The 71,049-nt window shown below is 48.9% G+C and overlaps 1 protein-coding gene and 1 pseudogene across 3 annotated transcripts; one reads left to right on the top strand and one right to left on the bottom strand.

Moving 5' to 3' along the window:
* Nucleotides 1–11,723: 11,723 nt before the first annotated feature.
* Nucleotides 11,724–70,370, bottom strand: LOC131275767 (uncharacterized). Of its 3 annotated transcripts, XM_071211644.1 has the most exons (11): nt 70,146–70,357; nt 69,341–69,594; nt 64,924–64,988; nt 63,412–63,608; nt 34,422–36,047; nt 16,540–16,985; nt 16,103–16,213; nt 13,961–14,103; nt 13,288–13,347; nt 12,361–12,482; nt 11,724–12,082 (listed from the first exon to the last, which is right to left on the bottom strand). In XM_071211644.1, the coding sequence occupies exons 6-11, from the start codon at nt 16,696–16,698 to the stop codon at nt 11,754–11,756; spliced, it is 924 nt and encodes a 307-aa protein (XP_071067745.1). In that variant the 5' UTR covers nt 16,699–16,985; nt 34,422–36,047; nt 63,412–63,608; nt 64,924–64,988; nt 69,341–69,594; nt 70,146–70,357; the 3' UTR covers nt 11,724–11,753. The 3 variants fall into 3 exon arrangements, with proteins under 3 accessions (XP_071067745.1, XP_058142905.1, XP_071067746.1); XM_058286922.2 differs by lacking the exon at nt 64,924–64,988 and having other exon boundaries at nt 70,146–70,370; XM_071211645.1 differs by lacking the exon at nt 13,288–13,347.
* On the top strand, nt 19,654–20,397 carry LOC131275768 (peroxisomal membrane protein 11A pseudogene; annotated as a pseudogene).
* Nucleotides 70,371–71,049: the final 679 nt, after the last annotated feature.

The raw sequence follows: 71,049 nt of genomic DNA, 5'->3' as shown, positions 1-71,049 counted from the left end.
ATAGCAGGGCATTGTGGGAGCAGCAGGGAAACTCCTGCCCCAGCCCGGGCTGGGACGCTCCTCCTCGGTGGCTCTAGAGCAGGGGTTCTTGACCTTTTTTGCTCCACAGACCCCTTTGCCAGGCGGGTGGAAGCCACAGGCCCTTCCTAAGCGCACACTGTACCCCGTATTGCTTAATAGACGTATCACCCCCGCACCAGCACCTGCCCACAGGAATAACATTCTTTTCAATTTCAAGTCAAGCTCACAGAGCCCTGGTCAATGGGGGACCAGAAGCAGAGAGGGCGTGAGCAGGCGAGGGCTGCCGAGCGCCCCCCAAGAGGGAGCAGCCCAGGAAAGCCTCGCCAGGCGGTTCTCACCTGGGGGAGACTCTGCCCCGCAGGAGACATTTGGCAACGTCTGGAGGTGTCGGTTGTCAAAAAGTGAGGGGGGGAAGCGGCTGTGGCCCAATCAGTTGGGCCCCCGCCTACCACATGGGAGGCCCTGGGTTCGTGTCCCAGGGCCTCCCCGTGAAGGCAGGCCCGCCCGCACGCCACCCAGCCCGCAAGTGCCTTGGAGAGCCGACTCAGCAAGGTGATGCAACAAAAATGGGAGACAAGCAAGAAAACACAGAAGGGCATGCAGCAAATGGACACGAGAGCAGACAGCAAGCAAGCCGCAGGTGGGGAGAGGAAATAAATAAATTAATTAATTAAAAAATAAAAACAAAGCAAGAACACTGAGGGGGACGGGCAGGGGAGGAGGATGAAGCAAGGAGGTAGGTGAGAGCAATGGGCAGCTCTTGAGGGGGTTTTCACCGGGGGAGAGGTATAAGCCGACTTAGGTTCTTCAACCTCTGGCTGAGTGTAACAAACAGATCACAACAGAGAGGGCAGAAGCAGAGATGCCTGGGAGGAGGCTACTGCAATGATCCGAGCAAGTGGCCATGGCGACTGGGGCCAGGCAGGGGGATAGAGCAAACGGCTTCTCAGGGGTGTGGTGGCCGGCCTAGCCCAACGGTTTGATGGGGAGGGAATGAGAGGTAGACAAATAGAGAGCCGCCCCGAAGCTTCTAGCTGGTTCTGGCGCCTGGACACAGATTCCTGTGACTGTTTCCTTTCCTGTCCCAGCTCCGAAGGGCCGAGGGCCCTGACGTCAGGACCTCCCACCCCCTCCCAGATTATTCCGCCCTCTCTATGGATGTTCATCAGCACCTGCCAGCAGCCAGCCCAGGACACTGCTGTTGGGATTTTTCCCAACACTCCGTCTCCAGAATACACTGCACCTAAAAGTAGCCTCCAGCTGCTCCCACTGGCCTCTTAATAGAGGTCAGAAGAGGACACTGCGGGGAAAAGTCAGCTCTCAGAAGCAGGACGGCTGCGTCCGGCGGGCCTGGGTTTGAATCCTGGCTCTGCCGCTGCCTGGCCGCCCCCGCCGGGTGGCTCGCCTCTCCCTGGCCTTGGGCTCCTCCCCCATGGAGTGGGGAGCACGGAGCCCCCCTCACAAGGTGGGGGTGAATTTTAACCTGGGCTGGTGCCTGGAAAGTACTGGCACATAGTGGCTGGTAATCAGCTAACATTATTATTACTGTTACGCTGTTAGTATTCAAGCACACGGAAACAAGCGCTCCCCTCCCCAGCCGAACTCGCCGGGGCCCGGAGCCAGCCCGGGCCTGCAAGGGGAGCCGGACGCGGAGCCCCCGCGGGGTGAAGCCGGGGTGTTCCCAGCACCGCCTGCAGGACAGGGGCAGCTCGGCGTGGAAGGGGGTCTCCAGGGCTGCCAAGCCCGCGTCCCGAGCCCGCTCAGGCGCAGGGGGACGGCGCAAGTCCCTAAGCTGCCGCAGCCTGCCCTCCCCGGGGCCGACGGGGAGCTCTTCTCCAGCCCCCGGCACAGGCCGCGGGGAGGGGGCCGCAGCCCACCCGGGGGCGCCGACCCTGCCTCCCAGCCAGGCCCTTTCTGGAGCTCCCCCCAGACCCTCGCGCCCACCGTTAGCTGCCTCCCTCGCGCTGCAGAGTCCTGGGGCTGAGGCCGCCCCGAGCTTGGGGCCCTCCCGACAGGGGGGTCCCTCGGCCCTCGGAAGACAGTCCCTGGGCCACGTCACCCCGTGCCGGACAGCGGTGGCAGGTCCAGCGGGGTCTGTCGGATGATTGAGGGCGACAAGCGCTGTCTGTGACTGAACAAGCGAGCGGGGACAGCAGCCACCCGGCCCCAGCTGGGACGGCTCCGCCAGGGGAGCTGCCCTCGAGCCGCCAGGAAGAGTCTGGCTTTGGGGGGCCGGGGGCCAAGCCTGCAGAGGTCATGGCCCCTCTGGGCCTTCTCCACGCATCCGTGGCTCCACCACTCCCCGGCTATGTATCCCCTTCTCTCTGTGCCTCGGTTTCCCCGCTGGCGGGGAGAGCAGGGTTTGGCCCAGTTTGGGCTCACCAGTTCCCAGCTCAAGGACTTTGCACCTCAGGTTTGCCCTCCTGGAGGGGGCGTCCCAGCTCTTCACTGGAGGGTCCGCCTCCACCTGAGGTCACAGCTCAGATGCCCCCTCTTCCTCGAGGCCTCCAGGACCCCCATTTTCTACTTTCTCCCCAGCGCATATCACCCCAGATGACCTCACTCATCCACCTGCTGACTCGTCTGTTGCCTGCCGGGGGCACTAGGACCTCAGCTCCCCAGCACCTGACTCAATGCCAGCACGTAGTAGGTGCTCAAGAAGTATCTGTTAAAAAAAAATGATGCTCCCAGTTTCTTCTTTGACCCTTTTTACCTGTCCCCATCTATGTCCCACAGTTATGATCCATCCACCCATCTGTCCATCCATCCATCATCTGTCTATCCATCCATATCTATCTCTCTATCATTTATTATCTATGTATAGAATTTACATCTATGTAGAATATGCATGTGTGTAGAATATATGAGAAGAATCTATATAAACGTAGGATGTGTATATGCATAAAATGTATATGTAGAATATGTATATATAGAATCTAAACGTATGTCAAATCTAATATGCATATATAATACGTGTGTGCTATTGGAATCTGTCTCTGTAGAACGTGTGCATGGCAGGTAAAGGATTTGTACAACCTCCTGGTCAGCAGGCTCGTTGTGCAACGGAGAGAATACACCGAGCACTTGTCCCCTCCTCTCCCGCCACCACCACCAGCCACTGCCACCTCCCACCTGGGCTGCTGCAGTCGCCTCCTCGTGGCTTTTCTGGCTTCCTTTTTCCTTGCCCCACCCCCACCCCCACCCTCCACCTTGGGCCAGGGAGGTCCTGTTAGGACCTTGGTGGGTCAGGGCCGCCTCTGCCCAGAGCTCTCCACGGCTCCCACCTCCCTCGGAGGGAAGTCGACGTCCTGCCCGGCCTGGCCCCGGGGCCCCGCCTGACCTCACCGACCTCCACTCACTCCTGCCCTCCTTTGGCCCCAGCCACCTGCCCCTGTCACTGCAGGCCCTTGGCCCTCAGCTGACGATACCTGTGCAGTTCTACTGTCCCAAACGTGTCTCAGGGGAAGCATCACCCCCCGAGAGGCCAGACCTGAGCCCCCCGTCTGAATACCGTCCTTGACTCGCCATGGCTTCCCCACCTGCCTTGATTTCCCTGAGAGTGTCCCCTCGTGACGTGGTGCTGACGGGCCCATCGTGGGTCTCTCCATGAGGGCAGGCTGAGCCTGTCTCTCAGCACCGGGCACGGTGCTGGCGCAGAGTAGGCCCTCAGCCGGCGTTTGATGACTGAAGGAGTGGTAACCAGTCACAGTGCGCCAGGATGCAGGGCCAGCGGGAAGGCTGTCTTGCCTTTGTCTTTTTGACTTCTCAGGCCACACAGGATTTTCACGGCCTTGACTGATTTCTCCCAACCCCCTGCCTTCTCTCCACAGACCCCGTCTGACTCTGAGGGCCCCTACCCTGCCCCCAGAAAAGCCCACACTTCCTCTCGGCGCCTTTTCCAGGCCCTCCATCCTGGGCTGCCCGTCAAGGGGTTTTTTCCTTCAGGTGCTCCGGGCAGAGGTTCCACAGGACAAGAGGCCCGCCAGGACCACGGCGGTTGTTCTGAGGCTCACAAAGCTTCCATCCCTTTCCTCCCTTCACGCCACAGAGGTGCAGCCCCACCGGCCATGCATACATGAGATTCTGGAAACTTCCACAGCCCGGGCCGCAGGGCCCTGGCACTGACCCAGGCTCCCCTGGTCTATTTCCTTCTCGACTGGGGCTACAAATGACGAAGAGGGCCTTTCTTTGCTTGCGTGTAATTGTTCCTTTTTAAAAGAACCTGCAGCCCAGAGGCATTTCTCCATCGCCACCGGCCCCACGGGGGAATTCTGCTTTCCGGGACAGTCCCTCGTGGTCTGCAGGAACCGGATGTTCCCGGGAGCTCAATGTTCTGGGCAACTGAGAACAACCTCCGGGGACCGAGAAACATGGCCTGCGGTTGACACTGACCCACGGGAGCGCTCTGTCAGCCAACGCCTTTAGTTTTTGTTTTTAATGGCTTTCCTGAGGTAGAACCCATCACCAGACAGTTCATCCTTTGAAAGCACATTTCAATGGTTTTGGGAGAGCCACAGAGTTGTGCAAGCGTCACCACAGCCCGTTTAAGAACGTTTTCCTCTCCCCTCCCCAAAACCCGGACCCAGGAGCAATCACGCCTCACCGTCCAGCCCCCAGGCCCCGGCAAGGACGCTCTGTCTCCCCATTTTTGCCCCTTCTGAGCTTTTCAGACAAATGGAATCATACGCGGCCTTTGCGACTGGCCTCTCTCACGGAGCGTCGTGTGTCTGAGCCTCTCCCGGTGGTGGCAGGGCTCAGCCTTTCTCTTCTGTGGCTGAACACTGTTCCCTGCGGGGACAGAGCACTCGTGGCCGTTCCCCGGCGGGCCCCGTTGGCGTGTTTCCACTCTGGGCTATTGTGAGCGATGCTGTTGGGAACAATGTGGACAAGGATGTTTGTGGTCCCGGGTTTTCCTTTCTCTTGGGGCGCGAGGCGGGAGTGGAGCCGCTGGGCCGGGAGCTGCTGTTCCAGCTCGGGAGGCGCCGCCAGCCTGTTCCCCACAGCGCGGCGCCTTCCACTCCCCGCAGCGCGAGGATCCCATCCTCCCCGTCCTCGCGGGCTCTTGCTGCTGCTTCTCCTTTTGAGCGTAGCGTCCTGGTGGGCGGGTAGCGGTAGGCTGATGCTTGCTTTTTTTTTTTTAGTTACCTGGACACAGTAACAAATTGGGGGAGTTCCTATCAAAATCTGGCCTTCTGGCCTCCCTTGAGGAAAGGGGCTGGCGCGAGGCAGGGACACGCTCCCACGGGGCGGCGCTGCGGCCAGGCCCTCTGCCCCACGGCCCTCGCCCGCCCCTGCCCTCGTGGAAAGGGCCCCTGCTCCTTGCTCCTTGGCCGTTTAGGTCTGTGAGACTCGTGAGAGCCGGATGAGCTTTTCAGACAAGGACATTTCACCTTCACGGCCTTCCTGAAATTCCCTCCTCCCACCCCTGTGAGGAGACGAAGCTTTGATAAGATGAACTCCCATCATTCCCTATCGACGTGCATCCTCTCGAGACCCTGGGAAGGATTCCTTGTCCCCATTTTCCAGAAAAGGACACTGAGGCTTCCAGAGGAGAGGGACGCAACCCGCCCTGGTCCACACGGCCGGGGGGCGGGGTGGGAGGGTCTGACCCCCAGTCCCGTGTCGCCCGTGGTGTCCCATTTTCCGTTAAAGTCCCCTCCTCGGGCCCTGCCTCTGCAGGGGGAGCCCCGGGGCCCAGGCCTCTGTCCTACGGGGGCTGCATCTGACCAGAGGCCACGAGGCGCCCGCCTCTGGCTCAGAGCTCAGACAGTTGTTGTTAATTTTTGTTTTGTTGTTCATTTTCTTTTTTGTCATACTGTTCTGATAATTATAGGCCTAAGGCAAGCTCAAGTTCAAATGTGCAAATCCTCGACGAGACGGGCACCTTCACCAGCTCACGCGCTCCGGGAGGGCAGGGATCTTCTGTTTGGGCTCTTCTGTGTCCCTGGGGAGAGCACCTGCCTGCACACAGTGTCTACCACGGAAGGATTTGTTTGATGAATTAATGAACTGACTACTTCAAATAGGATTTCCCACTTTTCCTTCATAAATTTTCCCCCTACAAAGGTGATTTGTTAAATGTCTAACTAAACATGATTGAAGTTCTAGACCTTGCAACAGCCAGGGCTGTGCTCAGCTGCAAGTGATAAATAAATAATCCAATCCAATCTAGCTTTTGCAGAAATGAAAAAAGAATTTATTGTTTCACGTCAGCTGGGTGGCCCGAGGGTTTCAGGTGTGGTTGGATCCAGGGCTTGCTTTCTCTTTCTCTCCATCTGTCGCCTCCCCTTGCCTCTGCCGGACTTTATTCCCAGGCACATTTTCTCCTGTGGTGACAAGAAGGCCGCCAGGGGCTCTAGGCTCACCAGGACAAACTTCAGGACGGATTCTGATGGGCCTGGCTTGGGTCCTGTGCTATCCCTGAACCGTTAACAATGGCTTGGGGTGCTCTGTGACCGTCGGGCTTTAGCCACAGTGTGGAGCCTGGAAGGGAGCAGGCTGAGTCCCTCAGGCACGTAGCATAGTTTCTACAGGGTTGGGTGGCAGAGCTGCGCAAAGAAAAGGCTTTTGGCAAGCAACCATGCCCACTGCAAAGCAGAGGCTTTTCACGGGAAGAATTCCCAAATGAGACCAGGAGTCCTGCATGACCTCGCCTATCTCCATAGCTGCACCATCCCAGGATGGCCGGGCTCCTGCACTACAGGCAAGTCCCCAGCCCCCCCCGGGCCTCGTTTCCCTCCCCTAGGCAACGGGGAGGAGCGGCCCCTGCCTGGAAGCTCTGCGTGCAAAGCAGTCACTGGAAGGCGCTGGAAGCCAGCACCATCGCTGCTATTTCAGTTTCAGTCTGAGCACCAGGCCCGGCTTCTGGGACAAAGGTGAGGGGGAGGTGAGCCATGCTGTGCTCTCAGGGTGACTCGGGTTCTGCGCCGCAGCATGACAAGTTCAAAGGAAGGGTCACGGTGTCCGCTGCGAAATGACGAGGCGGCGCGTGCGGGAGGAACGTGAGGGGACGTGGATGAATGGCGGTTGGCAGGCGCTGGAAGATGCTCGCCCGCCCGCTGGCGTTGCTCCATCCACCCGGTGGCAGCGGGGACGCGGGGACCCGGGGCTGGGGGAGGAAGGCGTTCAGGGCGCGTCGGCTGGATGAGGCGGGGGGCCAGCCCTGAGCCCCCGGGGGGGCTGGCGAGTGGGGAAGGGATCCCCGAGGCTCGAGGTGGAGGACCCCCAGTCTCGGAGGCCCCGGGGGCTCCGGACGGAGGAGGAGGGAACGCTGCCTCGGCCACTTCTGGCTGGACGCCTGGGTGTCCCTGAGCCTCCTGCCTTCCTGGGACCCCTCCCCATTCCCCTCTAAGGAGAAGGGTGCTCCCCCCAGGATGGGGACCCTGGCGCCTCCCCCCAACTCTCAGGAGGTTCTCAGGGGCTGGCAATTCTCCTCGCCACTTCTTTACTTGTTTCGTCTGGATTCCTTATTTCCACCCTTATCCCACCTCCTGAGATGGCCAGGCTCGTCCTGCACCCACCACCCACACGGGGCCCGGCCAGTGCCCTCAGCCCTCTCCCTGCAGTCACGGCAGCAGCCGCAATAACCACACGCGCTCAGGTGTATTTCGCACTCACCGCGAGCCTGGCGCTGTGCACACGGCTTTACATGGGGTCACACAGCTCGTCCTCACGACACCTGTGACAAAGGTGCCCCATTACCTCCCCGAGGTAGCAGAGGCCCAGAGAGGCCAAGTCACTTGCCCAGGGTCACATAGCCAGGAAGTTGTCCCAGACGTGTATTTATAGCCTATCAAACTCACACAGCTCGGGCAGAACAGTCCATTAAAAAAATGGTGCTAAAAGAACTGGATATCCATAGCCAAAAGAAGGAAGGAGGGCCCCTATGACACACCTTATCTAAAAATTAACTCCAAATGGATCAAAAAGATAAACATCAAAGCAAGAACCATAAAGCTTCTAGAAAGAATTGTTGGAAAATACCTTCAAGCCCTGTGATAGGTGGTGGATTCTTACAGAGATACGAGGAGGACTGAGATGGACTACTGATGTTTAATGTATAAAGAAGTTTTCACTAGCCTTAATGTAAAAGTGTGGAGATGTATAGACTGGATGGTAACAAATAGTGAGTGACAGCTAGTTTATAAATGGGGATGTGGCTGAAAATGGTAGTCTAGGGATATAAATGCCAATTGACAAAATGCTAAAGAATAATCTAGGAAGTGAATAGCACAGTAAACTCCAAAGCGGATGAGAATTGTGGTAGATGGTACAGATGCAAAAGTGTCCTTTGTGAACTAGAGCAAATGTACACCACTACTGCAGGGTGGTGGGAATGGGGCAAAGCATGGGAAAATACAACTGGAGTGACCTCTGGACTGTGGTTAGCAGTGTTAATGTAATATGCTTGCATCTATGCCAAAGATGTATTGTGTTGATAATGGGGCAGTGCGGAGAATCTGTGCCACACACTGTGGATGTGGTAACAAACCGATGATATTATTTTACCTGTAATGAATGTTCCACCACAGTGCGGTGTGTTAATAGATGTATGTCGTTTGGGAATTCTGCACACGTGCATGATGGTTGTATAAGTTTACAACTTCTGTCATAAAAAATATTAAAAAATACTAATAGGGTGGGGGGAAAATACACCAAATGTGAGATAAGGACTATAGTTACTAGTAAGATTTTGACAATATTCCTTCATAATCTATAGCAAGTGTCTCAGCACAATGCGAGGTGTCGGTGGGGGCTGATGTAGGGATCTCTGTATAATATTAGGCATGTTTGCTTTGTGAGTCCATAAGTTTACTCTACACTTACTGTTTATGTATGTTCATGTATAAATGATATAAAGATAATAATAATAGGGTGGGTTGGGGGAACATACTGTTCTTTAGTAGAAATATATTGACATTGTTCTTTACTCATTAGTGAAAAATGTTTAACAACAATGCAAGCTATTGGTGGTAGGTGAGTTATGAGAGACCTGTACGATGCTATGTGTGTTTGTTTTGTAAGTTCACAACTATCACTATACACTTATGGCTTATGTATGTTTATGTGTGAGTGATATACTCCAATAAATTTTTTAATGGAAAAACTATATAAAGGACTCCCTGAATTTTCACTTCTCACAATGATAAGCAGGTTTTATGCCAATTTATTTGCATTATGATGATCACAAGGGTCATTTAATAGCTGTATTTTTTCCATTATATTATACCATTGGTTATTTTGCCATTCCCTTATTGGGCAATACTTATTTCAAATTTTTCAGTATTATCAATAACACTGAGATGAATTTATCTGTGCCTTAATTTCTTCCCTTACATTTTGAATTGTTGCTTTTATCTTTCACTCTAGTTATTTTACTCAGCTATTGTGACCCTACTCCCTACACATCTCATTAACTTAATCTGGACTCAAAGTTCCATAAGGGACACTTTCTGCTCAGAATCACTGGCCACGTGTTGGAGCAGGAGAGTGGGCGGCGCCTACAAGGGCCAGTCTTCCTTCTCCTTAGGCGTTGTGGTCTCAGCTCCTTTCAATCTAAGTTGTCAGCTGCATAAGGCTCGCGTCTCTCCCAAGGGCTCAATTCTCCTCAGTGTCAGCTGCAACCACAGGCTATTAGGCTCATGTCTTCCCCCAGGGCCTCTGCGGTGTCTACAGAGCTGTCTGCATTCCACTGTGCTCTTCTCCTGTGCACTTACTTTCTCAGGCTACAGTTCAACAACTCCAAACTGCCTTCTCCACAGTGCTTTTTTCTGAGTCCTCACCCCCTTGGTGGTTGGGGACTCAGCAACCTGCCTATGTGGCCCCATCAAAGCCTAATCATTATTAATTCAAGTGAAAGTGAAACAACGGAGTCCAGTATAATATAATATGCCCAGAGGAAAAGACCGGTTCACAAATATAATGAAATATCTATTTTTGGAATTCATGAACAATACTAAACTGCTACACACCCCAAACTTTGCATTCCTTGACCCCACAAGGAACACGAAATGCCCGGCTCATCAGCAGGTTTGTGGTTAGAGTCCATTGAAATGGACCAGGCAGACCTAGCACATGCGGATGTATCTAGGAGGGACCAGGATCTGGGATTCCTTCCTACCTAGAGCAGTTTGCAGCAGATGGTCCCTGACAAGGTGTTTTCCTGGAGTTGCTGCAGCTTTTCCTGTTCCGCCAACCACCCACCACCTCTGGGTGCCGGCAGGTAGCTTAGGGCCAGAAGGCAAGGAGCAGGGAACCCCTGGCCCCCTCCCACTCACCCCCACCACCCTCCCACATTCCAGCTGGTATAACAGGGGAAGAGACGGCCACGACAAGAGGCAATCCCCATGGCTTGTGTGGAGTGCAGAGGCAATTCTTGTTGTCAGAGAGCCCTGCCTGGTCCACTGCTTTTCCCCGTTTTGTAGATGAGCAGTAATCTCAGCCCTCAAGTCCCCCCAGCTTTGGGCAATAGAATCCAGCTCAAGGGTGGGACTCAGAATCACTGCTCGGAGCCAAGTGCTCCATCTTCATCCCTTACTATAGAGTTCAAGCCCCTAAAACTTTAAACACCTCTAGAAACGAATGGTCAAGTAAAATAAAATATAGGTTGGGAACTCTTAAAAGAAATGAAGATAAAATAAATATTCCAAGCAATGTAGGGAGAAATTTTTTAGCAAGAACAGAGAAAATGTATCTTTGAGCTTCCTTTCAGTCTAGGCCAAAGTGAAAGTGTGCAGGACACGTAACTTATCTAATTAAATGAAGAATAAAAATCATTTGTAGAGAAAAATATATTTTGATGAAACTGAATATGAGGAGGAAGATGTCTTAAAGTGTCAAGAGGAGGTGAGGATATACTCAATTAGAATTCTAGAAGCTCTCATAAGGCCATGGTTTCACCTTGCCCAGGCATGGGAATCCCAGTTTCCTTTTGAGTCCTGAGCAATTCCCTATATCTTTCCATACTCCTCTTACAGCCTCCCTCCAGGATCCTTTTCTCTGATGATCATGCCCAGTGAATGCCTTGAAATACAGGGTATTCTCCTCTGTCATTCTCAGAATTTCCAAGACCTCTCCCTACCTGTCCCTCCATTTTCATGGATGACAAGTGCCCCACATGGTGGGTGGATCATGTGGACAATTTCCAGTAGGCCACAAGGCTGCCCTTCTCCATGCGTTCGGTTCTAACCATATCCTGTAGAACAAGCCAAAAGCATCTCCTGGATAGAAGTGGCCAGAACTCGAGAAGGTATGTGCGGCTGAGACACTGGCAGGGGCAGAAGAACAGAGGGTCAAGGCACAAAATGGGTGACTCAGACTTCAGACCCCTGCTCTGCTGTGAGTCCTGTTCTGGGTTCTGTCCTTGCTGCCTGATGTTTCGGGGGGAGCAATTTGGGCAAGTCCCTTAACATGCCTGAGCTGCACCGCACCCGTATGTCAAAAGTGGGTAACGTTCCCCTGGTCAAGCCTGACTCTGGGCCAGGAGCTGAGATTGTCCACCTGCTCATGCCAGAGCCCAGGAAACAGTGACACAGCAGCAGTGTATCCGTGGCTCCCGTGGTCTGAAGGATGTAAGAAAGGAGTGTGGCTGCCAGGTAGGGAGGGGTTCATGTTTGGCGTAAAGAGACTTTCTCAAAGACAGTGACGGATGTTGGAACAGCAGTAAATCTGCCTAAGACACTGATGAACACACTACAAAGGAGTAATGATAACAAATATTTAATATTTATAACTTAAACTAGGAAATAAAAATATCCATAAAATATATACACAATCAAAAAAGTTAAGAGAAAAACCCCGGAGGCAGTCTCGAGGGAAGGAAGAGAAGCCTCCTGTCCTTCCTTGGGCCCACACTGCGGAAGTGGAGCTTCAGCCTCCTGTGCTGCCTGGGCAGGCGCGACCTCCTCAGGTGACCGTTCTGTGCCGGGTGATGATGGAGCCGGTGCGGGCACTGAGCCCAGCCTCACATGTGGCCCTGCGGTTTTTCCTTCAAACATCTCAGAAGCGGAATGAGCAGGAGGGAGAGCTGGCCAGGCTGTGGCCGCTGGACCTGACCTTGGAGCTGGAAGAGAAGCAGTGTTCAGCATCATGACTGCCATGCCGGGTGCCGAATGGCACAAACTGTCCCCAAGCCTTTCAGAGGGAAAGGCCCCCACCCCCAGAGGAAACTCTCCCTTACAGAGGATGACTAGGTGACTCTTCTGAGGTTCTTCTTTCCCCTCAGCAGCCCTGAAGCCTCCCGCCCAGGTGCCCCCCAGGTCCTCAATCACCCTCACAAGCAATGACCCTGATACACAGTCTCAAGCTGCACGTGTGAAATTTGGGCCTGGCACTGCCCACCTGACCCCACGATGTTCACGTCTATTCTGCAAACCACAGCGCTGAGGATGGTAGAGACCGCGATGGGAAAGGTGTCTGCTGTGCAGCGTTCCAGCCAGGCGCCCCGGAAGCAGGAGATTTCACTGCAGAGATAATGGCGGGCAGCAGATCAGAAGTCGGGCCTTTTTCAACACTGTCCCTTTCAAAAGCACTCCTGTATGTGTGGGTGGAGAGCTCCTGTGACAGTCCCTGCCTGCCCTCTTGTCCCCACCCCACAGCCCATTCCTCCCTCATTGTCCTTTCAGTGCACGAATGTTAAGAGAGAGGGGACTTGAGAAAAGATTAAACCACTGGGTGTTCGTGCCCCATCATCTTCACAAGTCTCTCCTTCTTCAGGGGTCCTTGACACGTATCTGCCTCTCTCCCTACATGAACCGCAGGAATCTCGGTTCCAGCTGGGTAGCGATGGCCTGCGTCTCCTCTGCTGAGTGGGCTGAGCATTCACGAGTAGGTGCTCCCTAAAGACTGGTGGCTTGTGGACCTTCTACGGAGACTTCCCAGAGCCCTCACTGCCCCTCAAGCTGAGGCTCATGCAAGTGCGGGTGCGTCGTTCCCTGTGTGCGTGTGAGGCTCTCACCCCTACACTGTCCTCCTGGAGGCACGGGCACAGCCGAGCCACCCCTGCCTGTAGGGGAGTATCCTTGACTGATGACGCAGCCCAATGGGGAACAGGTTGCTCCCCACGTCTCCTGTCCTGGACCAGGTATCCTGGGTTAATTCAGGAATGGGGCAAGTTGAACCATGACGGGGTGAGGCAGGGAAGGTGGGAAGCATTAGATATGGGGGCCTAGTGACCTGAAGTGCCACTCCCACCACTACCCACACCCCACCGTTTTCATTCCAATGAAGACTGAGGAACCTTTTCTTTGTAACCTAGTGTCCACTCACATTTTTACTTGTGTCAGGCCTCTTCTATTCCCATCCACGACACGGATGTTTCTTTCACACCTACGGGGTGACATGAGGATGTCATTTCCCTCTGAACCCTTCCTGCTCATGAGGTCTAGAGTCACTGTCTGATTTTCTGAGTGGAATGGAAGCCCGATAGCCAGAGATTTTTCTTCTTTATTCCTGCAACTAGGCTAAATACAGAAATAGACCTGCACACAAAGACACCTGGGTATATTTTGTTGAGTCCCACCAGCACCTTCCTAGAAGTCAGAGTGGGCATGGAGCACTCCTCCCAGCCCGCTGCAAAATCTGCTCTGACTAGACTTCAGATCTTGACAGTGGATGACATCTCCAACATCTTGACAGAAAGAACATAGGACAGTTCACAGACAAAGTGTCTGTGAGGGCCGAGTCCTGTGCTTCCTATGAGGGAGGAAAAGTGAGAAGTTGTCTCCAAATCTCCAGTCCTCCAGCAGCACATTGCACTGGTTAGCACCGTGTCAGCACTTCTCATGGCATATCTCATTTATTCCACACAATAACCCTGTTAGCTCTGTCCTCTCAAGCCCTAGTCTCCCGTGAGCCACTTGAGGCTGAGGGCATTGAAGTGACACCCTAAGAAACATGCTAAAGTCTGGTGGAGTAGGGCCTGGTGGGGCAGGGTGCTCACCTGGTGACAGACAAGGCCTGCGGCCTGCAGGGGAAACGTCCAAATTTCCCCAGAAGCTGGCCACGCTCCTCCTGCCTTCTCTCCCTGGGCAACATCAGTTCTGGGCTGGTCTCCTCCATGGTCTCTGGAGGCTCATTTTCCCACTGGTATGTAGGCGTCATGGACAAAATAGGAACACGCAGTCAGAGTTTCTCTGTCTATCAGGAGGGTTGGGGATGGAGGTCAGATAAGGAAACCTCAAGATCTCAGGGAGTCCCACCCTGGGTGCGTGCATTCGATTACGAAGCAGGAAGCCTTCTCTTCTTCCTTTTGCTTTTAGAGAGTTTTTTTCTATGATCTGTTTATTTTTTGTAAAATGTTACATTAAAAAAATATAAGAGGTTCTCCTATAACCCCTACCCCCCTTAACCCACTCTTCCCACGTAAACAACCTCTTTCATCATTGTGGCACAGCCATTGCATTTGATGGATACATTTTTTTTCTTTTATTTTTTAAAAAAATATTACATTCAAAAAATATGAGGTCTCATTCAACCCCACCGCCCCCACCCACCGCTCCCCCCACAGCAACACTCTATCCCATCATCATGACACATCCATTGCACCTGGTAAGTACATTTCTGAGCATCGCTGCACCCCATAGTCAATGGTCCACATCATAGCCCACACTCTCCCATGTTCCATCCAGTGGGCCCTGGGGGGATCTACAATGTCCCATAGTTGTCCGTGAAGCACCACCCAGGACAACTCCACGTCCCAAAAACGCCTCCCCATCTCATCTCTTCCTCCCATTCCCCGTACCCAGAAGCCACGATGGCCACCCTTCCCACACCAATGCCACATTTTCTCTGTGGACATTGGATTGGTTGTGTCCATTGCACATCTATGTCAAGTGGGGACTTAGATTCCACATGGATACTGGATGCACTCTTCCTGCTTTCAGTTGGATACATTTTTGAGCACTGCTGCACCACGTGGATCAGTTTACATTGTGGTTTACACTCTCCGCCAGTCCGTTCAATGGGTTATGGAAGGATATATAATGTCCAGCATCTATCCCTGCAGTATCACATGTGACTACTCCAAGTCCCAAAAAACCTCCCATATCACATCTTCTTTCCTCTCCCTGCCCTTAGCAACTACCAGCTCATTCTATGGTGATCCCTCATTTTGCATATGGGTAAACACCTAGAAATTTCTGAATGGGAAAAAAAGACCCTGGCTTGACCAAGGATAAGAGCTGATGCCGCAGTGAAGAGAAATTCTAAATGGCCTTGAAAATGTTCATGGTAGATCCCCTTTTCACTGGAGAAATTGCACATACGACTTCATATCCCAGACAAGAGTTTCAAACCTTGTCACACACAAGGTTGTCAGATGGCAGGGAAGCAGCCTGGATTTTGGTCTTTAACTCCTTCAAGTATTCTGGCCCCAGCCATTTAAACTTTATATATGTGTAACCTTCGCCCAGGCTGTCCCATTCCCAGGAGTCTATTCTGGGTGAGCTGGAAACATTAGGATATTCAGGGATGTTCCCTTCAATCCTGTTGAAATGGCAAGAGGAAGGATTCCCACCAAGGCCCGAGGGAGGAAGAGGCTGACCCCTGTCCCTGTCCTATCCTATGAAGTGACGCAGCCCTGTCACCTGACCTGGAGGGTACTAGTGGTGAGCTCTGTGAGACGGCAGGATGCTGAGAAACATGCATCACAGTCTCATCCCCTCACCCTTTCTATGTAAAAACAACCCAGGAAACCTGATGATGAGTAAGGACAGAGATGGTGTGGAGGGACAATCTAGCTGACCTCAGGTGGGACTCCTGGCATTGGGAAGCACCTGAGGGCAGGTAGAGTAAACAAACAAACACATAACAAAAGCAAAGACCACCATGAAAGAACGTGAAGGGGAGTCATGACAAAGTCTCTTTTCTGCTATTCTGTCAAACACTGCGCCTGGTCAGGGCTGGGGCTGGGTGGTGGGCGTCGTGGCTGGGGCTGGGGCCTGGACGCCTCTGCTGGGACTGAGCACCAACAGCAGGAGTTCCCAGGAGGGCACCTGGTGTGCAGCTCAGGCAGCTTCTCTGTCCTGGAGCCCCCGTGACTGCCTAGAGCCTTGGGTGTGGGGACTGTCTGCTCCCATCTCACCTCCAGCCTGCTCTGGTCGATGTTGGTGGCATGATGCCCAGACTCCCAGGTCTGGGGCGAGAGGTCGATGACCTCCAGGTCCTTTTCTGTTCTGGTCTCGTGGGTAGAAACCTGCAAAGACAGGTCTGTCAACCAGGCCTGGAGGCAGCAGGGCCCAGCCTTACAGTCAATGGCAAGGGACAGCTCCATGGGTCAGGATCAACATTTGGGCAGAGGGATGCCAACCTATGTCCCCCATCATGCCCTGGTTGCCGTGGCCTGGAAGTGAACATGACAAGCCACCTGGCCTCCTCCCCCAACCCCCCTGCTTCTGCCCAGGGACGTCCTCACTCATGATCCTCCCCTGCACACACCACGCCAGAGTGGACGATCTGAGGCTGCCCAGGCAGGCCACAGGCTAGGCCTGGCCTCATCTCCTGCCCAGCCCCACGGCTTACCTCATGGCTCCTCCTAGGAAACGGCCACAGCCGGCGAGGCTGCGGGGTGAGCCGTCGATACTGTGGGGTGAGCCAACGCCGACAGCATCTGAGAAGCCTCTCACGACAGGGACTCCTGGCGCGGGAGTCTCGGGAAGCTCGGAGGCAGCAAGAGAACATCTTCCTCCCTCGAGTTTCTCTGCCCGAGTGAGCAGCTAGCGGCTGTCTCTAGAATGTGGGTGCCTGGTTACCAGGTTCCAAGTTCTGCTGGGCTCCAGCTTCAAGGAGGTGAGGTCACTTCCTGTGTCCCCTTCCCTGGGCCCCTTTCCTGGATAACAGCTCCTCAAGGGCCTCTGTGGGCTGCTGACTGCTCGCCATCCTCTCCCATGTCCTTTCCCAAGTGTGCTCAATGTCACCAGCACAGCGTCCAGGCTGCACTGCGGAGGCCTGGGGCCATCAGGAACCATCTGAGGGGAAGGAGCTGGGCTCACACCCACTCCTCTTGCCAGTTCTGTGACCCTGGATAAGTCAGCGTGACCCTCAGGGTCCCCTGGTCTCCCCTCCTCCACAAGAAGCCCAAGCTAGCTCCTCTTTCCCAGGGAAGGCCGCAGGTGAAGGGGAGCTGATGCCAAGAACCCCGAGGGCTGGTGTCACGTGCAGCCACTTCCAGAAGGGAGACAAGGGAGATGCACAAGAAGGGGGGAAGCAGCCTGGGTCATAACTCAGATCAGGGCAGAGTTCAGGGTTTATGATCATGGAAAGTCAGTTATTACTTTGTCCTCGTTTCTAAGTCCACAGCAGGAGAGTTTTGAAATTCAGTGAATATCGGAATTTGGCACCACTTGGGTATAAAATCCTCCAAAGTTTCTCATTCTATATTGTATCCTATCGATCGCTCCCATAAAATTTGTCTTTCCCAAGATCCCGGACTTGTGGTCTGGTGCCGTTTCCTGCTTTGTGCACCCCAGGTCCACACAGCCCCGACCCTTCAAGCCTGTATCTGCTTAGAAGGACCCCAGCGTGTGGAAAGTATTTTCCAGGGTCTCAGGGCACTGCACTTCATTGATGGAGAACCACAGCCAAGCATAGTTCTTGGGATCCCCTACTCTAAGTATTCCAATTTATAGACGAGGAAACTGAGGCTTCCTCTCCAATAGCCCCTCTAACAGGCAGGTTTCTCTAGGGAAACAATCAACAGGAGCTGTCTGTCAATAGTAAGAGATTTTATAAGAGTCTTTTAACTGACTGGGGGATACACATGTCGAGGTTCCACAGGCAGGTTGCAGACCAGGGGTTCTCATGAAAGTCCAATGAAGGTCCTTGAGGAATTTCCTGGGGACACTGGCTGTCCAAAGATGAGCTGGGAAATTCTCTCTGAATGCTGAAATCACTTCCCCTTTTAAGGCATTCAACCAGCAGTAAAAGCTTCACTCACTGCTGACAGCAATCCCCCTGATTGATGTTGATGTAATCAGCTATCTGTGCAGTAAAGTCACTCATGACTAAAGGCCATAGATGTACCTGTAGTACAATTAACCCAGTGCTCATTTGACCAAACAACTGGGCACAATCACCTGGCTGAGTGCATACATTAGCCTAACCATCACAGCCTCCATCCACACAGAGGCTCATCCTAGTTCCAGGTGCCCATGGTGGGGCAGGCAGGACACCAGCTGTCCTCTTCTGGTTGTCCTGGAGCTGACCAGGCCCAGCAGATCCCTGGGAATATCAGGCATCTCCCTACCCATCAACCTGGCATCTCCGCCGCCCTGTGCTGTGGGCAGTGGGCATGTTGTCAGGAGAATGATGGTACTGCCCCATGCAGAGCTGTCTCAACCTCCTACCTCTGTCCCCTTCTCACCTCTCTGATGCCAGCTCCTGCCCTGCCTCCCCCTTCATCGTCCCCACTGGTTACTTCCTGTGTGTGCACGTATGTATTTGTACTTGTGAATGAAATTTAGGATTTTCAGAAGAAAATCGCTTCAGTGGGCAGGAGCAGGTAGGGGTTCCACAGGATTAGGGACTCTCACTTCCAAAGCAAACCCCACGGGAATGGCTGAGCCCGGCTGAGGCGGCCAGTTGATTCCAAGTCTTCTAGACTATGCCTAATTTTTCTAACTGTGCACAGGCATTTGGGCCTGGACTGGTTTAGGGGTGCTCGAGGAGGACAGTCAGGCTCCCCTGCCTGGGTATGGGTGGGGGTGCTGTGCTAGGGGTACACTGGCACGGGGCTAACCTAACAGGCAAATGCAGAAGGCACTGCACGGGACACATGGGTCATGCTGAAAGCTGGGCACCCACACGGGCCCCACAAGGGACAGAGGACAGTCCATGGACTGGGCCCCCTTTGCCAGGCACAGTCAGTGCCCAGGGGCTCTGCCCCAACACTTGCCTTGCTCACCCGCACTGTAGGCGCCTGTTCTTTTTCTTCCACTCAGGACTGAACCCATGCCAGTCTATACTCATCTTAATTCATTTACTTTCATCTGCAATGACTCTATTTCCAAATACTTCCACATTCTGGTAAACCAGCATTAGGACTTCAGCATATCTTTGTGGGGACAGATTTCAACCCATAACAGCTGATGATATGCAGGAGGAGGGAAGCTTAAATCTTGCCATGTGCTGCCCTTTGAAAATGGGTCCTGAATTAATGCTGATATTTCTAGTCTAGCTGAGTTATGTTTTAACCTTCCTCTAAGATTGGAGTGCTGAGGTCTCTGGCTGTGACGTGCCACATGATGTGATCACACGCCGTCATGTTTAGAGGAAAGACCTAAGGCATTAGAGTTGGGATGAACTCCGCCCTGTCACCTCTGCCATCTCCCCCTCCCTCCTGCTGTTGCTGCCCAGGGGCCTCCCTCTCCTTCCTTGCAAACAGCAGGCATTCTCCTATTGAAAGTTGTGACTCATGCTGACGGGAATGCTCTCCCTTCAAATAGGTACTTGTCTCCCTCCTTCCCCACTTTGGAACAAATGCTACCTTCTGAAAATAACTGGGGTGAGAGATAAAAACAACAATTCAAAATGTAATGGAAGAGGGGTCCCGGCCGCTCCCCGGGGACAGTGGTGGTTTCCCGGCGCTGTGGTCCCACGACTGAACCCGGTGCAACGCGGGGACATGGCCTGGGTGCCATGGATGCCTTCGTGCGTTTCACCAACCAGACCCAGGGCCGGGACCGACTCTTCAGAGCCACTCAATACACAGGCATGTTGCTTAGATATTTGTTAGAGCCTAAAGCTGGCAAAGAGAAGGTGGTAATGAAGCTCAAAAATCTGGAGTCCAGTGTGAGCACTGGCCATAAATGGTTCAGACTAGGCAATGTGGTCCATGCCGTCCAGGCGACTCAGCATAGCTGTCAGGCCACCGACCTGGTATCCTGCTTATGCCTAACACTAGCCAACCTGAACCGTGCGATTTACTTCACCTGTGACACCGTCCTCTGGGTGAGGAGCGTGGGGCTCTCCTCTGGCATCAGGAAAGAGAAATGGCGAATGTGGGCTGCCCGCCACTACTACTATTCTCTCCTGCTGACCCTGGCCAGGGATCTGTATGAAATCTCCCTGCAAATGGAAAAGGTTGTACATGACAGGGCAAAAAGGGAGAAATCACCCTCCCAGAATCCTCTTGGGTACAACGTGGCTGACGAAGAAACAGACTGGCTTCAGTCCCTTCTCCTTCTCTTATTCCGCCCTCTGAAGACACAGCCTCCCTTGCTCCTCGACACGGTGAAGAACCTCTGTGATGTCCTGAACCCTTCGGATCAGCTGGGGCTCTGTAAGTCCAATCCTGGCATCATCGGACTGGGAGGTCTCGTGTCCTCTATCGCGGGCATCATCACTGTGGCATGTCCTCAGATGAAGCTCAGGACCCGCTAAGGTGCTTTTAGGCTGAGGACTACCACCTGCTTTAAAAGATCACCTCTTAGTGAAATGGACATTGGCATTAATCACAGACCTGTCATACTGTGCTTACGGACTTGTTCACATGAGCATTTAATGACCTGTGACCTGAGCAGAAGTGGGGCCAAGAAGGGGGGAGAAAGAGTGTGAAGATTTCTGTGTATTTTGGGGGGAAATTGGAGGAATTTCTGACTTTCTGAATAGTTTCCCTTCCTTTAATATTTACTGAGCATCTCTTATGCATATAGTAGAAGCTTAGTGTTTGTCAAATGAATAAAAATTGACAGAGACCCAATCAGACTAATAACTAGAGACTTAAAACAGCACACTCAGATCTATTAGAGACTCCCTTTTTTCTCTGATCAGTTATTCCCCTCCTCCTGCACAGAAGTCAGTGGCAGGATGGAGGAGAGCTGGGCTTGCAGCCTCTTCACTTGCACACCTGTCCTTGATCTGTCCAGACGCAGAATCAGAAAAGTACCAGGCACCATCATGTTATAGAGAATGACTGTAAGGGGGGACCTTTATAGCAACCAGGCAAAATCAGAAGCAGACAGAAGGGATTTGAAGTAAACCGAATGTGGATGGCCTAATAAGAAAAGGATAACTGAGGCTGAGAAAGTTGAAATGATTTACATTCAAGACCAGGACCTCATTCCTCTGATTCTCAATCCAGTGTTCCTTCCATGACGTATCAGAGCCCTCTTGCTTGAGTCGAAGTGTAAGACTCCAGAATCCTGTGCTTTTTGCTTCTTACCTTCCGTTGGTCAGTAATTTGCAATCTGGTCTATGAAAATTAAAGCCATATAGATTTACTAGCTAGATTATTTTGTTTAAAATTCTATAATGCTAGATTAGTTTGCATCAAAATTTACACAGTTAAAAATTTCAGGGTCCTCGGAAAGCCTTAGCCCCTCGGGACACGGTCCCTGGCCCGGGCTGCCTGGGGGAGGGCACAGCACTGGGCAGGGAGGAGGTGCTGGTGCTCCCTGAGGCCACTGAGCCTGGAGGGGCAGGGTGGGCAGCCGGGGTGGCTGGGTGAGCGCCTTGGCCGCGGCGTCGCAGTGGCCGTCCCATTAACCCTCCACCCCGTGCACACACACACATTTCATGAATGCGCTGTGAGTAGAGGAGAGCCACAATCTTCTGTGATAAGACTTTCATATTTATAGGATGGTTGGCAGAGGTAGAAAAGAGCAGCAAGGGATCCATGAAGAGGACCATGGAATATTGAGTTAATGCCATTTACTCACGTTCCTACTTCCTGACGTGGGTGCTAGGTTCTCATTTGTGATTTCCGATCCTTTTCATGAAGAGAAGTGGGGTGGAGAAATAGGATGCCTCCACGTAGGGGGCTAACGTCAGGCCTGCCAGGGACACCATCTCACTCACCTGAATGGAAATGAGACAAGAAATGTGCACTAAATAAATTAAATTTCCCATAAATGTGATTGAGATTCTTAAAAGCTAGACTGAGGTTCTTGGTTCTCTATTTTTCAAATTATCCACCAAGACAAGGGATTTGCGAAAGAACATTGTGGGAATTTTAAGAGAAATGAAAGATGCTAGATCAGGGCAAATAAAAAGTTAAAATAACTATTTTTTTTACCTAGTCTAGATTCTCTACTGTAATACAGATTAATTTTGTCTAATAAATTTTTAAACAGAATTGATTCCATGTATCTGTGAATGTGTTCTGAAGAGTTCAAAGAAAGCAATTCACATTAGGGAAATGCAAACCAAAACCACAATGAAAAGATGTACTATGTTGATGATGGGGGGTGGGTATGGAAAGAGTGTGCCAAATGTACACCATAGACCATGGTTGGGGGTAATAGTCTGATGATATTATCTCATAATCTGTAAAAATATTCCACCACGATATGGTGTGTTGGTGAAGGGGTGTTGTGTGGGAATTCTTCACGTGTGCTTGATTGTTTTCTAGGTTCACAACTTCTATAATAAAAATATATATTTTAAAAAAGTAACAGGGTGGGTTGGGGGAAAAATATACCAAATAGAAGATATGGACTATAGTTAGAAGTAATGTTTTAACACTGTTCTTTCATAATTTGTAACAAATGTTTCACAGCAATGCAAGGTGGTGGTGGTGGGGTGATGTATGGGACCCCTGTATGAGGTTATGCTTGTTTTGTAAGTTCACAATTTTTACTATATACTTATCATTTGTGTATGTTTATATATGAATGATACAATTCAATAAAATTAAAAAACAGAAAAAAAAATGTAATGGAAGAAACTAAGGCACAAAGCAGGCCCCTGCTCTTAGTAGTCATTCACGAGAGGTGGGTATCCAGAAAGGATGCACCCAGGGCCAAGGGTACATGACCCCCCACTGCCCCGGATACTCATGTACCTGTCACCTTTGTCAACTATGCAAATGTAGTGCAGATCACAGCAGGACCCACATGAAACAAAGGCACTTAAGGAGTCAGTGGAGAGATACTACTAGGACATTCAGGAAGGCAACTTCAGAAAGTGAAGGTCAGCTCTTAAGGCCAGTGTGCGCCCTGACTGGCAGCCACTCCCACAGAAAACATTCCCTCTGAGAATGTCCCGCCTCTGACTTGTGGCCGATAGGCTTCTGGGTATGTCAGCCATAACCATCCAAAATGGGTGATCTGACAGCTGGTGAACAGATGCCCAGCGCGGAGAAGCCATTGCTGGTTTCTGAGTGATTTGTGTCCCCCGCGTAGGGGAGCCCCACGCGCAAGGAGTGCGCCCGTAAGGAGAGTCGCCCCGCGCGAAAGAAAGCGCAGCCTGCCCAGGAATGGCGCCGCCCGCACGGAGAGCTGACACAGCAAGATGACACAGCAAAACCAGACACAGATTCCGGGTGCTGCTGACACAAGCGGGCACTGAAGAACACACAGCGAATGGACGCAGAGAGCAGACAACTGGTGGGGGGGCAGGGAAGGGGAGAGAAATAAATAAAAATAAATATTTCTTAAAAAAAAAAATACACCCGTGGGTTATCTTAGTGCTCTAGAGATCAGAATTGCAAAATGGGCTGGCAGGGCTGCCTTCCCTTTGGAAGTCCTGAAAGAGAATCCACGTGCTGCCCTTTCCATCTTCCAGAGGCCGCCCACCTGCCTGGACTCGTGGCCCCTTCCTCATCTTCCAGCGCCGCAGCCCCCCTCGGCGTCCCACCTCCCAGCTCCTCCCCTCACTCTCCTCCTGCTTCCCTCTCACGCCTCCTGTGGCGAGGACCCACCCGGATAATCCAGGAGAAGCTCCTTGACTCACCATCTTTAATGTAACCTGCAGACTCCCTTGTGCCAGGCAGGGTGACGGTCCCAGGTCCCAGGGCCTAGGAAGTGGACGCCTTCGCAGGGCCGTGATTCTGTCCACCACACCCCCTCTCCCACCACGCCACGCCCCAGCTCCACAGCTCTACCTTCCCCACTGCGCTTGGCCAGGGATCGTCCAGTTTCCATGGCTGCGGCGGGTGTGCCCAGCAGCCCACTAACCTAAGTCTATATGGAAGAACCCGTTTTATTTAAAGCAACATCCGATGCACGTTGGCAAATGAAAGACTCTAAGTCCTGCAACAAAGGATTTTCCTGGGGTGTGGAGGTACCACTCCTGTGAACGTTCTCTAAAGTGGCGTCCTGCAAAATTCTTTGTGAGAGATGTTCACAAAAGAATAACTTACTCCAAAATGCCACGGCAGCTTATCTATAAGTAGTACCATATTACAGACAACTTCTATTAGCTTTCATTCGCTTATCAGTATTTAATTCTCTGACCATAATAAACTTTTAAAATGATAATTGTGAAGTGTCATCTTCTCTTTTTTTAAATTTATTTCTCTCCCCTCCCCCTCCACTCCAATTGTCCGTTCTCTTTGTCCAATCACTGTGTGTCCTTCGTGTCCACTTCTATTCTTGTCAGTGGCACCGGGAAACTGTGTCTCTCATTGCTGCATCATCTGGCTGTGCCAGCTCTCCGTGTGTGCAGCCCCATTCCTGGCCAGGCTGCACTTTCTTTCACACTGGCTGGTATCCTTACGGAGCACACTCCTTGCACGTGGGGCTCCCCTACAGGGGACACCCCTGCGTGGCACGGCACTCCTTGTGCGCATCAGCACTGCGGAAGGCCCAGCTCATCACGCGGGTCAGGAGGCCCGGGGTTTGAACCCTGGACCTCCCATGTGGTAGGCAGACGCTCTATCCATTGAGCTAAGTCTGCTTCCCCATAATAACCTTTTAAACTTTTTAAAAATTAAGCAAAGAACCGCCTTTCTAATAGCTGTTGTTAACATGTTAAATCAAGCCCTAGGTAAGGGGGATGAAATGCTTACTTAAGTAGTAAGAAATAATATCTGGGGAAGTTCAAAAAAGAAGTAGCACCAGCTAATTGGAGAAACATTGGATATGCAGAAAGAAAGGGAAATCAGGAGGATGCCAATCACCAGGGAAGGGCAATTCGATCTTGAGACATGAACTTGCACAGGAAACTCGTTCAGAGGGAGAGTGGCTGAACGTCACTGCGCTTGGCACAGGAAGCGGCTGGCAGGAGGCCTCCGGGCTGCTCTCCTGCGTGAGCCCCACGTACACCTTCAGGCACGAGGGCGCCTCTACTGAGCAGATGAGGACCGGGGAGGCCGGACCTCACGGGCATGGAGGTGAGCGTGAGCCCCTCTGCGTTACTCGGAGGGCAGGGAGGGGCTGCGAGGACACTTTCAGAATATCAGAGCCGCCAACGGGCCACGGGGAATGTCAAGCATTTTGAAAGCAACGATTTACCCATGGGATTTGGCCTTTCAGTCCATTGTTCTCAACTGCAAGGAATAGAAACCCAACCTACAGAAGCTTTAAAACTAAGGGAACTTATTTTCTCACAGACAGAAGTTTGGAGGCTAGGGGAAATCAACCTCAGAACATCAGCAAGGATGCAGGTCCTGGGACGTGGGCTTTGCCCTCCAGTTGGCGCGCCTCATTGACTCAAGATGGCTACTGCTGCTCCGAGCATCAAGACTGTCCTCAACAAGACCAGAAAGAAAAGAGCTTCTTTCTCTTTCAAAGAGCAGGGAAATCATTCCCGGAAGTTCCCGGTAGACTTCCCACCATGGCTCATTGCCCGCAATTGCCTGCCATGCCCAACCTAAGCAAGGATGGGTGAGGGGCCGGGTCACTGTGACGGGCTTAAGGCCATTGGCACCCATCCTTTGGGGCTGGGCTGAGGCTCGTTTCCCCTGAGCCCGTGTGAACGAGGGAAATTTCTGAGGAAAATGGAATTTTAGGAAGGAGGAAATGGGAGGAAGGGCTGAAACGGGGAGGAGCTCGTTACCCCATCACTGCAGTCACATACCAAATTCTTACCCCCAGGACCCTCTGAACTGCCTCCATTTCTGTGCTTTTCCTCATCTGTTCTGTGAGTTTGTACGTGTCCTTTCAATAAATTCTCTCCCTGCTCTGGTTAGCCAGACCTGGCTCTCACTGAGACGCTCGAAGCTCGTCTTTATTGAGCACTTGTGAGGGGCCCGGCCCTGTGCAAAGCACTTCACTAACGCCTGAGCTTCTCAGCAGGGGACATCGGGCAATGTCTGGAGATACTTTTGGTTGTCACGGCTGGGGAAGATGGAGCTATGGCGTCTAGTGGGTGGCCTTACCCAGCCTGGAACGCTCCTACGGGCAGGGTGAGAAGTCTCATCTACCGCTGTTGAAGGGAGCATGGCCGAGGAGCGTGCGCGGTGCTCCCAGGACCGTGCTGAGCAGCTGAGCCCTGCGGGGGCTGGAGCACACTTCCCATCCTGAGGCCATTGTGTTTGACCCCTGCCTTGTTCCAGAAGGATCTCAAGGCAGCTAGAACTAGTGATTGTTCCTTGTATCCTCCACGAATCAGAAAAGAATAAACACCCCAGTTCTGTGGAGCAAGTAACGCTTTCCCCAGCGCTGGATATTCAATTCAGGTCTTTACACGGAGATTTCACATGGGGCCATGGGGGCCTGAAATGGGCAATAGATGGCAAGAAGTACAGTCAGACGAAAGCTTACGTATTTGTTAGGACTTCTTGTGGCTGCAAGCAATGGAACCCCAATGCGAACTAGCTTTTAAAAAGAGAGCAAGAGAGAAAGCTTGTTGCCTTGTATAACTGAGAAGTTCAAGGCTGTTGGTTTCAGGCATGGCTGAATCCAGGGGCTCCAGTCGTGTTTTTAGGCCTCGGGCTATCTCCGTCTCTGGGCTCTGCTTTGCCCCATGTTGGCTGCATCCTCGGGCCGCCTCTCTTCTCACGGGGACAAAGCGGCCGTGGCTGCTCCTGGCCGACATGCGAGCTCAGCCGCCCCAGGGCTACAACATCTCCCTCTTCCCGCCAAAACTCAGAATTGAATTCCGCTGGCTCTGATCAGACTCGTCAATGTAGCCAGGGCCTGGAACGTTCTGAGTGGCCAGCCCCAGGTCAGAGGTCCAGCCTGGGGATGGAGTCAGGCCCCCTGACCCACATGGACCAAGGGGCTAGCTGCCTCCCAGGGGTAAAACTGGAGTGTGGTCTCCAGGAGAAGGGGGACTGGGGCCCGGGGACCCAGGCGACTGCCAGTGCAGCCGCTTCAGCAGCTCACCCACCAAACCCGACAGGGAACCACGGCGAGCCTGGCGCCAGGCCCAGACACGACCTGGCGCCTTTCCCCCTCTGGGAGGAGGGGAAGGTAGAAGTAAGTGGAAGCGGAATTCAAAGCGCCGCGCAAGGTGCCCTGGGAGAAGGAAACAAACAGGAGGCCACAGGCTGTAGAGACCAGGCTCCGGGGCCGAGGGGCCTTTAGCCGCATCCCTGAAGTGCGGGGAGGAAGGACAGTCCCGCTGGCGGGAAGGGCGTGAGCGAGGGCAGGGAGGCGGGCAGGGGCTGGGCGCTCGAGCCAGGGCCGCCCGCTTGGTTTGCCCACCTGGGCCCGAGGCTTCACTGGGAGCGCAGGCAGATGGGGTGACCCGGGGGAGGCGTTTGCACTTTACTCAGGTGGCAGTGGGGAGCCACCGAAGGGTTTACAGTAAAGCAAAGACCCCTAGGGCCTAGAGAGTTGTACTTTCTGAAGATGACCGCGGCAGGGGAGAAGAAGGACAGGAGAGGAACTGCAGAGGTGGGAGGACCATGGGGTGGCTGTTGCAACTGTCCTGGAACGGGTACCGGCGTTGGGACCAGGTAGAGGCAGTGAGGAGGCGGCAGGGGGCGGCTGTCCTGTTCCCCTGCCTCCCAGGCGCCTCAGCGCAGCGGGTCCAGAGCTGAACTCAGGATGTGCCCCAGCCCCCCTCCGCCCTCCACACCCCCATTTCAGAACGGGGCCCCACCGGCCTCCCGGGTGCTGGGAGCAGGAGCCTGGAGTCGTCCTGACCCCTCCCCACCCCCGACGCCTCATCCGTCATCAGGTCATCCTGTTGGCTGCAACTTCAAAACAAACTGGGACCCCACCACTTCCCAGCCCCCCCGTGGCCACCACTCTGACCAGGTCGCCCCCTGCCATCTGGCTCCTGGAGGGGAACAGGGGCCTCCCCCCTGATCTCGTCTCCACCCTCGCTCCCCACCCCCCACACCTGTCCTCCCAAGAGCAGTCAGAGGGGTCCTTTAAGAAGGCAATGCTTCTTTTGGGGTATGGATTTAAAAGATAGTTCAGGGGGGCAGACGTGGCTCCAGGGATTGAGCGCCCCGGTTTGGTCCCCAGTGCCTCCTAAAAACAAAAGAAAACAAACAAATGAGAAAACCAGGGGGTGGGCTTGGCCCAGTGGTTAGGGCGTCCGTCTACCACATGGGAGGTCCGCGGTTCAAACCCCGGGCCTCCTTGACCCGTGTGGAGCTGGCCCATGAGCAGTGCTGATGCGCGCAAGGAGTGCTGTGCCGTGCACACAAGGAGTGCCATGTCCCCCGCATGGGGGAGCCCCACGCACAAGGTGTGCGCCCCATAAAGAGAGCTGCCCAGCGCAAAAGAAAGTGCAGCCTGCCCAGGAATGGTGCCGCACACACGGAGAGCTGACACAACAAGATGACACAACAAAAAGAAACACAGATTCCGGTGCCACTGACAACAGAAGCGGACGAGGAAGATGCAGCAAATAGACACAGAGAACAGACAACTGGGGTGGTGGGGAAGGGGAGAGAAATAAATAAATCTTAAAAAAAAAAATACTCATGGGAGCCAAAAATGTGGCTCACTGTCACAAGGTACCCAGGCCTGGGTTCGAATCCCACTCTGCTGGGGCCTGGCCCCACCCCTCGATGCTCAGGATCTCCATTTCTTTGTTTGTACTATGGGCACGAGAACCTTACTTCTAGCCCACCTGTGTGGACATGGGGTCATCTAACCAGCTCCTCTTCTAGCCTCCTCAGTGTGACATGTCAGGCCACTGCCACCCACACCGTCTGCCAGCCCGGCCTCTGTGTCCCACAGGAACCAGTGGAGGACTTGTCCAGAAAAGCATACATGGTTTAAGACCATGTGTGGGGGTGTCGATCAGGCCTCCTGTTACCCCTCCCTCTCCCTTGGATCCCAGAACCAGTCTCCACCTCTCGTGGCCCAGGCCCCCCGGCAGCCCACCCCTCCCTATTTCCCTCTCTCATCGCCTCTGGACCTTGACCTCCTCCCCGCCCCGCCCCCCCCACTGCCCCATGTCCAAGCTCATGAGCCAGCTGTGGACATGCACCTGGTCCCCAGGGCCCCCTGAATCGTTAACCTCTCCCAGTGGTCAGCCTCAGAGTGGGGTGACTGCTGCGGCCAGAGCCCCGTCCTCCTCCCGTCACCCACGCACTGGTAAGAGCCCTGGGGTTCAGGGAAGCCAATGCCGACACCCCGAGCTGTGGAGAGCAGAAGCCTGGCCCAGCCCGCACCCCCATCACCAGCCCCACCAGTTCCCCCCTAACACCCCCACCCCTGCTTTCTCTCCTTGGAGCCCTGACCCCTCCCTGACATCATCTCGGATTTCCGCCCCGCCAAGAACAAGGCTCTACCAGGACAGAGCTGTTTTCTGTTGTGTTCACTGTCGTGTCCCCGGGACTCCACGGGGCGCCCAGAGTCTGTGGCGCCCAATAAATGCTTGTTGAACGAAGACGTTTTTAAAAGACAGTAGGTTGAACCATGAGGGTGGAGGTTCAAGGTCTGGGTGGCTCCCCGGGGTCTGTGGGCGCCAGGAGCCTCCCCCCAGCTGTGTGCCGCTGGCTGGGCCCCGCCCCGTGCACACGTGTCCTCGTGCCACCCCTTCAGTGGCCCCCCAAGGTCGGGCCTGCCACGAGCCCCATTTCCAGAGAGGTGGAGCGACTTGAACCTGAGGCCATGCCGGCCCCCAAACCCTCCCCGACACCAGCCCTCCAGCGACGACCCCGCTCCCTGATTCCAGGCACAGCCCCCCAGCGGCACGTGCTGCAGGCCGGCCCCGGCCCCGCACCCTGGCGGCCACCCGGGCGTCGGGCGGGAGGGCAGGCGGCGCTGCCTTGACCCGGGCTGCAGGGAGTTTCTCCCCCTGGACTTACTGCACACGATTCAGCGCCAGTCCCGCTCGTGAAATCTGGGAATCTTGTGGGCAAGGCCGGGCCCGGGGGCTGGCTGTCTGGGAAAGGGAGCCTGGGAAGGGTTAAGGGGGTGGCAGGAGGCGCCAGGCCAGGGCGGCGGGAGCGTTCCCTTCTCTGCGCGCCGGGCCAGCTGCCTGGGGCTTGCTCCTGACACCACAGCTGCGTCAGCCCAGCCTGCCCAGGCCCCCACTTCCTTCTCTCTCTGGGCCCCGCACCCCCAGCCAGCTCCCCAGCCTCACAGTCCTCTCCTGAGAAACACGCAGCACCGCCCCCCCTCCCAGCAGGGAGGAGAGGGGCCAGATGTGTACATGTTTCTTTCCTTCCAGGAGGCACTTACTAAAAGGGAGCCTCGATGGGTTGAAGCCAAACCGTGATCCTCTGAGCTAAACAGCGAGGGAGAAAATTATTACATCCACCTCAGGGAAGAAGAGACCGAGGGTATGAGAAGAGAAGGGACTTGACCAACGTCACCCAGCCGCAAAATCTTAATTACTTGAAGGGTTAATAATGATCACATAGATCATTAGCAGGAAATACAGTTTTCATTGCCCTGTAGAGGTGCAGGGATTGCCCTGAGGTCAGGAATTGTCTTCCTCACCTTGTTTATGTTAAGTTGCATGAAGTCAAATGGGCTACCTGGGCATTTGTTTGACAAGAGGGACACATGATTTCATAGGGACTGTTTATAAATCAGTCTTCGATTAAATAAATTCTGCCTCTTGAAATCTTGAAAACAAATCTGTGTGTATGCTCTGTACCAGTCACTGCTTAGCCGTGTCAGACTCACTCAATCCTCGCAGCAACTCTGTGAGCGTGGCAAAACGATCACTCCATCTCCCAGACAGAAAGTAGAACTGGTAAGAGCGGCTGCTCTGATAAGCCAGGTATTCCAGGCACTGAGGGTATTACTTACCCAAGAGGTGAATACTGCTCTTCTCCCCATGTCACCGATGGGGAAAGGGAGGCCCCACGGGGCGAAGTAATTTGCGGGCTCCAGGGATGAGCGAATGGCGGCGCTGGAATTTGAACCCAGGCCGCCTGGCTCTGAAGCCCACACTCAGCCCTGCACTCACCGCCTCTGTCCCCGGCCAGGCGCAGAGGCGGGGCTGGACACCCCGCAGGTTCTGGGGTAACTCCAGAAGGTCTGAGAGGAGAGGCGGGGTCTGCTGGGGGCACCCCAGCCACGAGCCGCCCCCGGCTTCAGCTCACGCCCGGAGAGCATCACCTCTGCAGGCACGAGAGCCTTCGGGTTGCAGCTGCCACTGCCCGAACCACCTGAGAGGAGGTTCACGGTCCTCCCCATTCTGCAGCGCAGAAAAGCCAGGGCCCAGAGAGGGCCTGGGACCTGCCCAAGGTCACACAGCAGGCACGTGTAGGCTACAGCCTCCTGGGTCAGGCTTTTCTGTCTCACTTTCACTCTCCCAACTCCAAGATCTAGGCCAAGCGACACGTGAGCTGGGTCACAAAAAAGGAAGGACAGGAAGGTGGAAGGAAGGGCAGCGCAGGGAGCAGACAGTCAGGCTGGGGGAGGGGGAGGGGCTGAGGCTGGGGGGGCAGGTGAGCGCCAGTGATCAGGGCCTTGAAGTCACGCTGAGGACTTGTCCCAGGGGGCTTTAAAGGGGGAAGGAATGTGGTCCCTAAACAGAGGGTCAACTACTGCGGCCGCCGCCCCTCCGTGCCCTCCACTGCCATCCTGGCCTCCACAGCGCAGTCTCCACTGGCAGCCAGAGGGACCCCAGGGAAGCCCAAGTCAGATCCTACCCATCCTTGGCACATAACCCTCCATGGCTCCCACCTCCCGCAGAACTAGAGCCCTCACCTGCCCCCTCCGTCCCCCTCACTCACCCCCTCCGACCACCCGGGCCTGTGCTCTTCCTCCACACACCAGCCGCCCCTCCACCTCAGGGCCTTTGCACCTGCTGTTCCTGCTGCCCGGAGCGCTCTCGGCCGCCCATGGCTGCCTCCTCCTCCTGAGCTCTGCTCAGCTGTCACCTGCGCAGGGAGGCCAACCCCCAGCTCCCGCTTGAATCCGCGCCCCTCCCCGGCTCCCCCGCCCCCGCCTGCAGGTGCTGATCCCTTCAGCTGTAACATGCTCCTTCACTTCTTTGTTTCTTGCCTCCTGCCCCACAAAAGAGCAAACTTCGTGGGGACAGAGATCTGTGGCTGCACGGACTCCCGCCGTGTCCCCCGCGCCTGACACGGGAAGTGCGTGATAAATACTTGTTGAGTGAATAAATTCTTTTCTCTTAGAAAAACTTGGTGAAGTAGTTGCCTGCCCCCCCCTCCCCCCCGGGCTTAGAATGACCTTTGTTCCAGGGCCAGATGGAGAAGTGACCCGCCCGGGGCCTCACCGGCACAAGTAGCAGGTGAGCCCGGTCCCAATGGCTGCGACTTTTCCTCTGGCTTTCAGCCTCTGGGGTCTGGTCTCCACATCAGCCGCGTTCCCACAGATTCTGCCCAGGAGACTGTGCACTGGGGTGCCCACCTGGCTCCATCTGAAGCTGGAGGAAACTCAGGCTCAGAGGGGTGAGGTGACTTGCCCAAGGCCACACAGCAACAAAGGGTGTGAATGCAGGTCTTTTTGCCTTTCTACCTGGGGTACTTCCTGCCAGAGCATCCGTTTCTCTCTCCTCCTTTCTTCTCTCCAGTCAGTGTGTTTGCAGCCCAGGAAAGCCATTTTTGTGATTTCTAGACTAGCGGGCCTCCACACACACCCCGTTCCAGCCTGCGCCAGGGCAGCGCCTAGCCCCGCGTGCCCCAGGGATGAGCCGCTGGGAGCGCCGCTCTGCCCAGCTGCCCCATCTGGGAGCAGATGCTGGGCTGTCTCCCTCGGGCCATCCCCCACCGCCGGAGCATGGTGCTGGTCCTGCGGGGTGGGGGGAGGCCAGCGGTGACCCTGAGGAGCCCACACTGAGCAGGGGTGGCAGGGAAGGGGCAGGCCCAGGGCAGGAACCAGCCTCCAGGTCTTGGTAGTCCAGGAGGAAAGAGACAGGCTGGGGCTCGGGGTGGAACACGCAGCCCCACCCCCGCCCCGGGAGTCAGGCAGGAATTTTAAAAGAGTGAAGTTGGCCGGGCAAGAAGATACATAGTTCTTATTCCTTGGGCTCAGGTTCAGAGAGACAGGAGGGAGTGGTGGGGTCTGGGGCACCTGCCCTGCCTGAAAACCAGCTGCTCCTCAGCTCTAGCTGAGTGAGGCCCCTGGGGAATGGGGGCCCAGCACAGCAAGATCTTCTGGGGTTTCAAGGGGAACGGGGAACACAGATGTCTATGTAATGCCTTCAGATTTTTAAATATTGGCTCCATTCCTTTCAAAACTTGTTGCGGGCTGAACAAAACCCGCCAGAGCGCCAGCTTCAGCCAATTTGCAGCCTCTGTTGAGGACAGCCCAGCCGGGTCCCGAGTCAGGATCTGCTGGCCTGGACGGGGCCAGGACCCAGCAGCGGGGCCTGTGGGGAAGGTTCTTGCGGGGGGTGCCCCTCCCCACCGGGGCTGAGCCCCTCCCGGCCCTCCCCCCCCTCCCACTGCCTCTGGGGATCTTCCCTCCCGCAAGGACACAGGAGAGCCTGCATTTGTAGGCAGGTCCAAATTCTCCTCTCCCCTCCCAGGTTCCTGCAGCGTCACAAGTGGGTGACCCCTCGGTGCCCCAGGTCGCCCCCAAAGCCCCGCCCTCAGCAGCCCGTTCTCACCCTTTCCCATCACCCCAGGCCCCAGGCCACGGGCTTCCATAAACGCCACTTTGAATCTTGACCAGGTAGCCTGGGGACCCTGCTTGGGATGAGCAAACCTGCGCTCAGTGCGGGAAATGCCCCGGCCCCACAAGCCCCCGGGGCAGCTGGACCTCGGGCCTCGGCCCCTCTCTCCGGCTAGAACCCAGCCCATCCTCAAGGCTGCCGGGCCTCCCGCCCCCCCCCCCCCCCAGCTCCCTTCTGGTCCATTTATCTGGGCTCTAGGCCACACGCTGGGGACTCAGACCTAAAGAGGTAAGAGCCATCTCAGGCGCGACTGCAGTGTTTTTGGAATGAATATTCGACTCACTCCCTGGGCATCTCCGCCTTCCCAGGGTCCCCCCAGCCCACCCACTTTGTTAGCTCAGCCCTGGCACTTCATCTTCTCAACCTCAGGTCCACGAGCTTCCCAGACACCTCCCCCTGGATGGCCCCCAGGATCCCACTCCGCCGCTTCCCCCAGCCCCCCACAAACTGCTCCTCTGCCCCAATTTCCCCGTAAACCTCATGACCAAAGACAGAAGCCTGAGTTTCATCCTTAACAGCCCCCGTCCACCCCACCTGGTCACCCGGGCTTGGCAGCCATCCTCCTCAACGCCCCTGCCCCTCCTTGCCTCTGCCTCTTATCCACCCCCCCCCCACTGCACCCCGTCCTTCCCATCACGTCTCGCCCAGTGCCCGCCACCGCCACCTCCCTGGCCTCTCTGCAGTGATACTCCCTCGCCCTGACCTCCAGCTTCCCACAGCAGCCTCAGTGACACTGTCCCTGCCGCTCTCAGAATGAAGCTCCCTGTCACCTTCAGAAGGAAATCCGAACGCCTCGGCCAGGCTCCAGAGCCCTGCCGGCCCAGGGTCCTTCCCCGGGCCCTGGCTATGTGGCCAGCCCGAGCCACTCTCGCCTCTCCAGCGAGATGTTCTCATCCCTGGGCCTGGCATCGGGTCCGCCTCGCCGGAAGTGCGTCCCCCTCGCCCACCCCCACCTCTTTGGCTCTTCCACGTGTGCCCTTCAGGCTCGGCTTGGATGTCACGGGCTTCAAAAGCCTGCCCTGAATCCTTAGTCCACTTGGGTCCTCCCTGAGGTTCCGGATGGGAGTCAGGTGACACTGGCAGGGATCAGAAATCCAGAGAGCTTCAGCAATTTGTCCAAGGTCACACAGCAAGTCAGTACAGACCCAGAGCAGCAGCCCAGGGCAGGGCCCTGAGCACATCCCCCCAGAAACTCCACCGGCCCCACCGCACACCTCCAGGAGCCGCGGAGCCTGCCCGAGCCCCCGAGCCCAGGGCGGCGCCTGGGAGGCCCAGCAGTGGACCATTTGGAAGGCCCTGTCCTGTTTCGGTTTTGTGGTCTCGTGAGTAACGAGGAAATTAAACCAGATCAGGCCCATGACTCACTTATGGAGCCGTCAAAACAGAAAACAAAAACAAGCTGGTTCTGGAGAAATGAGGCCAGGATGAGGAGCGGAGGAGGGAAAAGGCAAGCAGCCGCCGCCGCCCGGGACCAACCGTGGAAACTGCTCTTGGGGACGAGGCAGCGGTGCCAAGCTGGGAGTGCTGAGACCCCGGGGTTTTGGGAGCCCGAACACCCGGGCCCCAGAGGGAGGGCCTGAGACCCTCCATACTGCTAGACGGATGCTCTTGTCCTCATGAAATCCCCCAAAAGGCGGGCGCCATTGGAATGCCATTCCACAGAAGAGGAGGAAACTGAGGGTCAGAGCGGCCCAAGGGACAGGCCTCAGGTCACAAGGCCAGGAAGTGGGAGGCCTGGGATTGCCCCCTGACCCCTAAACCTGTAACAGGACTCAGTCTTGCCATCCGGGAATCGGGCCCCAGGGCCCAGCCCTGATCCTGGGACAACACAGGAGCCAGAGGTCTAGAGAGCCAGGAGGCCCAGGGGTTGGACTTCAGACACGGCGGCCCCTCTCTGGGTCACTCTCTCCATTTATGCAGCGTTGGAGTCATGCCAGGCAACGACTAAGGCAGGCCCTGGAGCTCAGGGGGTCTAACCCAACAGAGCTTCGAAGTCCTGCTCTGTCCACTTTCCAGAAGCCTCTGCCCCCAGGAGAGGAGCTGGAGGTAGAGCCCGTGGTAGGGACCCTGTAGGCCTGCGTGTCCTCGAGAGGTCGCCCTGAGCCAGCGTGAGACGGTGCAGGGAGCTGGGCCGGGCAGGAAAAGTAGGGACATCCAGCCGGAGAGGGTCAGAATTAAGGTGGCGCTAGAAATGTCACCGTCCTCCCGCGATGGGTCTCCAGGGCTTGCTGTGGGTGGAGCACGGTGCTGGACACTTCTTTCGTTCATTCTCCAAATCTTGATTGAGGTCTTTCTCGTGCCAGGCATTGTGTTGGGCAGTGGGGACAAAGTGGTGACCAAGACATCCAGGAGATGCCAGCCTGGAGAGAAGTGGACAGATAAGCAAAAGTCATGACGTGTCAGGCAGTGGTAAGAGCTGCGGAGACCAAGCAAGGAAGGGCGCGCCAGGGTCCGAGGGGGCCCCACTGAGCTGTGCCGCTGAGCAGCGGCCTGAAGCAAAGCATCTCCAGCAAAGCGGCTCCTGGCAGAGGGAACAGAGAGTGCAAAGGCCCTGGGGCGGGAGCGGGCTGGGCGGCCAGTGGGGCTGGGGCAGAGCCAGCCTCCCAACAAGCTGCTGCAGAAGAGGAGCTGCAGGCTCAGCGAGGGGAAGCCACCTGCCCGAAGACCCCCCGACAGGAAACAGCAGTGCTGGGAGCGAGTCAGGCCGAGTGAAGCTTGTCCAGGCTGCCAGGAGCCCCGTGTGCGACTAGGCCGCAGGACCCTGGGTGGCTCCCGGAGAGCCTGTGTCACCCGCCTTGACACGCCATGGATGTGGTATTGCACAAGGAGAGCTCGGCAGGGAGCCGGCGCCGGCCTCAGCCCTGCCCTCACCCTGGCCTCCCGGGTCCTCCCGGGTCTGGGGGTCACTGGGGGCGGGGGCAGGAATCCGGAGCCTTCCTTGGCCTAGGCGTGAGTGACCGCACGTGGCCCCAGCTGACCCCTGCCTCCAGGCGACCTTTTGAACCTAGGCCTAGAAGCAGTTGTGCAACCTCAGTTTCCCCACTTCGGTGGGCTCCAGCAAGCAGGTAAGGATTCTTGAGTCCTGAGAGCAGGGAGGGCTGCTGACTCCTAGCCCAGGGCTCTTCCTCCTCCGCTGCCTTTCACCCACCCCCTGGCTCCACCCGTCCCCCACAGCCACCTCCCGCACCTCCCCCAGCCACGGGGGTTTCTGGCCCTTCCTGCCCCCACTTTCCTGCTCTGGGCAAGATGTCAGACAGACCAGTTTGAGATATAAAACAGTTTTTGAGGGAAGCAGAAGTGGCTCCAGTTATAGGGCCTCCGCCTACCATATGAGAGGACCCAGGTTTGATCCCTGGGGCCTCCTGATAAAAAAGAAGAGAAAATGTGCCCGTGCGGTGAGCCAAGTGCCAGCGTGATGAGCCAAGTACCCGCACAGCAAGCTGAGTGTCCATGCGGTGAGCCAGTGCCTATGCAAGTGAGTCACGCAGCAAGATGATGACACAACGAAAGAGAGATGAAGGGGAGAGTCAAGGTGAAGCACAGCAGAGACCAGGAACTGAGGAGGTACAACTGACTGGGAACCTCACTCTACATCAGAGATCCCCAGGATCAAATCCCGGTGAATCCTAGAGGAGAAAGGTGAGAAGAGAAGACCAAAAGAGAAACATACAGAAGATCACATTGCAAAAGGACACATAGCAGAAAGCGAGGGGGGGAGGAAAAACACAAAGTAGGTTTTGATAAATGGATGTCCTTGGAATGTTGTCTTAGCTGCTTCATTTTTTCTATACATTGTAACAGAATGATCACTTTGTGAGGGTACCTTCATTGTTTTTAATTAATGAATTAATTTAACCAAATTAATTTCCATTTCAAGTGTAAAATCTCTCTAGAAGATCTTTTATTATGCTGACCAAAGATAAAATAAATACCTCTAACCTACCAAGTATGTAAAATTTCCACATAGAGAAAACGAAATAAAATGACTAGTTATAAAGGCCTTAAAACTGATGACGAAAAGATGAATGCTGGGTAAGTTTAGGAGTCAAGCCAAAAAGGAAATAATAAACTTGTCATGAAACAAGTTCTGAGAAATTTTTCCTAAACAAAAACATTGAATATTTTTATATTCAGGAATCATTCAATGTGTACCTCAGCATTTCAGGGATTGGAATCACAGTAATTAGAAATTTTACAAGTGGGAGATGAATTGTAACATGAACGTGCAACAGGTTCTTTCTTTACCTATCTGTTCTTCACCTAGCCAGTTTCTTCACGAGCATATTTCCTATTCTTACTGCAGATTTCAGAAATGGGATGGAATAAAACATCATGTGTCATAGGTGTCAAGCATACATGCCTTCCTAGAGAATAAACCAAAGAATGCGCATCTGCAATACGGTTAACCTCAGGTTTACAGGTAAATGGCATTTGTTTTTCTTTTTTTCTTTTTTTTTAATAAGTTTTTTTAAAAACTTCTTTTCCCTTCCCCCTCCCCCCAGTTGACTGTTCTCTGTGACTATTTGCTGCATGTTCTTCTTTGTCCTCTTCTGTTGTTGTCAGCAGCACAGGAATCTGTGTTTCTTTTTGTTGCGTTGTCTTGCTGCATCAGCTCTCCGCGTGTGCGGTGCCATTCCTGGGCAGGCTGCACTTTCTTTTGAGCTGGGCGGCCCTCCTTATGGGGTGCACTCCTTGCGCGTGGGGCTCCCCTATGTGGGGGACACCCCTGCGTGGCACGGCACTCCTTGCGCGCATCAGCACTGTGTGTGGGCCAGCTCCACATGGGTCAAGGAGGCCCAGGGTTTGAACCGCAGACCTCCCATGTGGCAGATGGACGCCTAACCACTGGGCCAAGTCCACTTCCCAGTAATGGCATTTAAAAAATGAGATGTATCATCTTATACAGGCACTGGGCATCCAAAATGATCTGAATCATCTCTATGGTAAGCTATTTTCTTGAGTAAAAAATAAACAAGTTCTTCCAAAATTATGATTTTTGGCTAGAAAATTTATAAAACGCTTGAAAAAGTTTAAGCAAAACCATTGCTGAGCTGATCCTAAAAAGGGCAAAAAAAATGAGCATGGCAGAAACCAACATTATTGGAATAATTTCTAAAGCTACACTTTTCGATTTCCTATTCTCCCCATTCATCTAATACAGTAATAAATAAACTTACAGTAAATACAAGAAGTAACATACTTTCAAAATCTTCAGTATCACAGAATGATTTGGAGCCTGACTGAATTAATTTCTCAAATACCTCCCAAGTCCAATTAGACAAAAAGTCAAACTTGGGGGAAAAGGTGGTAATATTCAATTTGACGTCTGTTTTTCTTGAAAAATACAGAGACATAAAAACCATTCCAGGCTTGCAAAAATATTTTCATGTTTATATTAAGCACATTAAGATAAACATAGCAATTTTCATTTTAACACTTCTCTTCAGTCCCACAAGAGCTGACTGACTATTACTGGCTCCGTGGTAAAATGCAGTCCTCATTTAAAAACCGTTCAACAAATGAGGAGGTAAGAGGAGCATCCTGTTAGCACAGGCATCTGGTAATGAATAAGGACCCAGGCTCTGACCTCTCTACCCACTCGTAGCATAGGCCCAGGCCTGAGTAGGTACTTTCTGGAAGCTCTTGGCTCTCAGAAATGGACAGAGCTTGCTTGAAAGGAAATGCAGAAGTACAATAAAGACAATATTTCAAATGCAGTAACTGTACATACTGGGTGAACATTTCCTGCAACTCTTGCAGCAATCACTGAACAGGGAGATACAGAAAGAAACTCGGGGGGAGGGGGAGTGGTTAGCCTGAAAATTCAGAAAGTGTATCTTCAAAGTCATGTGTGATAAAAATTTTTGTTAATTGTAAATCTCATTATAAATGGGAACATAAAATTTCTCTATAACAAGGTATACCCTGAGAAATACACACATCATCAGAGAAAGAGGTTAAACGCCTTTTCAAGTCCAAAGTAATGCCCTGTCCTTTGGAAGTTAATGAACAATATAATTTACTACAGAAACCTTTGGAAACTACTTTTATTATAGTTATTTATAAGTTCATATACTCAATATGCTAATGATCAATATTGCCCAATTTTAAAATAAACTACAATGCTTAGATATTAAAAACAAAACAAAACAAGAAACACTTAAATTTTAGCTCACCACTATTGAGCTTGTTTGGGTTTAAATTGAAAGATGATTGGAGCACGTGCAGCTCAGTGGTTGAGAGCACACTTCACAAGTACTAGGTCCCAGATTCAATCCCCAGTACCTCCTAAAAATTTTTTTTAATGAATAAAAAAAGATGCTAAAAAGTAAACCAAGCACCTACGAATCTTATGTGATAGATGTAAGAGAAACAGAGAGAGGGGGAGGAAGGACTCAATTGGTCAGCATTTAAAAGGCAGCAGGATAGACAATCCGCGCCCTCTGCCAGAGCTTGAGAAAGTCTTGGGTCACCTTGTACACTGGTTTGGGGCAAAGTTAAAAGAGAATGGGGTTATATAGCACAGACAGAACAATTATGTGCATTTGAAAAACTACCTGGAAAAAGCCTTACAGGCGCCCCACAACTCAGGGGATGAAGGCAGGAAGGGACAGAGAAATACCCTTCCCTAAGTTGGCAAGGGGTTATTCCAGTGGAGACTAAGAGTGATTTCATGCTTTGATGTCCACCCTTACTCTAAACAGAAAGCAACAGGAAACTGAATACAGAATTTGAAGAGAATGACAGTAATCTGAGATCATGATAGTAAGCTACTAGAACCTTTATTTGTATTATTTATTCACAGAATTAGAATTATTAACATAAAAGGGTATAAAAATTGCTTTGTCAAGTGTCACTGGTTGTAAACCTTATTTTTATAGTCCTTAACAGTATCTGCTTTTTAAAAAAATCACTTATATGTTCTAGTAAATGTCATGAATTTCACCTTGGGCAGAAATCAATAGGCAGAAAATGAATCAGACTTATAGCAACTGATGTCAATAAAACATCCTGGAACCAGAATCTTTTTAAATGCTGAGAATCACAAAACTGTTCTTGCAAGAGAACTACTTTCACTTCTGTTTTGTTTACCTTCTGCTTTCCATAAGGTCAGTTTAATAATTTCAGACCCTGAGATTCTGGCCATTTGCCGGGAGGCAGTGGTACAGTTGACTAAGGACCCAAGTGGCTGGCAGACATCTGAAAGGGGAGCCCCACGTGCAAGGAATGTGCCCCATAAGGAGAGCCACCCAGCGTGAAAAAAGTACAGCCTGCCCAGAGCGGCACCGCACACATGGAGAGCTGACACAGCAAGATGACACAACAAAAACAAGACACGGATTCCGGGTGCCGCTGACAAGAATACAAGTGGACACAGAAGAACACACAGCAAATGGACAGAGAGAGCAGACAACTGGAAATAAATAAAAAATAAAATCTTTAAAGGAAAAAAAAAGGTTATTGGTTTTACCACATAAGTATATGCTTACTTATGTGAATATACATACGTATATTCTTTAAGGCTAACTTTTACTAAGATGCCAAAATCAAGTTCTGGGCCCACCTCCACAACCAAAACCATAATCTATTATTTTACTTCCAACCAATGCTTTCTTGTCCTTGCACCTAGAATTACGCCAAGTGTTGATGGGGCCTCTGTGAATTCTCCCTTAGTGGGAGAAGACCAACTGTGGCCAAGAGCAAATACTGTTGAGTAGAACATTCTGCTCAGAGGGGAAATCTAACCTACAGGAAGAAGGGAAAGGCACTAACGTTAGCTGGTAAAAATGAGAGCAGTGTATTCAGGACAGACTCTGGAGGAGCCAACATCTGGTGGAGAAGAAACAAAGTGAGCAAGTTTTCAGGAACTGCCGACCTGCTGCTTCTCCTTGCAGCTTTGGTTGGCGTCTAAGTGAGGAAATAAAGCATAGAGCTATGTCCAAGCTCTTTCTCCACCCCATTCCGGCACTGTTGCTTGAAAGGAAACTTCAGCAAAGAGGGCCCACAGTCAGGGTGGAGAAGAGATGGCCGTTCTCCACTGGAGCAGCATCAGAAGTTTGTGTCACTCTCTAAGTCCCTGCACCAATCACACCAAAGGTCAGAAAGAAGAGAGCAGGCCCGCAACCACACTACAACCGCCTGCGATGCAAGTCCATGGGCCCAGACTCCTAGGAGTGCACAGGGCACATGGACAATTTCTAAACATCCTGTATCCACTCAACAGGGCTGAAGGAGCTTTCCAGATAATCCTGTCCATCTCAAAGGAACCAGGTCTGTGTTGTTCACCACTGCAGCAGAATTCCGGCAGACAGCAGGCACTCAATAAGAATTTACTGAATGACTATGCTAAATAGGTCACACAGAACCAAGGTGAAAGTTATAGATTTGTATATGAAAACATATATAGCAGGCGGAGGACAGTGGAAACAAAAGAATGACTGTAAGAAAGTGCCAATAATCAAATCAACTTTGAGAACTCTGCTATCTTGGAACCCTCCCTCCCTCCCCAACAGAAGGCTCTCTGCTGCAAACAATATTCAGGCAGGGATGAGCAAGCACTGCCTTGCTAGCCCCTTATGACTAGCAGAGTCTGCCACGAGATCAACTCCTTAGAGGCTACAATCCAATTGCGCTCCCAGGCTGATGGTACCTCTTCCCGGACTGGATGACATCATCTCCTTTTCTTGATATTTCTCCTCCCTGAGTCTAAAGGAGCTCTGGCTCCTCTGGTCCCTGAGATTTCAATTTTTCCCTTTAAAAAAACATTTGTTATGATGCTGGAATCTGCTTCAAAACAATTGAGAGCAGGTAATAGGTGGAGGTTACAGATAAAGAATATGAGCTGTGAGTTTGTAATTGTTGAAACTGGCTGAAGGACCCACAGGAGTTCACCATGCTATTCTCTCTACATCATTATGTTTAAAGTTTTCCATAACTGAGAGACTTAAAAAAAAATCTACTTTAAAAAGTAGAGAGGAACGATATAATCAGATACATGTTTTTAACAGATTACTCTGCCTTTAGATTCTAGGAAGATGGTGGCCCCAGCAGTATAGTTCTTCTCTCTGAATCCCTCCATAAAAATAAACAGAAACAAGGATAGCAAACTAACACAGCCAACCCCCCAGACAAAAATTAAAATAATCTAGGGACAAAGTATCCTTATGATTCTGAAAGAACGAGGAAGTGGGGACAACCAACCAAAAGCTTATTCAATCCCCATGTGGAATCAGCATTTGTGTGGGAGGTAGAACACAGACAGCAGGTGACAATAGCTCTGAGAGCAGAAGAACCCCCAAATCACCCCCAGGCCCTCACTGAAAGTGTGACAGGCCAATGTGTGTTAGCAGCTAACCTGGGAGCAGATGCTGCACATTCCAATTCACAGGTGAGTATAACCTGCAACCTTCCCCACACCCCAGCCCCCAAACAAAAATGCTGAGGAACCAAGTGAAGAATGAGCTTCAGGTAAGCAAAATGATTAGAGAGATTGAGAAAAGAATTTTATACTGACAAGAATATTTACTAGTACATCCCAGACAAAGAATGGTTGTAAAGGAGGCAATATACTATGTAATGGCTATAAACCCTAACAGCATAGAGCACAACTATCAAAAAAGGAGGGTCAGGACATGCAGTGTTTTTTAGAAGTAGAATAATCTTGATGAATGGTTTTACAGATATCAACTGGGAATACTTCAAATCAGATGCCAGGAAAGAGGGAAGGGAGGGAGAGGAAGAGATTATTAGCTAACTGCAATACCCCTCACAGCTGGGACTCAACAGCAAGAGCCAAACACTGAGGGAACTGAGAATATATTATAAACATAATAGTACAGAAGTAGCCACTAGAAAATACAAACACCCCTAAATAACAAAAGATTTAAACATCTGTGAAATTATTCCTCAAAAATTAAAACATGTCCAATGTACACATTACAAATAATGAAAAGAATTAACTAATGTTAACAGTCCAGTACTGTCTATTCTTCCATATCCTTCTCCAAACATGCAAACAAAATGAATTCTTATTGCTTGTTTTCACGCAGATAGGATCACACCATACATATTATTCTATAATTTATTTTGTTATCCAGCCATCAATCTAACCTACCTTCATTTACTTATATAGTTTAACTGGGTGTCTAGGTGAACTGATCACATTAGCAACTAGAATAAAAGTGTCTCCCCCAATATTTTAGCAATAATTTACTTTTCTTTCCTTATTACTTTATCCAGAACCCCAAAATAATGTTCCGTAAAAGGTGGGTTAAATTAACAAAAATAACTTCAGCATTTTAACAGTTAGGCTTGATAAGAGCTGCTACAATACAACGGTTATCTTTCAGTATGGCGAGTCCAACCTCCACCGAGAGTCTCTTCTGGACAGAAAGAGCTCCCTTCTCTCACCACCCAAGCTCTAATCTGATAATCATCTAACTAGTTTTTCTTCCCAGATCCCTTCTATTTGCTTGGACAGTCTCCTAGAAGTTATCTCCTGCTTTTAAATCTTTTCCAGCTGTCTTGCTTCTTTCTGGCCGATGAGCTTAAAGCTACCTCTGCCACTCGATGACCTGCACCAATCATGCCGTCTTCCTTCCTGCAGTCTTCAGACTTTCCGAACTGAGTTACTCTAAAACAAATTCCTTTTTACTTCCCATGGTTTTTTTTGAAACCCTGAAATTGAAAACTGGGGTGTTTTCTGATTATAAAGGTAATATATTCTCATTTAGAAAATTCAAGCAACACTAAAAACTATAAAGTATAAATCAACTGACCACATATGTAGCAACCAGGTGAATATCTTTTCAGTTATCTGTCCCACAGAGGAGGGAGTCAGTGGAGCTAGTGAGATGGCCCATTACCACCTGAGACCACTATGTACTCAAGATTAAGAGCAAAGACCGCAAAGCCTACTCTCATACTTTACCCATATGTATATTCTTCTACTTATTCTGTTCTACTTAAATGACAGGTAACTTGACACTTATATCACTACCAGGCCTTTTTCAGAAATTTTTGATACTTCAGTCAGCTCTGAATGGCATTAAGTGCGTCTCTGTTGGGTAGAAACTAGAGTATCTGTCAAAAGCCAGGTCAGAAACTCTGAACTGGGTAAATTGTCTATAAACAATCAATAAGTTAGTAAAGTACATTGCAGTTGACGATTCTGTTTTCAATCTGTTTCCTTTATAGGTGGCTGCTTTCTTAAAGAGGCTTCGAGAAAACAAACAAGGATATAAGGGAGATATGATTGGGGGGGGAGACTTTGAGGGCAGAATGAAGAAAACTAGAACTAAATCACATTTAAAATAGCATTACTAGTACATGAGTCCGTTCAAAAGAAATAGGCACACACAAATGAATACAAGTAAAACTGGAAATCTGAGTAACACTGGAGGATTGTATCAATGTCAATATCCTGCTTGTGACACTGAACAGTTCTACAAAATGTTACCATTGGGGACACTGGGCAAAGTATACAAAAGCTCTCTCTCTGTCATTTCTTTCAATTGCACAGTGCAAATACAATTATCTCAATAAAAAATTTCAATAAAAAAAAGACTGGCAGAATACAGACTAAAATGTTTACTGTTAATACTGTAGTGCCAGGAATAAAGGAAAACTTTTTTTAAAACATATCACCTTATCATGAAATACAGTATATGTTTATTATGTTTACAAAAATAAGAATCTCAACAGGTTGAAAAAACATAGCCGTACTGAACATTTTTTAAAAACATTTTATAAAATTGTAAGGACTACTGGTAAAGCAAATACAGGACTGTTTGACAAATCACAGAATTCTAGAAAAGGGAAAATCCTCAAAATTTTAAAAATCTGGATAAACAAAGGGGCAGTACTACTTTGTACAAGTGAATGATGAACTCGTGGGACTCATTATCTCAGGAGGTAATGTAATCTGAAGACAAACGCTCTGGCCATACACTTCACCTCTATTTTCTTTAAAATTGCCACGCCACCTTGAACTGAAAGGCTCATCCGCCCTCCCAGCCCTCTCTCAGCCTCGGGGCCTTGGCTGAAGTGTTCAGTGGTTCCCTCAAACAAGCTCAAAACCCCTTGTTAAACACTTTTACCACACTTTCCCCTTTTCATTCACTGCACTTTCTCCACAATTAAAGTGAATTATTTGTGTGGTGGTTTGCCGGTCTCCCCTTGAGAAGAAACTCCAAGAGGACAGAGAACACACGGATGTGTTCCTGACCGACCCTTTATTGCCAGTGTCTAGCACTGCTGGCACCTGCAGGCAGCCAATACATTTTTAATGAATTAAGTGCCAACATAAGTTCAGTGACTGCCATATTGGGTGGTGGCTGGTTTGTTTTGTTTTGTTTTCTTTGAGGTACTGGGGCTGGGGACGGAACCCAGGACCTTGTATGCGAGAAGCTGGAGCTCAACCACTGAGCAACATTGGTTCCCCTGAGTTGTTATTTTTTTCATTTGTTCGCTTGTTATTTGTTTTGTTTTATTTTGTTTTGAGGAGGCACTGGAGACTGAACCCAGGACCTCCCATGTAGGAAGCAAGGTGCTTAACTGCTTAAGCTACATCCGCTCCCCCGCCATATTGGTTTTCTTAGGGAAACTGAAGACTCTTGTACAAAAGCAATTATTAGGTAGATTACTCTGAAGTACTGAGACCTAGATATGTTTTATTTAATTCCACAAATATTTATGAAGGATTTACATCACCATATATGATGATGAAATTCTATAAGTAGCTCTACGGCAAAAATTGTAAGCAATTAAAATTACCCTAGAAAAAAATACCTTAAACTGGCCTTAGACATTTTAAACCCAGATCTTAACATCTTTTCTCTTCCGGCTATAAGCCTCCCTTTCCCCAAAGCAGTGGATGTCAAGATGTGACGTGAACTCAGATATGGCAATGTTGTATTGAAAAGAATTTCTCTCCCTCAATCTGGACCCAGTATGTATCATTCAGCTAAGGAAGACTAAATGTAGGATACAAGTCCACAGAGCGACCCTCGGCCAGGCATTATGGTATGTTAGCTGCCAAGGATACAAAGATGTGAAAGACAAGCAAATATTCCTATAGAGTCACATTCTACCTAAGGAGGAAAGTAACATATGAGGGCAATATAACAAAAATAATTCATATACTAAAATGTTAAGTGTTAAAAAGGAAAAGCATGCTGCAAAATTTTATTTTCCAGGTCAGAAGCTTCTTATGCTCTTTCTAGTTATTTTCTTTCTATAACCAAATCCTCATTTTCCTCCAGGCATATGGATTCCTCAGGTGGATTAGGGCAGTCAATGTGCTCACAGAAGCAAGAGAGAAAACATACTAGTAATAAAATCTTTCCTCCAGTAAAAGAAAAAAATAAAATGCAAAAGGGAATAGCATGCAATGTGCTGTGGGAATTCAATAGGAGAGACAGCTCAGTTGAGGGTGGGATAGGCATGTGCTCCACTGAGGCAGGCATAAAGTTTGGAGTATATGGTGAAAGCAGAAAATGGGGGTTGGGGGTTGGATGGTTAGGAGAACTGGGGCCTGGAAAACTGGGTGATTCTTTTATCCAAACATGCCTCAAGCACCTGTGTTAGGCCAGGCCAAGGAACGTGGAGATTCCACTCTTAGTAATGGAGAGCTACTGGAAGTTTTCAGATGGAACAGTGAGGCACGGCATCTCATCCTGTGAAAGACAGGACAGAAACGAAGAGCCTGAGCCAGCTGACAGCAACTATAAAAGGTCAGAGATGAAGAGACCCTCAACCTTTAACAGGGAGTAGGTAAGGAAGGACGGAAAGAGCTTCAGAAGCACATGTCAGGTATAAAAATTTGAGAACTTGGCAGCCAAGTAGATGTAAGGATAAATGGAAGAGTTAAAGATTACTTTAGGTTTTTGTTTTTTTTTAAAGACTTATTTATTTATTTATTTCTCTCCCTGCCCACCCACGTTTGTCTGTTCTCTGTGTCTATTTGCTGCTGCATCTTCTTCGTCTGCTTCTGTTGTTGTCAGCAGCACGGGAATCTGTGTCTCTTTTTGTGTCATCTTGTTGTGTCAGCTCTCCATGTGGGCGGCACCATTCCTGGGCAGGCTGCACTTTCTTTCACACTAGGCGGCTCTCCTTACGGGGCGCACTCCTTGCGCATGGGGCTCCCCTACGCGGGGGACACCCCTGCGTGGCAGGGCACTCCTTGCGCGCATCAGCATTGAGCATGGGCCAGCTCCACACGCGTCAAGGAGGCCCGGGGTTTGAACCGTGGACCTCCCATGTGGTAGGCGGATGCCCTAACCACTGGGCCAAGTCCGCTTCCCTATTTTAGGTTTTGAGTTAGCATAACTAAAGATAACTACAAACATTAACTTGTAAACATGAGCATCCATTGATTTTATAACTACTCAATGGATTTCTCAATACAGGAAAAAAAATGAATGCTTTGTGGTAAGAAAAATCAAGCTTTCAAGACAGATAAAGCAGTGCTTTATTTTTCAAAGTACATCCTCCAAACAAAAGGATCAGGGAGCCTGCAGAAACCTATTTAATATAAAAAGAATGCATTAGAAAATAGAGAAAACCTTATGGGTAACCTATTTCTGATATATTTTAAAAGGATGTAGCACATGTGCATAGGTAAAAAATAGTTTAAGATCTTGAAAGAATTTCTGGCAAAAATTTTTACTTTTTTCTCCCCCCAGAAGAACCGCTAGTAAATTAGAGAGAAAAAAACCAAAGTCTCATTTGAAAAAAATTTGCTAAAAGCAGAAAATGATATTTAATATGACAGTTGCTATGGCCAGAAGACAACCTTCCCCGCCCCCCCCCTTCCTTTTCTGTGCTCATAATTATTAAGGGGGCAGGAAGATACACAAATAAAAACAGAAAACAAGTCACTTTCATCACACTCTGCCAGAGGTACCTGTGGAACTATCTGGAGATCTGGTGCAATTTCCACCCCAGCCTTCCCTAACCCTTCTTCTTGGTTATTATACTGATGCCAGATTCTGAACCTTTCAGAAGTAGTACCTCAAACCTTCCTTTCTACGTGGAGATGGGTGTACATGTCCCTTTCTACTGAGAAGCCAAAGAGCACTGCCAAGTTAGTGACAAAAAGCTTATGTGAAGCACTCCCACCTCTCCAGCACCCCACAAACTGGCTTAAACGAGGAAGGAAGCTTCTAACTGTATATATTTCAGGCTGTTATCTTTATCGGCTAACAATTTCATGCTCGCCCTTCAAAGATGGACTTCCTTTTTTAACACGTGAAAGATGGACAAAGTCACAAGGGACCACGGAGATTGCCTAGCCAAAGGTTCTGGGCAAAAGACACCTTAGACTCTGACATACTGCAGTGGACAGAGTTAGAAGGTTCAAGAAGGAAGAACACTGTACAGATTAATGCACTGTCATGAAAAGGTCTTGCCTGAAAACTAATCTTAAATACATATAATCAAGAGAGGCAATGTTCTTAACTATAAAGCTATTATTTTAAGCAACATGATATACAATGAGTAAATATGAGACTGAAATATACGTATTATGAAGATGAGTCATCTGGAATTCTATAATTTCTTACAGCAAAATTAACATGGAGTAACGCTGCCACAATATTTAGATTTAGAAATCTGCTAAATTCGTAAAAAAGACTATATATTTATTTACAAAACAGGAAACTCTGATAGGATATTCTGTTGTAGACCAGAGGCAAAAACCCTGGCCAGAAGCAAAAGATGGTAACCAAGGACCAAAACAGGCCAATGCTTGGGAACTCCAGAAGAAAAGGAAAGTGGGTCGTAAGGAGCTACCTTGCCCAACAAGTATCCCTGGGAGCTGTCTTTCCTCCTGAGTCCCAGAAATCCAGCTGAATCATATTCCTCAGGGCTCTCATCTACTCCCTACACCCCTGAATCCGACCCACACTCCACTCCATGGGAAGCCAAACTTACTTGGAGGTGAGGAAATAAACTATTTCCTTGTGCCAGGGTTGCATGGGAAGGGGATATATAAACGCACATGCTGACATACACACTACAGCCCACCCACCTCCGAGGGAACCCCAGAATGTTTTATATTCATAGACTCATGATTACAAGTACTAGTAAATTATATATAGTTATATCACTATTGCATACAATAATTCTATGGACATATTATATGCTTCAGTGCGGCGGCTTGCTCGGTCGGTAGAGGTGGGGTCTGGCTGCGGACGAGGGGTCGGTCCAGCTCTGGACGAGGGGTTGGTCCCGCTTGGGACGAGGGGTCGGTCCCGCTTGGGACGAGGGGTCGGTCCAGCAGCAGACGAGGGATCGGTCTCACAAGGGGTTGCGCGGTTTGGTTGACGGGGTCGCCCGGAGAAGCCGGCGACGAAGGGGTCGCTCGGAGAAGCCGGCGACGAACTGGGGACAAGGGAGGCCAGGCCCTTGTCGGGGGCTCTCAGGACTGGAGGGCGCACGGCAGAAGAACTATCGCGGAGACAAGGTAAACACGCAAGTCCACTTTATTGAGGGAGAGGCAACAGTTTTATAGGGGCTGGGGAAGGCTGATTGGTCAAAGCCACGCCCTGTTCTGATTGGTTGCCGGCAAAAGGTCAGTGGGCGGTACTGGACGGGGGAGGGGTGGTGGTTAGGGATTGGCTGTCGCTGTTGCTGGGGGAAGGGGCAGGGTTTAGTGATTGGAGGTTGCTGTTGCTGGGGTAGAGGGCAGACTTGAGTTTCCCGCCCACGCCTGACTGTTGCTGCTGTCGGGGGAGGGAAAAGGGCAGACTGGATTTTTCCGCCCACGCCTGGCTGTTGCTGCTGTCGGGGGAGGGGAAAAGGGCAGACTGGAATTTTCCGCCCTGCGCCTGCGCAGGGAGAAAGAAGAAGAAGGGTGCCGCCCCACAAGGCATCGGGTGGTGCCATCTGGGAGGAGGGGCGGCCGCGGAAGCATGGCTGCCGAGAAGGGGAGACCCGAGGGCACTCTGCGCCCATGCCGAGCTCCCTTCAGGGGTGGCGGTGAGTCCGACCAGCCACCCTATTATGGGGGCAGCGGCTTGGCCTGCCGCGGCCGCTCCCCCGCCAGGCCAGCAAACCACACTTCAGCCCGAGGGGTGACTGCATTTCCCCCTTCTTTTCAAATAAGGACCAGGATGGCAGCAGCAACAAGTAGCTGAGGCCCAAGAGGCAGTAAGCAATGAGGGAAGCGGGGCTGAAGAGGGAGGTGAGTATGACGGGGATATAAATGTACAATTTAGGCGGTGGTATCTTGCCGTTGCAAGCAAGGGTGGCCAATGTCCAATGGGTGACCGCACTTCAGGTATACTGTAGATTAAATAGGTCCCATGGGCTGGCTTGGACCTTAATCACAATTCATAACATGGATTCTACAGAAAAATAGGTTCAGAGTCTCAGACAACCAACTTTAAAACTCTTCAAGCATGACACATTTGTGATTTAGGGGACAGTCTGTACTTTCATGGTTGGTTACCACTTTTGATTCCATGCCAGCCTATGAACACTGTTCTTGTGAGCTGACCAAAATACGATTCTAGGGGACACTCTGTATAGTAATAAACTTGGAGCCTCATAAGCTAATTACTCCATGATACATAAGACTGGCTGGCCATGGCTTTTGTCCAAAGTCTCTCAATTTAAAATAGACTATATAAGGATATTAAAAAAAAAAAAATCACAAATGCAAAGTTTTGCCACAATCTGCCCCTTTTCAAATTTACAGTCTATTGTAGTTAGTTTTTATTCACATCTCTCCCAACATGCTTAAGCATGTGCTTGATTCTATCATGCATCCTCGTCAACTGACATGGATAGATTATAGATACACCCTTAAATACAGTGGCAGAAAGTTAACTGCAGTCAAATTAGATAACAGCACTTTAGGGCTAGTTTGCAGTCACTCAAATGTCACGAGGCTCAAAGGGAGAGAATCCACAGACTTTGGTTACCAAGTCTATAGCCAATACCACATGGCCTGTATCCTTACAGGGAAGCAGCCAACATGTCAGTAATTGCTGGTGCTAGTTGTGGTAGACATGGGAGAGAGGATGATGAAGAGAGAAGGAAGGGGGTAAGCAAGACAAAGGGTAGGACTGTGAGTGGGGACTCAGCAACACAGAGTACATCACGGGGACCAAACAAGTCTGCCTGAACCCAGCACTCGGGACTACTGATGCTGCTTCTCTCCACGCAATCCTTACCATGTTTCACAAGACCCCTGCCAACAACCCTGTCTTGAAAGCTTTATTTCTGCTTTGTTCTCAACCCTTCTACCTCTGGCCTTCAGTCTTGCTAAAGGTTAGAAGGCTTTTTTATGCTTAGGAAACCACAGTAAATAACACTAAGGATTCTGAACTACTGCTGTATCCAGGCGCTACAGAATGAAAGCAGAGAAGTGCTGCAGTCAGGAGAAGAAACCTCTCTTCCATTTAAAGTCATTCTCCCTGATGAAAAAGCAATCCTAACGGTCTAAGAAACAGCAAGGCCTGAAGGAAAGCAGGTGCCTTCAGGAAGAAGATTCCCTTTTGGTCACAGCTCTGCTGTATGACAACATACCATGCTGAATCTATAGTCTTTGAAAAAAATGAGGATAACAATCCTTGCCCCCAGTCATTTGCCACAAGGGGTTCTACCATTTAAAATGGGTAACAAAGAAGTGCTCTGCAAATTATAAAAGCCCTTTTATTCTAAATGATTACATTCACAGAAAAGTTCCAATTAAAAGACAAACTTAAAAAAAAAAAATCACATACAACAAAAAGCCAAACAACCCTAAATAGCCTTTCTTCATAAGAACCGACATGTCAGGGAAGCGGACTTGGCCCAGTGGTTAGGGCGTCCGCCTACAACATGCGAGGTCCATGGTTCAAACCCCGGGCCTCCTTGACCCGTGTGGAGCTGGCCCATGTGCAGTGCTGATGCGTACAAGGAGTGCTATGCCACGCAGGGGTGTCCCCCGTGTAGGGGAGCCCCACGCGCAAGGAGTGCGCCCCATAAGGAGAGGCGCCCGGCGTGAAAGAAAGTACAGCCTGCCCAGGAGTAGGGCCACAAACACGGAGAGCTGACACAACGAAAAAAGAAACACAGATTCCCGGTGCCGCTGACAAGGATAGAAGCGGTCACAGAAGAACACACAGCAAACGGAAACAGAGAGCAGACAACTGGGGGAGGGGGGGGAAGGGGAGAGAAACAACTAAATAAATAAATAAAAATTAAAAAAATAAAGGGAATCATGTTTTAAAAAAATGGTCAGCTACAAGCCGTAAAGCCAAGCTGACCGAAGGCAAGAAGGCTTTTAAAAATGTTTTATTCCTCCTCTGCTCTTGTCCATTCAAATAAACATATGCTATGGGCAAATACTGATGCGTTCAGAAGATGCAGAACATAGGGGACAAGCTGAGATCCACAAATAAGAGAATCATCATCTTCAGGGCTGAACCAAGGATAATATGTTAAGAAAAAAGTTAAAAGCAGAAACAATGATTTTGTTTCAGAGGCAAATGCTTCACCTGCCCTGATTCTTTTTTTGCAGTCAACAGTCTAGCAAGAACAAAGTTTCAGGAAATACCAAACAAATGAAAATCTACAGACAAACACACTTAAGAAAAATGATCTAGAGACCTAGGACGTTGCTTCCATTCTCTTCCAGGGCTAAGATACAAATGACTGAAGCAAAAGCAGTCCCAGACCTTTTGGGTAGTTGAGGCTTGATGAAGACCTGACAAACTACTTGGCAAGAGTAAGTAAACAGGAAGTAATAAAACAATGGCTATGATTACAGATAACCACACAGTGCTATGCCAGGGGACATACAGGGGCCAGGGGAGGACCCCAAAGAAGCCTCTAACTTAGACCATGGGAAAGGGAAAATCAGGGAAAGAAACCTAAAAGAAGATGATTAAGATGGGACTGGAATGTAGAACAAGAGCTAGGCAGAGTGTAACCGGGCAGAATGTAGACTATTCCAGGCAAAGGGAACAGCATATGCAAAGGATCAGCGAGAGACAGAGACAAAGAGAGCACCAGCATTTCAGGAACTGAAAGTGGTTTTGAGAGCTGTACCAGAGCCCAAGAGTGTGAAGTGCCTGCTCTGAATTCCGGGGCCATTATTACTGCTGGGGTGGAAAAAATGAGACTGCCCAGGAAGAACAAAGATGAAAAGAGTGGCTGGGGTAGAGGAGCAACTCCCGCAGTTGAAGAACAAACAAGCTCACAAAGGACACCTAAAAGGACGTGTAGAGTGAATGGGAGCTATAAAAGGAAAGGAAAAAGGAAAAAACAAGTTACTGAAACCAGGAGAAAAGAATATTCAAAAGGCAAATAGGGGTCAATCATGTTGAATGGTGCTAAATTAAGGATATAAAGTTTCCATGGAATTAGTAACAAGGAAGCAAATAGTGACCTTGTCAAGAATCATTTCAGTGGCTTGCTGGGGATGAAGGGATGGAGACTAACTTCTTAGAATCAAGGAATGACTGACAGGTGAACCATGGATACAGTGTCCATTTCAAAAACTTCATCTGGAGAAGAAAATCACAGCACAGTGGCTGGAGGGAAAGTCTCAGCTGGAGGAAGCCTGAGAATATTTAAGATGGTAATAGCAGGGAAGAGGATGTGGCTCAACTGACGGAACATCCGCCTATCATATAGGAGGTCCAGAGTTCAAATCAAGGGCCTGCTGGCCCGTGTGGTGAGATGGCCCACAAGCAGTGCTACTGTGCGCAAGGAGTGCCATGGCACTCAGGGGTGTCCCCTGCGTAGGGGAGCCCCATGTGCAAGGCGTACGCCCTGCAAGGAAAGCCGCTGCATGCGTAAAAAGCGAAGCCCGCCCAGCCAGGAGAGGCGCCGCACACACATAGAGCTGGTGCAGCAAGACGCATCAGATTCCCGGTGCTGCCTAGAATGCAGGCAAACACAGAAGAACACACAGCGAATGGACACAAGAGAGCGGGGCGGGGGTAGAAATAAAGTAAATCTCTAAAAAAAAAGATGGTAATAGCAAGGGAAGGCTGCAGATACACACCTAAAAGAGAGCAGTATTTCTCAAACAAGAGAGAATGGGAAAGTATCCAGAGCACAGATTCAAGGGTTTCCTTAGTCAGGAAAAAAGGCTCTTTATGCCTTGTAAGAGACAAGAGGTAGACAGGATGGTAGGTAAGTTCTAGATCTGATGTCCAGAAGCTGAGGAAGACACTTGTTTATAAGGAACAGGAGACAGCTCTGAGGTTAAAGACCGGATTTCTAGAGGCTCAATCTGTAAAACTTTAAGGTTTTCTCTGGCAGCACTTAGCAATCTGGGCCCAAGGAGAGAAAAGCAGACAGAGGGCCTGGTCCAGAGCTAGAGTTGCTTAGGGATGGGCAGAGCAAGGAGTACTGGAGATAAGAGCATTTAAAGTGATAGGCCGTGGGGTCTCAGCTTCACAGGGAGGCAGGTGAGGACTCTGGCGGTAAGGACCAACTCGAAATCTGGATAATAGGGAAAGACAGTGGAGGGGAAGTAATTAAGCGAGGGAGTTAGATGCACAGGAGGCGGTGTTTGGAGAATGGTAGATCTGAGTTTCATTCTACGTTAAAGGTAGAGAAACACTTAAAGGCCAGGACATGCCTAGAGGAGGTAACTACTAGTGACACTTAAATTACTCCAAAATGAAACTAGAAGGAGACAAAACCATACTTAATCTCTCTCTCTGTGACTCTCTCACACACACACACATGCACTATTAAAAGGAAAACAGTCAAGGCATCTTTTATTCTACTTTGTCATCCATTTGTCAGGTAAAACCTTTCTTGTCAAATCTTTAGTATCGACAATTAAATAATTTTCAAATCAACAATCAATTTTCAGAAAATCAAATCCAGAACTTATACTATATATAATCTTCTAAAGCTAGAATTAGAAGAAGGAAAGAAGGGTAGCTGTTTTCACAACTTCAGTGGTTTGCAGAGATCTACTTCTGACTGCCTCTATCTGGCAAGGAAAGAGTTTAATAAATATATGAAGAGAAAACAGGCAGTGATCAGTGAATCAATCATTCAGAATTACTCAACATGGTAATTTTTGTGTTTAAATTTAAGTAACCATGAAGTCTCAGAATTTGTAATCATATCTGAAGTATTAGAATGCCTAAAAATAAAGACCTCTCAGCCCATTTAAAAGGAGGATCATTATCTTAATAAACTTATTTACAAAGTACTTGACTTGAAAGAATAACTCAAAGTCATTTGTGTGCAGAGAAGTACTAATAACAGACCACAAAATGGGAAAAGCCTGCCATGATCTTTAAAAATATCCTTTAAAATTCACTATGAAAAAATGAGACCTTTATTCTCACAGTGCTAGAAGCAGATCAAGGGCTTAGCCACGAATTTTCAATTTATTCTTTTCCTTTTGTTTTTGAAGATTTATTTAGTATTTCTGCCCCCTCCCTCCACTGTCTGCTCTCTGTGTCCATTCACTGTGTGCTCTTCTGTGTCTGCTTGTGTTCTCATTAGGCAGCTCCAGGAACCGATCCTGGGACTTTCCAGAGTGGGAGAGAGGCAATCATTCTCTTGTGCCACCTCAGCTCCCTTGTCTGCTGCATCTCTTATTATTTCTCCTCTGTGTCTCTTTGTTGCATCATCTTGCCGTGCCAGCTCTCCGCATGGGACATCTTACCACACGGGCCAGCTTGCCTTCACCAGGAGGCCATGGGTATCAAACCTTGCACCTCCTATATGGTGGACGAGAGCCCAATTGCTTGAGCCACATCTGCTTCCCTCAATTTATTCTTAATGAGGCAAGCTTTACGTTAAAGATTCTTTTTATATATTAAAATACATTATAAATCTACTTTTATGTACTGTATACATACTTGGATAAGAAAAATAACTCTTTACACACGTTATCAATTCATTTCATTATGTACTATACTGCGTGTCTCCTGAATGCAATGCCCTGTGGTTGGTGCTATAGAAGCTAGAAGATTGGTGGAGAAACAAACAAACCTCCTAGAGAAGACACTGACACAGATGACTCACAGTGGAGTGAGGTCTACGTCATGATGTAACCTCTACCATGCCACTCTATTGGAAGGTTCAGAGGAACAGGTGAGAAGATCAGGAAAAGTTTCTGGAAGTCAGTGGCATGTGCAATGTGCCTCAAAGGGCAGAGGCTGTCACCTAACAGAAACAAGGAAGGGGTTGTTACCACCAGAAAGAACACCAGAGTTTAAGGCACAAAGCAGGCCAAGTGAGGGCAGGCTAAAAAGAAAAGAAAACAGACCATTCAGCCAAAATGCAGGGAACATGTGAGTGATAAGGTAGAAAAAGCAGGGGTTGGGGACATCGCACTCAGGGTGCAGAATCTGTGATCCATTGGACTGAGAAGATCTGCACTATAATTTAAAAGGAAGACCTGTCTAGCAATATGTAGCACACAAAAACTGGGGTGAGGCAAGATGATCTGGGAGGGCAGCCAAGGTGAAAATGGCAAAGAAAATTGGAAAGAAGTGACAGAGAGGAAATATATATATATAGAGAGAGAAAGTGTGTGTGTGAATTGCATATATGTGTGGGGGAAGGGGAATAGGACCAGAGAAGAAATTTAAAAAGATCACACGCTTTGAAGCCTAGGTAATCAGGAGATGTGACACAACATCAACAGAAATGGGAGTATAAGTGAACCCCAGACTAGGGGTCCAGAGAACACTCAAGGCTCACTTCTCCTTGTCATTTCAGACCTCCACTTAGATACACCTCTTCCTTAGTGGCCCCAGACTGCTTGGGGTCTAAACCTCTAACAGCCCTTACTGCTCTGAACTGGGATGACGACTATACAGCCACTTTGCCTGTTGCACTACTGAGTTCTTAATGGCAGGGACCAAGTTTGTCTTGCTCACCACTTAACCCCACCAGTACAGAGACTGGCACATGGTAGTTACCCATGTATTTGTTGGGTGATTGAATAAACAGATGAGCAAAGGAAGGATGGACAGAAAGCTTCATGGGAGAAACTGGTCTTCAGTCATCGATTCCAGTTTCAAATATATAAAAAAGTATAAAGTGAATATGCCATCATCCCAAATGACTCAGCATTATTAAAATACTGAAAGTGTTTTTGTCCTTTTGGGATTCAGCTATTGGGGGGGGCCCGACAAAACTTACGAGAAAGACCTTGGTTATTTTATATTGGTAAAGAAATCTTCTTTATCCATTGCTTGTTCTGTTTGTCATAGACAGCATACCTCTATGAAAAAACAGATGTTGAGAAAGTATCAAAGAAAAACTATGTCCTACAACATAAAATCCACTTCTATCACTAAACAGGGATAGAGACCTTTAACAGACACACATTCCTTGCAATCTATATATTTATTTTATTTCTATTATGACTCTCATTTATTTCTTCCCTTAGTTGAGAGGCTAAGGTGGAGAAACCATCTAGTCATGAGCTTAGGCACATGACGAACGGTATCATCCCTAACCAAGTCATAAAGCAAGTCATTAAAAACACTACTCCTGGGAAGTGGATGTGGCTCAAGTCATAAGGCCTCCGCCTACCATACAGGAGGACCCCAGTTCTATCCCTGGGGCCTCCTGGTGAAAAAGAAGAAAAGCATGCCTGTGAGGCAAGCCAGTGCCCACGTGATGAGCTGAGCACCCTGCATGGTGAGCCAAGCGCCCATGTGAGAGCCGAGTGCCCATGTGGTGAGCCGAGTACCCACATGAGTGCCGTGTGGCAAGCCAGTGCCCATGCGACTGCCCATGTGGTGAGCCAGTGCCTGCGTGATAAGCTGAATGCCCACGCAGGAAGCCAAGTGCCCACGCAGTGAGCCAGTGCCCGCGCAAGTGAGTCACGCAGCAAGATGATGACGCAACAAAAAAGAGACGAAGGGGAGAGTCAAGGTGAAGAGGAGCAGAAACCAGGAACTAAGGAGGTGCAACTCATAGGGAACCTCTCTCCACATCAGAGGTCCCCAGGATTGAATCCTGGTGAATACTAGAGGAGAAAGATGAGAAGAGAAAACAAAAAGAGAAATAGATACAGAAGATCAAGCAGAGAATGTACAGAGACAGCAAAAACAGTAGGGCAGGAGAGAGGGAATGGAGGAAAAAAAAAAATGAAGTATAAAAAAAACACGCAAAAAACCAAAAACAAACAAAAAAAGCACTACTTCCTAGATTTCTTGATGCAAGCATATTAGGCAAGCCACTCTTTTTTATCAATTCCCATAAGCCCACCAAATTTAATTTCCAAGTTGGTAATCAAAAGTAGTTCTTGGTATATATGGGTACCTTATATGATCATACGCATATTTTGTAAGTTTACAATGTTTACTATACATTTATTGTTTATCTCTGTTAAAAGATATCCTTAAAAAGATATACTTAAATTTAATTAAAAAAAATTGAATTTGAGTTTAAAAAAAGTAGTAGCTCTTGGAAATAACTGAACTTGGAACAAAAATATAGTCACACTCATTTGCCTGAGGTGGGAAAAATGGTGTCAACTTCCTACTTTCTCAAAACAGCAGAAGAGGGCTGAGGATGATGTGGTTAGGGCAAAGGGCAGGAAGAAAAGAAGCATCTGGCTAATTATTTTAACCTGGATTTTACTGTCAAGGGCACCCCCTCAGGCATTTCAACACTAATCATCAACCTTTTCCCTCTGCCTAGTCTTTCCCTGATTTGATTTTAAAATGATGGTACACCAACTACTTCAAGGTTAGACATCTTCTTAAAATCACGCTAGTTCTCGTATTAATATTAAACTTGAAGAGGAAGCCCATTTGGAGGAGACCCCTCCAGAGGCCACGGAGTGTGCGTAAACAGGGGCAGCGTGCCCTGCCAGGAGGCTGTATAATAGAAACCGTAGCATAAGTTTGTGACCTTCCACAAGCAACTGTGCTCCTCCTCTCCAGCAGGCCACTGCCGCGCAGGAATTTGTACTCAGGACGCCTGACCTTCAGATATTTCAAAAGAAGCCAAAAATTCAAAATTTTATGCGACTTCTCCCGACATAAGCAATGGCAAAAAAAATTTTAAGACACTGTGTGGACCAAGCAAAATATAACTGGGGGTGACCAACTTGTGACATCTAGGGAAGAGGTTAGGAAGCTGGGCAATGGTCAGAAACTACAAACTATATCTTCATGTGTCCTGATAAATTGGGGAGGCTGAGGACAACGCCTTGTCTCTTTCTGCAGTCATATACTAGGAAAATGAAGCAAGGATCACATCACCACAGTGTTAGTGCAGAGCGGATCCAGGACACGGGATACCTCAGGAAGAAAAGAACACTGATGACTTGATACTTACTTGTCCTCTTAAAACATTTCCTGCTTTATAAACCAATTTATAGTGTCTAATAAAGAGCACAGCATGTAAAGCATTTTGCACAGTGCTTGGGGCACGTAACAGAACTCAATAAATGTCAGCTATTATTGGGTTTTATTATGAACAAGGATAAAACATGAATCAGACTGTGCATTTTTCCATTGAAGGGGAGATTCTGGTCCAATCACAAAATCCAATAATCCTCTTTACACGAGAAGAAAAAGTTGTGTTACCTTTTAGATAAAGGGGATCATGGAACAGCCATACAATGTTACCAAATCCAGCACAAGTGGAACACAACCCCCCTCCTTTTTCCCCCCAGAAATGCTGTCCCACCCTCCTGGCACCTTGTGTGAACAATGCAGTTGTAGAATGTCAGAGCCTGATCATGCAATAAGGCTATCTGCTCTAATCGCCTCATTTTACAGATCCTATAACTCCTTCAAGGCTCTACGACAGTCAAAGGCAGAATCAGAACCCAAATCCAGGTTTCCTAATCCCTCTTTTTCCATCACCTCATCGTCCCTATGGGCGTGTACATGCAGGACCGTTGCTTAAGAGGAGAAGGGCAGTTTGGGAATAAATCTTTAAAGAGCAACTGTTCTATAGGATTCTAGAAACCAGATAAACATGCCCCTGCCTTTAGAAGCAAGGCACTATCAACTAAGAGGAAGATTTCCTATACACGGCCAATCAAAGTCTAACTTTAATCTATCTCAGAGTTGCTCAAAATCTTATAAATCCTCTTTTAATCTTCTAACGTCAACTATGCCTTTTTTAGCCAGGGACTTGGAGCAAGAGTTCCAAACCTCTCTGAAAGAATCTAGTTTATCTGCTGATAAAGGAAAGATGTCACAGGAATCAATGATCTTCAAAGAACGTTACTATGCCTCAAACTGTCCACCATCCAAAATACTGAGACAATAGTATTTTAAATGTAGCCAAGTACAGAATACAGATTCTGTCCTACATGCAAAATCTGTCTTTCTAGAAAGCATGTTTTAATGTCAAAGGCTATAAAGCAAGCTGTGAACAGGAGACTAAAATTAGCTCAAACCACAAATAACCTAACATACTTATCACTTCCTTATGATCAACCTACAAAAAAAGCAAACATTAAAGGCTTTTACAAAACTAAAGGGGTAATGCCCATTTAATCCTTTAATTTCAGTTGTATCCTTTCTTCTTTCTGTAATGGATCTGGCATTTAAACATTACCAAAGAATGGCATTTTATTGATTTGAAGTCAAGTACAAGGGAAACCATTAGAGCTGAGTTTTGCCCAGCAGGTAAAACAGCATGTGCCGTGCAGTTCTTAAGAGTTAGAATGGCAACCACCTCCTCAAAGCACAGATAGGAAATTCTAGGTGATGGACCACACCCATCTCCAGCCGCACTTCACACTGACAGCCAGGGACATAACAGACTACTACTTCAAACCAAAGTATGAGTCCATCTTCCAAAGCCATTTCTTTCCTACTTTCAAAAGCAACATCTTCCAACCAACAAAAGGCAGTTGAGAAACACAAAAGTCTGTTACCATCATGTAATAATACAAGTTGCAAAAGGAGGTTTAGTTGACAAATACATATTCACAAAAAAAGGGGGGGGAGTACTAGGTTTGTTAAAGTTCAACTACTTTTACAGCAAATTCTCTGTGTAGGACAACTATGTTTTTGTAAGTTTCCTGGGTAAAATTTAAGCTCAGAGGATGAAAACTAGTTAAGTAAGGATGAGTACAGGACCTAGGACTGCTGCTGTGCACTCTTCAAATATTGTTACTCAAACTTTAAAAGGCATTCTTAGCTGGTAGAAAAATAAGGGAAAGCAGCACACCTGGATAGTTATCTGTGATATGGACAGATTAAGTAAAACACTGCTAATGACACTAATATCCTTAGGAATTACACAAGAAAAACTGTCAGCAGGACATGAAGGAATATTTAAACATACTCACAAATGGTATCATGACTGTCACACAAAGGACCCATGAAACCCAGCACCCATGAGATGTGGATTCTTGAGAAATTTTCAAGAGATATGGACTAGCTAATCCTCAGGTGTTACTAAACCACATGCTACATGGTGGGGATGCTCCAGAAATTTGGGTTTGTGCCAGTAAACCTGGTGTGGCTGCAACAACTTCCTGATCGTGCCCCCGTTCCGCTTTACCCCACTCGGAGAATGATCCTGAAAACCCTGACAATAGGGAGGCGTCCAGGTAGTGGAGAACAATAATGGCAATGCTCTTAATTCAAACATGCTGTTAAAAATACAGTTCAAATCAGGGTAGAAGAAAAAAGAAAAAAAGCCAAGCACTAATAACAAAGGAGCAGAAACCAGAATATCGTCTTCCGAAAAACGACCACTAGATATTTATGACCCGTGAAGGCATATTTTGCAGGCATCCTTGCAGAAGCAGACCTATCGGAAGAGTGAAGCAGAACAAAATCTAAAAGGGATAAATAGAACAGGGACAGATGTTTAACTATCAAGGGAATTTAAAGCTAATTTACTGTATTATACTCAATGCAGTTTGCCTATTTGTTCTCTTGAGTGACACTATATTCAGAAGTGATTTCATCCCCAGACATTTTTAAGTAACCCTGTGTTCTCAAGGAACTCCAACTATTTTAAGTAATTACCGGATATTCACTTTCTTGTAAGTAATTTGCAGTAGTGTATAATCCTCCGAGTAACCAGTATCCATCAGAACAAAAACTAAGCCATTTGCTGGAACTTTATGTTGGAATTTTTAATGTGATTCTTCAAAAGGAAGAAATGCATCAATAAGGGAAGCTTGAAAAAGGAAAAGATGAGGTCAGGGGGAAAAATGTTTCAAAACAGTAATTATCTAAAAATAAGAAAAAGAATTTTCATTTCCTAATCACTAATTAATAAATTTTTAAAAATATAATTTTGGAAACCTAGTTTTGCTATGTCCGTCTTATCTTAGCAAGCAGTGTTGCTCACCCACAAAACCCACAAACACAGCTGAGCTTTTCCTTCTTGATCTGGAAAAGCATGCCTCTGTCTATGGGAAGAAACCTCTGCCACAAAAGAGGAGCCCAGAATAAAACACTTACTTGGCCCAATGATTTACTTCAACAAGTGGTTAACCCTCATTCAAGGAGTTAGAATTTCCTGGCACAGTAAGTACTAGGTTAAGAGCAGTAAGAAATACGAGTAGAGTGGACTCTAAATTGTATATTTCCCAAAGAAAATATAGACCCTAAATTCTGCTTTGCCACTAAGCCATGTTTAGTTTGAGTCCATATTACAGACCTGACTTCTTGAAGCACTAATTCTTATCCACTGACCAGAGGGGATCGATAAACTTCCCTGCCTTGGCAGAATGCTAAATATTCAGAAGGGCAAATGAACCACTTTAGGAATTAAAAAAAAAAAAAAAAAAAAGACAAAATCACTTACCAGGAGTTATTATTTTGTGTGCCTTGTAGCAAGTCTTGAAGATCAATAGAATTGAGGACTAGACTTTCTTTGGCTGTTTTTTTTTCCCCCCTTTGGGGCAGGAGGTGGATCTTCCAGGGAAATGGTCTTGTGTCTAGTTTTCAGACATTAAAAATTTACAAACTATCAGCAAGATACTCATGATATGTCAAGTTGCCCTGAAAAAAGGACAGGGAAAGCAGCTTATTAACGATAAAGACTATTTCTATGTGAAATAAAACAAACTGCTGGAGACTTAGGTACTTTCTTCTCAAGGATGGCAGATGAGTAAGCTATCATGCTATTCAAACAGAGCTTACACCAGATGTTTTAGGTTTCTTTCTAAAATTACAACATAAAGGGTAGCTAATCTTCATGTACCTAGCTGGGGCTGAATCGTCTGTAAATTCTCAGGAATCAGTTCCTCTATCTTTTACAGGAAAAACCACCCAATTGCTACTTAGAGAAAAGCTGCATGCATAACTTCTGTGTCAGCTACATATTTTCCCACATTACTCAATCAAATGAACCCTATTTATTAAAAGTGTTTAATACTCTTGGGGGAAAAAAAGACTGAAAATTGTTATTTGAGTCTTTAAATATACTAACAAACCTTCTCGAAGTTTTTGAGCCTAACTGAACCCATCCACACCCACATACTTTACAAAACTGAGTAACCACTGCAGTTTTTACAAGGATTATTTTAGGATTCTCTTTGTGAATACATGAGGGCCTTACATTACTTGATGTGCCCTTAGTGACAAATTAGTCAAGGATCATTTTTACAAAGGAGGAGAATGAAACCCAAAGAAAGTAAGGGACCATTCAGTGTTGTTTGTGTTAGAGCTTAGACTAGAACACAAACCTAGACATTAAGGCCACTAAAAAAGCAAAAGATTAAATTATACTCTTGGCTTTAAAGGGTGGTTTGATCAAATGCCAAAAATGTTTGTCTTTATCATTCATAATAGTTTATAAAAATCATAGACCTCTGTAAAGGTTGCTACTTTCTAAGAGCCTTACATATCTGATATCTCAAAATCAAAAAATTTTTTAAACCAACTACATGCAAAGTCCTAGATGGCATGCATGAAAAGTGCAAGGGACAGAGTAATTCAACAATTTTTGACAGATATATATCACCTCCAAGGTGCCTATTAAGTTCCTCTAAGGCCAAATATAAATTTGCTGTTGAATTGAAAGCTTCTGTGAAACAAGCTGGCAGTGCCTCCTTCTACTGCATAAGAACTCAAGCCTGTCTTCTAAGGCAGCCGCAGTAGGCAAAACTAGACTCTCATCAGCCAGGACACAAAATGGGAGATTTTCTTCCAGAGTGACCTCTGCTATTGGTACAAATGCTGGCTAATCTATTTGCTTCTATCATTTCCGCCACTAAGATGAGAATTAGGAACCATGTCTTCTATAGATTTTTACTGTTAGGGCTTAGGCAAGGTCCTGACACCAATTCACTCCCAGCATTCATTAGGCACTTACTTTGCGCCTAGTGCAAAGGACACTGTTGAGAAGGATGGGCTTGCTGACCTCAGGAAACGTGGACTCTAGAGAAGACAGACACCAAATGTAATGAAACAGCTACAATGAGAGAAGGGCTTTAGCAGAGAGATACATGAAACTGTATGGAAACAGGTAAGAGAGCAAAACACTAGTGCAAGGAGGTGCATGGTTGAGCTGGGAGGTGCAAGCTACAGAGGGAGAGAAAGGCATTTTAGAGCAAGTGCTGTGCAAAGGTATAAAGGAATGAAAGGTAAGGATGAATTTGGAGAACACTGCATTGGCTGGTGTGGCTAGAATAGAAGGCCTGTGGGGGAGGGGGATGCTGGAACCTGGATTTTACAGATAACATGAAGTACCAGACATAGTTCAATGAGAGGAAGGACAGGCTAAGATCTTTGTTTTTTCAAAATTTCCTTTTTAAAATGTTTATTTTAGTAACAAATATACAACCTATTCAGACATATAATTCAGCAGTGTTAATTACATTCACAATGTTGTACACCATGATGCACCCGCAACAGAAACTATGTACCAAGTAAGCTTTAATTCCCCATTCCCTATCCCCTGCCCAGCCTCTGGTTACCTGTATTCTTGTTTCTGATTCTCTGAATCCCCGAGTAAGATTATATAATATTTGTCATTTTGTGTCTGGAGATCTGTTTTTTAAACAGTTATTCTATAGATAATATGAAGAATGTACGTATTGGAAGGATGTGGCGAGACTTAAGAGGAACACCATATTAATACAAAACTGGTTTCACTGATTTCTGCAATGGGAAACTAGAAACAGCTGCAGATTTTAGGCAAAATGTGAGAACCACTGGAGTGGGGAAAAGGAAGGCATGGTAATCAACCAACAAAATGTGGCAGAAGGGGTCAAAAACTGCAGCTAAGTCCCCAGCACTCCTGGATCCTCAAAACATGCAATCAAGAGACTGGTGACAAAACTACAGCATCTCAGAAACAATGACCTGGCTAGAATTCCAGTTTTCCCCAACACAGGCAGTAAAAAGAAACATGTCCAGCCTACTTGTCAGCATCAATTAGTTAACAGGAAATAATTAACATAAATGCTATATGGCGAAGTACCAGATTGTGCAAAATATATATGGGCTGAAGAAGGACTAAGAGAAAGTATCTGCAATTAAAAGTACTGCATAGAACAAAAATTGTCCCAAGAATTCTGTAACTTAAAAGATCAGCCAAAGAAAACAGGTAATCACAGAAAAGAAAGAAAGAAGGAAGGAAGGAAGGAAGGAAGGAAGGAAGGAAGGAAGGAAGGAAGGAAGGAAGGAAGGAAGGAAGGAAGAAAGGGCAGTTATTTCAGCGGTTTCTAGTCTGAAACCCCCTACAGGAAATTTCTTACTCATTTTTCTATCATGAAGTTCTTATACATTTCACCACATTATTCAAAACCAGGAATTTTTACAGGTTTTGAGGAGCTAAAATGGAAAATGCAGTGGGGAGGCCAATGAGCCCAACTGTGGATATCTGGTTGAAAACTTCTGTATTACCATTATCCCCCAGAGGACTTTTCAGAACCATCTGGCATGGTTTACTTCCAAAAGTACCAAAGTATTCCTATAAATATGCCAGTGATGTCAAACAAATAATGATAGCAAAAAATTCTTCCCTCTGCTGTTTCTACTTGTGTGCCCAGTTAATTTAATACTAGTCCAGACAATTACAAAGGTCTTTACACCATTTCCAAAGTGGTGATCAGACACCTAAATTTAGTCCACTCAAACCAGGGCTAAACAAGACCATTTAGACCTAATGGGTCGCTCAAGATGACTAGAACTTCCCAATCTCTCCGCATCATTTCCGTCCGCCTTTTCTTTTTTTTAAAGTGAAGTGAGTCATAGTATATAGATCTTTCTCCTCTGCACTAAAATAGCTTTTCTCCCCCTCTGAAGAGTGGCATTAAGAAGTTATAATATTCTTTTTCCGGGATATAAGAACACAATCTGTACTGAACAGTAAGGAACTGTTAGTGAACTACTGTTAAAGCATAGGTTTTAATCTAGTCAGGTATTAGGTCGTATTTAATAAAAGCAGCTATAAAGACAAATGTAAATCAAGGCATGGCTCCTTTTAGAAAGCCTACCTTTGGCATGGAATAAATCTTGCCTTCAAGCCATGGGCTATTGTTGCAATCGCCTTCATCTCAAACAATCAAATCATTCACACTGAAGAGTGAACAGTGTTAGAGAAGCAAGGAATTTAGAGGCAAAAGAATTAGCAAACACCTGACCCAAACCCTCTTTAAACTACAGATCAATGGCAGCATATCGCTCTCCTTTGCATTCATTTAAGCCTTTCTTCCCCATTCTAGCTTCTAAAACCAGTTTCTATTTTATATCTATGCTCTCACCTCTTTCAGTCAACCAGACAGACTCAAACCCAAGGCTCACCAAACCAGATAGAGTTGCTTAAATGTTAGAAAACACTGTATAAAGTCATCTAAAAATGCTATCAAAGCTGACTTTTTAATAGAGCAAAATACTTAGCGTCTGTGCTAGTTATTAACATTAATGATCAAAAACATGGTTTATGCTCACTTTATCAAACTGAGCTAGCACGGCATTTTTGCCTGAAACCTTTTTGTCTTCTAAGCTGCCACACACCTCAGCACTCGAAAGTCCACTTCACCCTCTGTTCTTTTCCTAATTGTTTCCAATTTCTTGCATCTTCTTGTTCTAGTTAGAAGCCAGGATAGTGAGAAATGACCGCACTACCTTCTTTTCAAAGTTTTTTTAAAAATTACCTATTTTTCTAATCGTAACAGACAAGGCAAGCTCAAAGCATTACTTTGTATAAGTCTGCCCTCATTTTGAAAGGCTGTAAAATATTGTTTTCTTTCAACTTTCATTTTCTACCAACCGCAAGCACATTTCTTTGAATTCTTGAAAAATAATAGGTTTGGTAAATTGACACACAACTTGGAAAATTTGCCACTTTAGACTCAAGGTCATCTGAACTGTTTTTGAAATGCCACAGTTGTAAAATAACAGCTTATGAGCTTAAAAAGAAGAGTTTCTGACTTCAGTTTTAGGAAAGACAATATCCCTTGCTGGGGGGGAGGAAAAAAAAAATGCCCACAGGAGACAATTCTCTAAAGTCAAAAGAAACCACCTCCAGGAATGTGATAATCCATTAAGAAGCTGGGGAAATCTCAACATAAAGCAATCCTAACTAACTCTTCCAATGTGGTAGAGAAACTTAAGAACAATGAAGAAACTAATTGAGGACCAATACGCTCTATCCTAGCAACGTGCTTAACACGATTTTAACAATGCTTAGGTGACAGGTCTGGCCACGCTGGCCCAACACACAGTGAAAAATAAATTCAACTAAGATTTACAGTATAAATTTGTTGCTGCCAGCTCATTTTCAGTACAAAAGATTCCGTCCCAATGCCTCCACTTATCATGGAGTAGATCACAGCCAATTCCAACACTTCAGACCAAAAATTTTCACTTTAAAAGTCATTTTAGACCCTACTGCATAGGAATGGATGCAGAAAATTTGCCTACACATTTTCAAAGACACTAGTGGAATTCAATTAGTCTACAGAAACTGGACATGGAATACAAATTTTATAAATTGATCGATCATACACTTATACAGATTACAGTGGTCTAGCAACACTGTAAGAGTCCATCAGTAAAATATAGACTATCTGACTATACTACAGTCCAAATAAAAAGGATCCTGTCAAACAAGTTTGATGGACATCCAGATGAAACCAAGACTTAGTCAAGCATACAAAGAACTGCTTAAAGATTCTTCCTTTTTTTAAGAGGAGCTCACAATAGATCTTAATACCAGCTGATAGACCTCACGATTTGCCTTCTGGGCCTATAAACTGAAAACAGAATAAACTGCCTTCTCTCTTTACACAAGTAACAAAATCTCTCTATTCTGTTCTTTACTTAAGATAGAGAGTGTGGTTTTGCTTAATCCTCACAACCCCCGCATGACATTTAATCGGGAGCACGTATTTTCTTTAGAGGATTTAGCTTCCTGAAAACAGACCTACTGGGGTATTTAATCTGATGCTTTGGAGATATGCGAGAAACCCTACCTTGCTTATTTTTAATTTATGTCCCACCACAATCCAAAGTAGATGAGGACTCAAAGATAGATCTCAGCCAAGACCAAAGAGCAAAGCTGGGGAAAGACGCGATTTACTGAGGATAAAACGTTAAGGTTCCATAGTCCCTGACTGAAAGGGCAATATTTTAGCCACGAAGGAGGGAGGTATTGCAGGCCTCCTCGTAGGAAAACTCTGGCCTGACAGTCTTATGGTTTGCTGCTCCTCCTCACTCTGCTCAGAGCAAACGTCTCCTCCTCTGACAAACCGTGGGCGATGCCCCTCACACAGGTAACCCACCTTCCATCCAGCGGCTCTCTACCCCGCTGCAACGTTTTCTTTTCTTCACAAGGCCTGTCACCATCTGAAATTACTTGTGTTTGCCGGACCGCTTATTCGACTCCAAGCTCCGTGAAGGATAATAGGATTCAACACTCTCCAGCGCCCAGGGCAGTACCAAGCTCCGCAGCGACACGCCAATTCACATCATCAAATGAATGAACAGGAAGGGGGACCGGGACTCTGCCGTTCTTGGGACTCGACACGCACTGAGACTGGAGAAAAGGAAATGTGAAGGGGTGAGGGAGAGGTAACCTTTTCCCCCAAGGAGACAAAGGAAGGGACTCTGAGGTGTTCCCGTCCAGAAGTGGAAGTAGTGGGGGTGTCAAATCAATCCCAGGGGACACAGCGGGGCTAAGCAGGGGCAGCGGAGCGAGGGGCGAAGGACTCGTGCTGAGAGGATAGCCCGGCGGCCTTCAGACTCGAGAGGTCAGGGGGGCTGCAAGACAGGAGGTAGACGGGGGATTTCGGGGGGTTGCGAGGCCCACTCGGGGACAAAGAGAGAAGGGGGCGGCCTCTGCCGCGGTCGGATCGAAGGATCAAGCAGCAGAGGCGAGACGGAGCGCGGAACCCGGAGGCAGAACGGGACCCGGAGGGAGAACGGGACCCGGAGGGAGAACGGGACCCGGAGGGAGAACGGGACCCGGAGGGAGGACGGGACCCGGAGGGAGGACGGGACCCGGAGGGAGGACGGGACCCGGGGGTCTGCGGGAAAGGGTCACACGGCCCAAGCGAAGGGCCTACCGCGCTCCCGGGCGCTCCCCACCTGGTAAACGGCCGCCCAGTGCCCGGCCTCGTCGATCTGCTGAACTCCCTTTCCATCTCCATGACGAACGCGGGCTGCTGCCGCGCCTCCTCCGCGGCTCACTGCGCCGTCTGCCGTCCCGGGCCGCGTCCAGCGTTCAGCCGCAGGTCCCGCTGCAAAGGCAGACCTCAGCCGCTTCCGCCGCCCCCGCCGCTGCTTCCTCAGATCTACCCGGCGGCCGGAAGTACGCACCGCGCCGGCCGCGAGCTCCGCCCCCTGAGCCGAAGGGCCAATCAGCGCTCTAGAACGTGGGCAAACACTTCCGCGGGGCGGAGCCGGGGGAGGTGCCCGCCGAAGCGGTCTCAGACTGCCAGAAGCCCGGCCGCCGCGAGTTTTTTTGTTTTGTTTTTTTTTTTTTGATTCTGTAAAAATATTACATAAAAAAAAAAATTATGTGAGGTCCCATTCAACCCCACCACCCCCAACCCACCACTCCCCCCCCAGCAACACTCACTCCCTTCATCATGACACATCCATTGCATTTGGTAAGTACATCTCTGGGCATCTCTGCACCTCATGGTCAGTGGTCCACATCATGGCCCATACTCTCCCACATTCCATCCAGTGGGCCCTGGAAGGATTTACAGTGTCCGGTGATTGCCCCTGAAGCACCATCCACGGAAACTCCAAGTCCCAAAGGCGCCTCCACATCTCATCTCTTCCTGCCATTCCCCATATCCATCAGCCACCATGTCCACTTTTCCCATTCCAATGCCACCTTTTCTCTGTGGGCCTTGGATTGGTTGTGTCTGTTGCACCTCTATGTCAGGAGGAGGCTCAGATTCCACATGGATACTGGATGCAATCCTCCTGCTTTCAGTAGTAGGCACTCTAGGCTCCATGGTGTGGTGGTTGTCCTTCTTCA

This window comes from Dasypus novemcinctus, chromosome 24, assembly GCF_030445035.2.
Source record: "Dasypus novemcinctus isolate mDasNov1 chromosome 24, mDasNov1.1.hap2, whole genome shotgun sequence".
NCBI lineage: Eukaryota > Metazoa > Chordata > Mammalia > Cingulata > Dasypodidae > Dasypus > Dasypus novemcinctus.
The sequence above is the reverse complement of the archived record's forward strand: the minus strand, read 5'-3'. Positions and strand labels throughout refer to the sequence as shown.

What these genes read in the sequence shown, in the direction of transcription:
- LOC131275767 (XM_058286922.2), bottom strand. Translation starts at nt 16,698, where the DNA reads ATGTTCTCTTGCTGCCTCCGAGCTTCCCGAGACTCCCGCGCCAGGAGT. An exon ending in CAGGCCTTGTCTGTCACCAG is followed by an intron (nt 13,348 to 13,960) that starts GTGAGCACCCTG and finishes GTCACCCCGTAG; the next exon opens with GTGTGAAAGAAACATCCGTG. An exon ending in GGCCTGACACAAGTAAAAAT is followed by an intron (nt 12,483 to 13,287) that starts GTGAGTGGACAC and finishes TTATCTCTGCAG; the next exon opens with TGAAATCTCCTGCTTCCGGG.